This window comes from Cygnus olor, chromosome 2, assembly GCF_009769625.2.
Source record: "Cygnus olor isolate bCygOlo1 chromosome 2, bCygOlo1.pri.v2, whole genome shotgun sequence".
Taxonomy (NCBI): Eukaryota; Metazoa; Chordata; class Aves; order Anseriformes; family Anatidae; genus Cygnus; species Cygnus olor.
Window position 1 is genome coordinate 149120374 of NC_049170.1, and position 60948 is coordinate 149181321.

General features: G+C 42.9%; 1 protein-coding gene across 2 annotated transcripts; it reads right to left on the reverse strand.

Annotated features, from left to right (window-relative positions):
* Positions 1–22919: 22919 nt before the first annotated feature.
* TMEM65 (transmembrane protein 65) lies at positions 22920–56727 on the reverse strand. Of its 2 annotated transcripts, XM_040547068.1 has the most exons (8): positions 56193–56727; positions 53169–53408; positions 35255–35299; positions 33064–33131; positions 30818–30872; positions 29594–29636; positions 28085–28190; positions 22920–26164 (listed from the first exon to the last, which is right to left on the reverse strand). In XM_040547068.1, exons 1-8 carry the CDS (start codon positions 56539–56541, stop codon positions 26069–26071), a joined length of 1002 nt encoding a protein of 333 aa, XP_040403002.1. In that variant the 5' UTR covers positions 56542–56727; the 3' UTR covers positions 22920–26068. The 2 variants fall into 2 exon arrangements, with proteins under 2 accessions (XP_040403002.1, XP_040403003.1); XM_040547069.1 differs by lacking the exon at positions 53169–53408 and having other exon boundaries at positions 56193–56686.
* Between the last annotated feature and the right edge of the window lie 4221 nt (positions 56728–60948).

Below are 60948 nucleotides of genomic sequence, written 5' to 3' on the forward strand. Positions count from 1 at the left end.
TATGCAGACTGAACTACCAAAGACTAAAACAACCCAAATTTGACCATCCAGGATGACTCTTTCTGTAAAAACATCTACCATTCTTGTGGAGACAATAGCAAAGGCGACTCCTCATGACATTGTTATAGGGTCTGTTGAGAAGCTGTTAGTGGCAAAAGAAACCATTGCAGACAATAAAAGTCAATGCTGCAGTTTTTCATGAACACTAACTATGTCAAGAGTTTAATTCCCATAAGATGACATCAGAACCTACTGAGTTTCTACACAGATTTCCTACTTGAAAACCCTGGTGCAAAAGGCCAGGACGACCAAGCTCTGAAAGAGCAGAAGAAAATAAAGTCCTCAAAGGATGCTAACCCCATAACTGCCTTTATATGACAAGGAACACTCTCACTATCATAGTGTCTCTCCCCTCAGCCCATGCCATTGATGAGAGCACAAAGAGGCTTCTGTAGAGCTGGTAAGGTTTGTGGAGGACAGCACTGGGAGCTGGGTTAGGATTAGCCCTTGTGCATTGTCCCATAAAAAGAAGAAAAATAAAAAAGGATGGGCATGGGCATTAGGGAGGATTCAGAACATGAAAACGAACTGCTTAAACAAGCATGTTGTGTTTAAACCATTTGTCCACCCAAAAAATATAGACTTAACCCTGACAAGTGAAATGCTGGAGATCCAGACTCCAACATACACATTCAAGCTGAAGCTGAGAACTTCAGGAGGTTTGTGGGTGGTTTTTTTTATCCCAAATCACTGCTTGCTGCTTAATAAAAATGTGTCATGACAATATGTTAAGATAGATGAAAAACTTAGTATTTTGAGAAGCTGTCCAGGGAATCTATCAATCAAACTTTCCTTTGCAGCACTGAAACAATCAAACGTAATGTTTGCTCATTATTTTTAATGGCATGATAGTAGTATGCTGTAATGGGCGAAAATAATTGATATTTAATCTGAAATAGGTTGGAAAGCGAGATAAATCAGAGTATTTAATAAGAAGTCTTATCTGTACGGGTAGCCAAAGGAAATCCAGATCAGAAGGGATTAGCTATATCCATGTTTAACTTGAAAATGTAATTTGTGAGAGAGCTTCTGAGTTTAACCTAAGGGCATAAAAACATTTCTGTGCTTTACTATTTACTAGCCAGTTTAGGCCCACGTGACAAAGCTAACCAGTCAAACTCAAAATCAAACACAGAAATGGATTTTGGCTTTTTGGAATGGTTTTCAGGTGCAAAGCATTTACTTGAAATCACAAATGAGGTTTTGAATCAATGCATTATAGGGCATTTAGACTCACCTGCATTAGAAACAAAATAAAATAACTGCTTTTTTGAAAAAGTCTTCCTGAAATGGATGAGGTCCTGTGGGGCAAGAAGCTATTGAAAAGCTGAGTGATGAGATTTCCACTTCACGTGGACGTCTCAGAGCTGAGCAACACGCCAACAGGTCTGGAATAATGGACATTGGCAGAGACATTTGAAATCCATTTTAGAAGTATAGTACAGTATATAATATATGCTATATAACCACAGCACCTTCTCAGAGTGAGAAAGGCCAATTACCAGTGCTGGTCTCAGCTACACTGCATGTGCCACAGAAATCTCAGAGCTTCTGTAAGTGCAGGAGTTTTCCTGTGCAATGCTCCTTACCGACCAGGAACCTGACAGTGTAGGTCTGAAAAGGTCTCAAATGAAATCCCAAATCAAACAAAGATAATCAGAGTTTTGCTGCAGTGAGCCCTGGATGCAAACCATTAACTTCAGGGCAGGCTTCACCCTGGGATGGGCAACCTGTACATCTAGAGGGCCTTAGCGGATATCGCTGTATCACAAGGAGAAAAAGAATAAGCAACTATAGGGCATTTTTTCCCCGTTCAAATGAATTATTAACGTGCAGTGTTTTACCTTGTTCTCACCCAGCAGTGGTTTGCCTTGAAGATAGCACTTATCTGTGACCACCTCACCTGCACCCTTCCCACTAGCTCCACTCCTAAGATCAACCAACAGTGTGCACAAGAACACCACTGAAGACTGGGGCATTTTTTAAATCATCCACCAGCTCAAAGAGCAACAAGCCGGGCCTGAAGTTGTGTATTTATGCAGTTGGAAAGCATGCCAAGACTTCTGAGAAAGCAGACAGACATTTTAACCTGTTTTCATGATTTGTCTTTTACTAAATGCCGTGTGCATAACGAACCAATTATCTTCTCCCTTTATAAGAAAATCCTTACAACTACACAGGGAGAAACACAAAAACCCTGTTGAAATACATTTTAGGAAATTACCTATGAAGTTGGATGTTCTCCTGCCAAAAGCCACTATACGTTTTACGTTAATTGCTCAATATTTATGCCAAATAAAGAGCACTCCTTAAGGCAAGCTTCAAAAATTCAGTAACCCTAAAAATAACACACAAAATCTCTCTTTTCCCCCAAGGCACTGAGTTTCTCTTTAAAATTCCACAAATCTCAATTGCAGGGTAAGTCATCTGCAGTCTTTATCAAATATCAGATTTATAGTACAATCTCTAGAAACAAGAGCTTCTTACTGCTGGAGAAATTCAACTTCCAGCCCAGCTCTCACCACTGGCAGCAATTCCCAGTCTCCTGACGATGGGCAGCGAGCAATACATGAACCACAGGCACCGACTCCTGCTCGCAGCCTGCCTGCACACACACAGACGTGAACATCTTCCTTGCAAGCAGCCGCTGCTCTGCAAGTCCTCTGCTGCCAGCACCGCTCCGCAGCAGCACCCACGTCGGCTCCATTCACAGCACCCATCAGACCAAGACGTGCTCTTTGCCCAGGATGCCAAGAATGAGGAGGGAGTAGGGTTTCTGAGATGGTTTTGGTGTCTCAGCCTTCTCGGGAGGAGAGGACAGACTTTTTCCCCTCCACAAACGCACAGTGCAGCCAGAGCTGGGTAGTCCTGCTGCCATCCGCTACCAGCTCCTGCCCCATGACAGCCAGGCACCCCTTCCAGCTGCTGGGAATGGGGAAACCAGCTGCAATACACATTGATGCAATCATTTATCAAGAAAAGCCACCGATGCCTCTTTATATACATATATTTATGAATTAAATATTGTTTTCCCCTAACAAACCTGTAGAGAAACAGTTGCAACAGCTCTGGCTTAGGAGGCTGCGGTATAGGAAAAAATAAAAATTTAAGTTAATGCAGCGACTTGGTGGAATTGTGTTTTCAACACTTGTTCAGCAAGCCCCTGAATAATTCAGCATTATTTTTGCTTCCTGTGTATAATGTGCTCAGTCTTGAACTCGTGCCAGCAAAAACTTACATCGCATCGTTGTGAGTTTCCTGCCACACACAGCACTAGCAGTGATGCCCACAGACAGGAGTCTAATGGCTTGGGGGTATGAAATTGCTCTGTGTATGCTCCCATTTAGACATACCCTGCACGCTGTTGTTTAAAGACTCCCACACATGACCCATTTGATTACAGTTTTCCAAACGCGGGGTTGGTTGTTAGCTTGATTGCCCAAAAGAGAAGAAAAACAAGGTTCTCTCTCTGATCACCTTTTTTTTTTTTTTTTTTTTTAATCAACCTCCCTAGAGACTTCTGAATCTACCAACTACCGTTAACCACATTTGAAATGGAGACAGTACTTGATACTGACTGCCTGCAAGCTTTGTAGGAATGGGGTAAAGGACAGACACCTAAATTAGTGGCCCAGCTGAAGAAAAGACTGTCAGGAGCTCCGCAGGTCCCTATTGTCTTCAGCCATTTTATTCTGTTTTTGTGGAAACACAGAATGGCTTGGGTGGGAAGGGACCTTAAAGACCATCCAATACAGAGAATTGGGCCCACATGAACCTAATGAGGTTCAACAAGTCCAAGTGCAAGGTGCTGCACCTGGGTCAGGGCAATCCCAGACATGAACACAGACTGGGAGAACTCACTGAGAGCAGCCTTACAGAGAAGGACTTGGGGGTTCTGGTGGACAAAAAGCTCGACATGAGCCAGCAGCAAGCACCTGCAGCCCAGGAGGCCAAACTGCGTCCTGGGCTGCATCACCAGAGGGGTGGCCAGCAGGGGAGGGAGGGGATTGTGCCCCTCTGCTCTGCCCCTGTGAGGCCCCACCTGGAGTGCTGTGTCCTGGTCTGGGGTCCCCAACACCAGAAGGACATGGGGCTGTTAGAGCGGGTCCAGAGGAGGGCCACAAGGATGATCAGAGGGCTGGAGCGCCTCTCCTATGGAGACAGGCCGCGAGAGCTGGGGATGTTCAGCCTGGAGAAGAGAAGACTCCAGGGAGACCTCATTGCAGCCTTTCAATACTTAAAGGGGGCTTATAAAAAAGATCAAGTGTAACTTTTTGCTCAGGCAGACAATGACAGGATGAGCAGGAATGGTTTTAAACTAAAAGAGGGGAGATTTAGATTAAATGTTAGAAGGAAATTGTTCACTCAGAGGGTGGTGAGGCCCTGGCACAGGCTGCCCAGAGAAGCTGTGGATGCCCCATCCCTGGAGGTGTTCAAGGCCAGGTTGGACGAGGCCCTGAGCAACTCGATCCCTGCCCATGGCAGGGCACTGGAACTGGGTGATCTTTAAGGTCCCTTCCAACCAGAGCCATTCTGTGGTTCTGTGGTCAGGCAACTGCCATCCCTTTGGCTTCTGAATCACAAAAATTTGCTGCTCCATTCCCTTCCTAATAATTCCTAGACATCCCAATTTGTTTTGAATCACTGTTGAGCAACTGAGCCAATGTCTTCATAACAGAAGCTATCACAGCCCAGACATGTTGTTGTTGAGTGGTAATGGTCAGCTCAGGACCATTATGAAATACATGAATATATACGAAATTAGGATTGTTTTTCATGATGCATAGCCCTGTAAATTCATGCATATTGAATGTCATCTGTTTTTCTGGCCCTATAAGATCATTCTGGAATTTGGGCTGATTTTTTCTGCCCCAGAAGTTCAGTGCCATTACTCACTCCAATCCTCAGCCTGTTACGAACGGATCAAACAAAGCATTCGGCTGCCTCAGCCATGAGGGTGTCCACTCCCTCCACAAGTCAATCCTCCTTCCCCTTCATGCAGCTCAAAAAAAAACGAATCTTGGAGAGGGATGAAAGAGAGAAATTGCAAAGTCAAGATGTATAAAAATGTAAGAGCAAAAAGAAGTCTACATGGAAATGCAAACAGCTGGGAAAGGACCCAGCAGGGAATAAGAAGATATTTCCTGCCCAGGACAGACTGGGCTGGATTCCTCCCTTTCTGCGCTTTGGTGGGGCCACCTCTTTGTGACAGAGGTTCTCATGCAGTCAGTGAAGGGGATGATAACACTTCAGTGCCTCCCATGAAAGGGCCCAGTGAGCTCAGCTTCCTCAGCTTCACGCTGAGCAGCAGCCCCACGGTCCATGCCGGGGCAGTGCCCGGAAAGGGCATTACCTTGCCTGCCAGTAAATGATTTATTTTAATAAGTAGAGCCACATCCTGAAACCATCCAGAGCCTGGCTTCTTTACAAAACAGCAGCACGTCTTCCGAGCTAATTGGTCGAGGCTGATCGCCGAGCATCACCCCTTTGGCACATCAGCCCTTCCAGCGCACCAGAGACACACTGCAAGGTCCTGGCGAGCAGCTACGGCCAGAAGGCAACCACCAGCAACAGCACTTGTGCACCTGTGTGTTATGAAAGGGAAAAGTGGAGGGATATGAAGCTCCCTGGTGTGTCAGATTCCTCCTCTGTGCCTTGGAAAAGCACCAGCCTTCAAAATATATCACTGCCCTCAGCCTGGAGCCCCTCTCACCGTCACCCGCCCAGGGCTCATCTCTCTTTACAGCCTACCCCAACCACTTCAACCTTCGGCGCCCAAGCAACGCGTCAACTGTCAGCTGAAGTGCCAGACTTAGAGGAAAATAACAGAATGAAATTCCAGGAGTCTGTGAGATCAGGCTCTATAATCTCACAGCTCCTCTGTACCCTTAATAATAAAGTTCCTAGATATGTCATATCTTAAGATCAAATATCATCACAGCCGAGGTACACCGTGTTTATAATAAATTATCCTAAAAATGTATTATTAATCAGCACAAACATTACTAGTGGTATACCTGACAAGAAACCTCAGCATTTTAACTTTTCTTCTAAATGTGCATTTCTTACAGATCAAACATTGCTAGCACTTTGCCTTGTGCTCATACTTGGCACATTTCATGTGCATCTTTCCCATTCCAGGTTGGAATATTGCACTGAAAGGTATTACACTGAAGGGATTACAATAATCTCTTTGTGGAGGTAAGTCTAAATGAAACATTTGGCACTTAAATGGAAGAAAAGAGGTTTTGCAGTTAGATAGCCATAAAAATCAGCAGGTATCAGGTAAACATTTACATTTTGATGAAACTGCACTCTTCACTGGGAAACTATTGCACCTGCAGATTGGGCTAATTCTGGTTAAGAGTTACAGATACCTAGGAATTGCTGCAAAATACAAAGCTATAACCAGTGCCCACATGTAAGTGACGACTACCATTTGGTTCCAATGGTTCACGTGTGTCGGGTGACTGTCTTGCAGGGCACAAGGCAGAAACACCTGGATCACACCAATGAAACCAGCCCATCGGTCTCAAAACCATGGAAGAGACTCCCCACAGTGTATTTTCAGGAGCACTGTGGTGTTTGTTGGGTCTGTCCCGAGGGCACAGCTGCAAAGCAGCCCTGGGACAGACAGTGTTGTCTTCCAGAAGAACCTGCTAGTGGGACCCAGAAGACAGCTCTCCTCTCTTCTTGTGCAAAGATATAACTAAAGATTTGTGTATTTTTATTTTGCCTTACTGTTTGCCATTGATTTATTCAGTTTTATACCAGAAGTGCCAAAGTGATACCCAAGATTTTACAGCAGCCCTTCCAGAGATTACAAAAATGATGAATAAAATTTTACTGCTCACCAGACCACAAATTCCTCACTCTGGCTCCAAATCAGATTTGTTCTCAAATTCACCTTGCCTAAAAGGCAACAAACAGCACGGGCATCTCTGCCAGGTTAAACTGAGCAACACATCTGCGTTCGGTCTTACATTGCACCAGAGACAGTCTCTCTGCCAAAGGCCTCTAAAACAATCCCTGAAAGTTTCCCATCACCTGGCTCTTTCTCCTTCTCCCAGCTTTCAAGCCACTGACAGATGGGCAGGCACCCCTGCCATGGCTGTGGGGTTTGTGGATGCCTGTCTTCATTCTCAGACAGGAATAAGCGTCACCGTTCTCAATTTTATCAGGCATTTAAATATTTTTTCTTTCTATCACCATCCTTACTAGAACCAGAGGGTCTCAACATGTGGCTCCTGCTCCTGGTTTCACTGTGCTGAATGTGAATGCTGCTGCTCTCACGAGCCCTCACTTCTGGTGATAGGTTTGAGCACCCTAATCCTCTCCGTGATGTTCCAGGGGGCTGATCCTCCTCTGTCGCACACCGACCTCTGCTCATCTCTGGTCCCTCTTTTTTCCTCAGTCTGACCATTGCTGGGGACAAGTTCGATGACAATCTTAAAATCCCCTGTACAAAGACACAGCAGATGATTGCCCCGGCTGGGAAAACCCTTGTGAAACCGTAGTCACCAACAGCCTGAAGAACAGACCGCAATAAAATTTTAATTCTCTTTAAGCCCAATATTTACATTTACTTTTGAAAATTCAGACATAGCCCTTACTCTGTAAGATCTTGTTTGTTTACAAATTGTCACAAACACTTGTCAGTAACAATTTCCCAGTGTTTAACAAGACTGGCCTCATTTCATACTGAATTTTAAGCATTCAGACTCGAAGGCATCCACAAACACTCCTGGAAGGGGCTTTCTCCAGCAGTCCGACTCCTGTAAGAGAGGTGTGACCCTGCACCCAGCAAACCTCAGCTCTTGCCATGGCTGCTGAAGGAGTCTCCTGTTGAAGCAGATGGCCCCAGGGAGCCTTTAAGGACACATACAAAAGCCTTTGTTAGAGATGAGGGAAGTCTCTGTCCCACTGAGACACTTCCTGTGTGAGTCCTTAACTTCCAGGGTTCAGGATGCTGCCAAGCCCTTTTATTGGTTTAGTGCAAGTTGGAACATGAAGCACCCTTTCACTGATAGGGTCAGATTGGCAAGCATCAGTGATCAGTTTTGCAAAACTTTGAGCTGCAGCTCCTCTGAGTTTCAAAATGTTTGGAAATCTTCGGCTTTCGTTTGAATTTGGGTCATCCCAGATACCCAGAAGTACTCGGGTTCCTGAGGCAGCTAAATGCCTCTGAGGATCCAAACCTGACACAGGACAAGTGAGCCTCCCGCATGAGAAAACTTATCCACAGGAATTGCTGGCTGTCTCGTCATCCTCCCTTTCTTCTCCCATATTTTGGAGGCTGACTCTGCCCCTTTGCTCTCAGCAGTCCCAAAGAGCAGTGAAGGCCTCCCCCAGTGCCCAGCCCAAGGACAGCACTGACAGCTCTCACTGGCTTTGCATCAGCTTGAACTTCCTCTGAGAGCTGAGACAATGCCACAGGGCTCAGCATCAGTCCGGTGAGAGGGGATGTGGGGAAATTAGCCCTTCCTCAACCATTTTCTGCCCCATTGGGAGCGTCTCCTTGTCACCCATTCCTGGAGCTGCTGGGCAGGGAAATGCCTCTGCCATGAGCGCTGAGAAAATCAGCAAGGAAATCTTTTTTTTAAAACAAAACATAACAACAACTCTATCTCCTCCTCATCTGTGAAGAGGCAACAGGATTTCTTTTCTGATGGAGGAGTCCAACCCTGCATTCCTATGTGCACAGATCAGCTCACCTGGAAAACCCTACAGCAGAAGCATGATCTTTAATACTCCCAAGATTCAGGTTTACTGCAGCATCTCTGCTTGGACTCGGGCTCTGGTATGGAGAATTCATGTTACTTCCAAAGAGGGCCCACATATCTTGACCACGAAAGAAACCTGAGATCAGGGAGCCCAATGCAGACAGCTGAAATCAAGTGTTTGTATCACTCGTGCATCCCCTAATGTCCCTCTGTGACTCTGGGTACCACAGTTTGTCTGATGGCCTCCCTCACATTACACGGACAGCCTAAAGCAGCAAGGGAATGAAAAACAGAATTAATCAGGAAAGTTAGGGTTGATTTGCAATTAAATAACAGCCTTTATGTTTCCCAATAGTTTTACTCCAGCAGCTTTTAAATCTCCTTGTGCACAGGACATGCTTTTTTTTTTTTATCTAGATTTGCATAAAGCTTATGATATGCAGCAGTTTTTATTAAAAAGTCTCCCCTCTGTTTTTTGATTTACGATGATAAATATATTTATAGAAGAAGATTCTCTTCTCCAGCTGCAGTCCCACAGCCCACTCACACATTAATTGCATCAGTGGAATGCCTGGGACTCAACATTACTATTTAGCAGATGGTATTTTATAAGCTCCCGTTGCTAACATCTTTTAGACCTACCTCACAATCAGTCTTTTTCCATATACTGCACATAAAATCTCCTCCCCAGTCACTCTTTAAACTGTAAATTAATACTGAAGATAGTTTAGAATAAAATCCTTCCATTTTCTTCTCTATCCCCTCCAGACAACAAGAAATGCCCACTCCCACTGCTGTCACCTCCAGACCAGACAGACCCCTCAAAATCTGCCATGTTAATCTCTTCAAGTGATCGATTTTCTCCAGTGCTGATTAAAAAATGACTGCTTGCAGAAGGAGAGTGACCCAGAGGGCAGGAGTAAGTGGCTTCGAGGAGATAGACTTGGCCTAGCAGAGAAGAGGAATTCCATGCCAAGCCCTGGGAGTTGCAGGACCAGGCTGCGTTCCTCACGTGCACTCCCCATGCCCATTCCACAGGGACCAGCTCGCTGGCAGGCAGACCCCGCAGCTGTCGCGCCCACAGCCTGCCCAGAGCCAGCCGACCTGGGAAGTCGGCTCCTTCGGGGACATACGCGAGAACAGAAGAGAAACAGAAATAAGCAGTAAGTCAGAGATGCACTTAAAAGTAACGAAGATCCTGGTACTGTTTACTGCTGAGGCAGAGAAGCACACAGGCTCTTCTAGGAAACACCCCCGTTTGTGGCATGTCACACACAGATAATTGCAGTGCACAGGGTATGCTATTTTCAGGAGCTTATTCCCAGTAGGAAATTCAAAGGCCCTTTTTCCAAACCAGGTTTCAACCACCAAAACTCTCCCAGTGTAATTCCCGCAGGGAGTTCACAAAAAAATATATATCCTTTCTCTATTGAGAAGAACTGAGAATCCTATGAGAGGATTGTCCTGTCACTAGGCACCGCTGAGAAGTCTGACTCTGTCTTATTTACTCCTCCCTTGGTCAAGTACTCACACATGGATAAGATCTCCTTGAGACTTCTCCTCTCCAGACTCTGAATAATCCGAGCTGTCTCAGCCTCTTCTCATACGACAGATGAGATAAGAGAGATGTGGCCCCTTGCTGCATTCTCTCCAGTAGGTCCACGTCTCTCTTGTGCAAGGGATCATGGCACCCACGTGCCTGTGTCCGCACCAGGACTAAGCAGAGGGGCAGGATCACCTCCCTCAACCTGCTGGCAACACTGCCTAATGCAGCCCAGGAGGCTGTTGGCCACCTCGGCCACAAGGACACGTTGCTGGCTCCTGGTCAACCTGGTGCTCAGCAGGAGCCTCAGGGCCTTCTCTGAGGTTGGCTCCAGTTTGTTGTGGTGCCTGGGGCTATTTCTGCCCAGGGACAGCACTTGGCATTTCCCTTTCCTGAACTCCACCAGGTTCCTGTCAGCCCATTTCTCCAGCCTGTCCAGGGCCATCTGGATGGCAGCACGGCCCTTTGGTGTATCAGCCACTCCTCCCACTTCTGCAAACTTGCTGACAGAGCACCCTGGTCATTAAGGAAGATGTTTAATAGTGCTGGACCCAGCACTGAGCCCCAGCATCCACCAGAAGCGACTGGCCTCCAGCTGGACATTGTGCTGCTGATCGCAACCCGCTGGGCCCGGCCCTTCAGACAGTTCTCAGCCCGCCCCACTGGCCACTCGCTAAGGGCAGGACAAACATCCATTGCCCCCACTCGTCCCGTGAGCCCACAATCCCTCTGTAGAAAGCAACCCAAATTCAAACAAAGCTATTAAGAAATGGCACAAGCGTACCACAGGATAAGTTATGTTATTTTAAAGTTCAGTTAATGATCCTTGAATTGTGACCCATTTTATATGCTCATCTAAAGCAATGCATATTCAACGCTTTGCTTAAAAAGAACTAATACAACACAAGAATGAGGTTTGTATTATGAAGAAGTTATTCTTCCCCATACCTCCCCTGGAAAAGCACATTAGCTGGAGCTCCAACAGAGATGTCATCACGATAAATGTGTTCTTCTGTGAAAGGAGTACACCACAGTCATTCTTATTCCGACTTAAGCTTGTTACCTCTTGATTTATATCCTTTATCTACGTTGATTAATGATGAAAATTAAAAGCATTCTGAAATACCCATCTTAATGAAAATGGCTCTGTTGGAAGCCAGGTGAAAGGGAAACTGGTTGACTTCTATCTGCTGTGGTGCTATAGCAGATTACAGTTTATTCAACTACAGTTTATTCAATTTCCATTTTGAAATGCAAACAAGTGCATCTATCTGCCAAGTAAGTTATACAACATTTGCAAAAAAAAGCCAACAACCTGAGATCCTGAAGTCATAAGAAATACACACAGAATCCCAACTTTTCAAGTAAATCAGTCAAAGCAACGAAATACAGTCCCTCAAGCTCTTCAACCACAGCATCTCTGCTTTTCACAGCAACGCCCACCAACAGAAAACAGACTATTGGCAAGGTGCATCCCTGCACTGCTGCTGCCTGTCCAGAAAGGACCACACACCCCCACAATATTTTAATATATCTGGTTCAGTTGATAAGACTTTGAAGCATCTTTTATTCATTATTTCTTTCTCCCCATTTCTTTGAAGTTAATTCTTAGTCTTTCTTCACTTCCCTGACCGCCATCCTGCTGATTTATCACCTTTTTTCCCCCATCGGCCCAGTTTTGAACACCCAAACACTTACCTCCACACTTCCCTGTTTGACCCATTCAAACCCTTCACTGTAAGTGAAGCTCCACAGCAGCATGCATCCTGCACATACATACACCCTCTGTACAAAAAAGTTCACATCCCATTTCGACCACCACACCTTTCAGTGCCTAATTCTCATCCCGCTTTCCCTTCTCCACTGGCTCTGTTACCCTATTTTTGCCAGATGTGAGCTTTGGAAAATTTGTAGTCCTCTCCTCCTTGGCACTGAGCGCTCAGTATGAGTAGCTGGCCTTAGCGCGTTGCTGTGATGGCAATTATTTTTATTTCCAGTGCCAAATTGATTTTTAAAAGCATCACAGCTCTCTGTTGCCAGTGTGAACCCAAACCTGTTCTGGTGCCAGCCTTGGCTGGTACCAGCCCTTTGCCATCAGTGCTGCCATCTGCCAACAGCTCCCAGACAGAGCGAGTTTCTCCAGCAGGCTTCTTCACCCATGTCTACTGGGTGAGCCACCAGGTTAGCAAGGGGTCTGCAGCCATGAGAGGGTGAGTGAGGGAACTGGGTGGGCAGAGGACATGCTATGAGACAGCAGGGACGGAAACTTCTCATAATTTCAATATCATGCCAGAAATTGGCACGTTTCTGACAGATAAGCCAGCTTTTCCATGTCATAAGAAGGAGCCTTTATTATCATTTACTCCCAATGATCACATGCCCACAATAAGGCCTCATCTGCTAGGTTAAAGGAACCTCATACCTTACTCTGTGTTGGTTCTGCTCCTCACATAACGTGAGCCCTCCATCCAAAAAATTGCTGCAAGGAGACAGCGACCAGTAACTTCACACACCTCGGTGATCCCGGCCTCAACAGACCTTGGCACAGCAGCTGGACCGGACCCTTAGTGCTTTACATACACACTTATCTGTTAAGATCCCAAGTGAATTGACAAATGCTAAGCCTTGTAGCATTGTGGAGGACAGAAATGCACCACCTCGCTGGTTAGGTGCTCTCTATCTCTGTACATCTGCTTCCATCTGCCTAGAAGACCTGATACACCATTACCATATTGGTTCTGGCCCACTTTCCCAAGCTGTACAGGGAACTAGAGACCGTAAAAGCAGCTTTGCAAAGAGTCTGAGGTGCTTTTCCAAAACTCACTTGATTTAAGACATCAAGGCAAATCTCCAGTAGGGATGACACACCATATTTCTTCCAGGCAGAGAACACTGCAGCCTCCCTCTTCCTCCAGTGAAGGACAGCAGCTTTTCTGCTACCTGCCAACAGAAATGTGAGCCTGCCACTCCCGCACTGCAACCAGAAATAACGCCTTTATTTTCAATTTATTAGCGTCTAGTCCTGAAGGTGAAAGACTTTATAAAAACTTCGTGTTTGCTCCAAGTCTGGAGCAGAGTCGTGTTAAAACGAATTGTCCCATCCAACACTATTCTTCTTCCTTTTACTGACTGCTGCAATCAGTGCCAGCGATCTCCCAGACCCTGCAAGCCATGCATCAAAATCACCACGTGGCCAAGAGTCAAAGGAGTCAGGGGGATGAAAGTGGGACAGCCCAAGGAGTCATTCAACAGATCTGCTAATTCCCATTTCACTGGGCTGGGTGACGGCAGTGACTCAGCTGTACAGTGGTCTTTGCTAGCTCATAATTTAGTTAGCCAGTTAAACTTCCTCTTTGGAAGCAGGGACAAGCATCCTCTGAAGCCTTCTCTCCCCCTGTGTGGCTCAGAGGTGTAACTTCCAGACAGCCACAGCTGAGTGAGACAGATCCTACCCTCCAAGCAGGATAACAAGCTGATGTGCTGCTATAGGTTCCTGCAGCAACATTAGTAAGTGGAAAAGGTGCCAGCTTCTAGAAACTGATTCACTGTTTCTTAAGATCAGCAGAATCAGAATGTTTCCTCTCGTGGTTTGAACATTCAAGAGTTTTTGAAAATGATGCAAATAATGCTGGAAAAGAGAGAGAAAAAAAAGATTGTGGAGAAAACACTAAAAATATTGATGGTGTTCTTTACACAGGTGGTCAGTAATTCCTTCTTTCATGTGCCAAGAATAATGCCATTTTGACATAGCTGGCACTTTGAAGACAGAAAGCAAAATATTTGTGTTAAGAAATAAATCCTTTTCCCTCAACTGCTGCTAACACTTTGCTAGTAACAGGATACTGTAAGAAGGATTCAAAAAGGTTAGGAGGAAATGCACCCTTTTTTATACAAGCTGAAATCTAATTGCACATGTAGCCAAAATTGGAAACAACCGGTTAGTGTTAGAAGCCAGTAGAGTTGGAAACTCAGGGGTGAGAGAAAATGAACATTTGCTTTGTGCAGTAAGTACGGCTGAGCAAGTTTCACTACAGACAGTAATATCAGAAGGAAGGAAAAGTAAAAGCAGAAAAATTTCCTACTCATTACAGCTATCTTGTGGCAATCCTTGAAATACTCAACACTGGGGCTACAAGCACAGGTAAATGGAGATTATTTACTTACAGAGAGGACAGCATTACCTGGGACTAGGGGACTGGTAGAACTGGCAGAAGAGAGGTGTTTCAATAGTAACTAAGAGTGGGTAAAAGAAGGGATTTCTTTGTAATATATAGATATTTTTCACTATGCACATACCAAACATGGGAAGGAATTATTTAGTATGACACAGCAGAGGACTAACTCAAAGCAGTGAACTGAAGAAGAGTTAAAAATGAAGGTTAGGGAAAAAAAAGCTATTGAAAGCAATATATATCAAAGCTGAAGATTAGCATTTGCAAAAGAACTACAAAATCGAGACACCTACAACAGCCGGGACACCAGACTGCCAGAAGTAGTCAAAGTCATCCACAGACAGCAGCACCAACAGCTAGGAGTTGTTGGGATTTTTTTTTTCCTAACGTTTATACATCTCTACAGCATCCATGCAAATAGAGTAGCACGTTGAGAAAATACAGAAGCTCTCCTCCATTTTAACCTAACCCCCTGTGCCACCACTGCTCACTCTGCATTCTCTTAAAATCCGGAGCAGTAAGAGCAATCACCTCGTTACCAAACGGAAGGTACCAGCAGTTTACCCAGAATGAGATTAGATGAGGATGTGAGATAAAATATGCAAAGCCCACAATGCGTACTGAGTCAGAGGTGGTGGCAGACAAAAACAGAGGGTACAAACCGTGGTATGTCAGCAGACAAGGGCCTGTCACTCGTCCTGTCCTTTCTTAAACGGGTGCTTTGTGGCAGCACACGCACTAATTCAGTTTGCCTGCACCTTTTGGTGTGACAGTAGAAGTTATACCCGTTTTCTGGCAGGTACCACTCTTAGGAAACCGGTTCCTCAGTCACAGCTGAGAATTGGCTCAGCTGTCCAGCTGGGCTCAGGTATCTCAGAGCAGATGAGCAGCCCCTTGCCTGCAAGCAGAGTTTTCACCGAGTGCCTCCAACTGATTTCAACCTAAGTCAGACACTTCAGTCTGAGGCATTTTCAGTAGCACTTAAATTTATACATTTTATTGACAGGGAAGACGCTATCCATTGAGAAACTTCATCAACAGCTGAGAAGTGGTCTAAAAATACAGCACTCTTGGCAACGTCTCTCTGCTCTCAGGGAGATGCACTGAGCGACTTTGAGGCTCACAGCCTTTGCACTTGCCCTCTGGTCTACGCTTTCACAGGCACAAAGCACGGGAGCTGCCCCACGAGGGACTCTGCTGGCCACAGGACTTCGCTGTCACCTTCACCTGAGCGCCTCAGAGCTGCTCAAGGCAGGCGATGGCAGTGGTGCGACATGGCAATGGTGCATCCTCTGTGGGCACACACCGGTTTGGGGGCTGCACGTGGGCATCAGTCCCCAACTAGTGCCTGAAACAGCTGCTTCAGATGAGTTCCTAAATCCTTGTTTAAAAAAAAAAAAAAAAAAAAAAAAACCACTACAGGAACTGAAACAAGGATTCATTACTCAACTAGACCAGATCACAAGCATGTGTGAGTCACAGAATACATTGGAGATGTGTTTAAAGGGCTTTTGTCAAAACATTTTTAACCTGATTTGCATGAATTGGTGATGCAGTCCAGATAATTTTGGCAGTGTATTAGATAAAAAAGATTCTCCCGCAACATCTGGGGCCACATCACCAAGCCACACATAAAATCAGGGCCGTAACAGAAAGCTACAGAAGGCTACGTGTTTAGACTAGAGAGGAAGAAGCAAGCAAAACAACTATGAAGCCAGCATGGTACCTGCACAGCAAACAAGTAGCTACACCATTGCACCTTCCATCCTGACTGGAAAAGTCTTTTATGAAGAGAGCTAAACCACGAAAAAGGGTACTAATAACTGTCACCATCTAATCCAAGTGAAATGCAGACTACCATTAGGGGGGAAAAGACAGTGCATTTTGACAACTCTCCCATTTTAGATTCAGAGTGAGAAAGAAGGCTATTTGTTTATACAACACCGTGTTAACAGCATTTATCCAGCTAGGAACAATGTGATAGCAGTTTTAAAATATGCTGAGTATTACTTGATCATCTAGGAACAAAAAAATACACTCTATTATTTTCAGCAACCATTTACAATGAAAATCGCAAAGCAGAAGCATCAACTCTTGCTCAGACATCACATACGGGAAGCATCCTCATTTCCTAAACTGGAAAATAAAAGGATTAAGAAAAAAATACATGCAAAATTGATCATTTCTGTTTACTGCGACTCAGTTTAAATCAGAGTCACATCAGTACAGGACCTACACCAAAGCGGTTTTCATCAGATGGGGCTCAGGAATCTTCTAGTTTTGTAATGATCAGTGGGACTGCCAGAATGGAAGATACTGGTTTAGAGTGAATTAGTGCTGCTGTCACATTTTTCAGCTATTTTAATGAAATTAATAAGTTGTATTTCTCTAAACTCTTGAAGGAAAAGTTCACTTCCTTTCTGATTTCACTTCCCTTCCAATTCTATTCTTCCACGGTTCATTAAACGTGGTGCCCCATGCTGAACCCAGCACTGAGAGGGGGCAGCTTGCAGAATACTCACACAAATCGGCATTTTTCCAGAGGCCACGATTTTTAATGATTTTACCAGTAACTCTGTTTGCTACTTGCAAGCTCACACCGCTGGCCTTTCCTTGGCCTGCCTTACCCCAACTTCCAGCAGTATCAAGCTGCCAGCATTTAACATCCGAGTTACAAATATGCTCCTAAGACCCTTGTCAGCCACAGCTCACACAGACCAAGGAAATACTTCAACATATTGCATTTTTCAGGCAAAGTCATTTGCAATGGAGAGCCCCGCTGTTGTGCGACACGTTGTGCTTGCATCACCTGTCACGGCAGCTGAAACGAAAACAAAACCTCGTAATTTGCTGCCCACGCAGAGCATCACAGAACACAATCAGCCAGAAAGGAGGACCTCTTCCCTGCTGCAAAGTTTCAAAAGAAGTCATTTGTCTCCCTGTCATTCCCCTTGCTACCGAGCCACTCCAATTGCAATTAAAGTTGCAGGCTTTCTTTACAACAAAGAACAGTTTTCATGCAGTGAGCTGGTTATTTCACTTTGAAACAAACCCAACTTCATGTACAATCTAACTCACAATTAACAACTTCAGTGATCAAAAGCAGTGCGTGCAGGCCAGGGAGATCAATCAACTTTTACAAACTTTGGGAAAAAGTTGGTCCTGAAACAACTACAACACACTCCAAATAGTCACCATGGCTTAGAGAATACTGGAATATAGTAAGGATTAAAATGAGCATAGTATTTTTGGTCCAGAGGCTTCTCTTTTTAATACGTAAGGGGGTAATTGCCCTGCTCCTCTGCCTGCCATTATAACAACCCCTGGCATAAACTAATGGGATCCAACAAAATAACTCCTTTCCCCAGAGATTTCCTATCCCACTTTCCGGCTGCCTTTACAAGGCAAATGGAGAGGACCACAAGCCAGGATTTAATTGCCTCTCATTAACAGCATCACCACTTATTACATTAACCCCCAAGCAAGAGCTCCAGTCACAGCCTCTCCTGGTCCCGCAACACCTGACAGGTTTTGGTGCTCTCCCGGGGAAAAACGGGTGGAAGGAGAACACCCCCCTTTGGTGCTACTCCACGGAAGTGGGGCAGGCAACTGCCCAGGGGAAACCAGGCAGGAGGCAGAGACAAAGGCACTTACAGAGCTGCATCAAAGTCTATGCTGGAACTTCACAAAAATGTGCCGTTTTCCCTTCTGAGATCTAACCAGTTTTTGATGTGGCCTTTGACAACTAGGCAGTTGTGCTGCAAAGATAAACCACCTGTAATCGCTCTCCTCTTCCTATGCAAGGCCTCCTGTGCCCAAAAGGGAGCATTTCATTTCATTTACTATCATTTCTCCTTTGAGTGTTACCTCTACGCATGGATTAGTGGCAGCTCAATAGCTGAGACGTACAGAAAAGCCGCACTAGGGGAGGGAAGCTTCATCAGCTCTTTCTTCCATTCTCCCAGCAGGTTAAAAGCTCTCCGAGGCACAGGTAACAGCAGGGAAGTAGCATGCATGTGAACGGATGTTTTTCCTTTTTAATAGATCCTCTACATGATCCCACATAGGGAAAATGACCCGACAGAGTCCCATTCTCCTCCACTTGCTCTTTGTCCCTACGAGGATGTAGCAGATGAGCCATCATCAGCGAAAAGAGGGGGTAGCACCACTGCGCAAACACATCACACTGCCAAATCCAAGCAGCAATGCTGTGAGGAGACAAGATCACACTCCATGTTACTGCACCCCTGCTCTGCTCAGTGGCAGCATCTTCCCACGGGGAGCAGCAGCTGTAGCTCTACTGCGGCAAATCTTACTCTTAGGATACGCTGGGTGGTCCCAGTCAGCACACTTCATAGCCCCCTGGAAAAGAATCTCTATTGATGGACAATAACGTTTTAGAAGGGCTTACATCATCTAAGCAAAAACATAAGGCTGTTTTCATAATCAGAGATGTAAATGAGACACACCGATAAGCACAGCATCAAGAAAACAGAATGGAAAGAAAATGCATCAGGTTTAAAATCCCAAATAATTTCAAACAGATATATTTCACAGTAGCTTACGTCTCTGCACACATCCACAGTAACGATCCCAACCTCTCTTGCAGCAGTAACTGTCTTTAACAGTCACAAAGTCCCAGGTAAAGGAGCCTGAAACAGGGAACTATGAAATGCCTTCAACCTAACTGACAGTTACGGGAGATGCTCAGTCTATCTGCCTTTCTCCTCAAACATGAAACTCTGTAGTGTTGTTCCTTCACTTCCTGGGATGAAGAGAGATGAAGAAAGATGCCACACGCACCTTCAGAGAAATTAGTAATTAATCTTTTATTTTAAAACCTCCCTTTGAACATGAACAGCTTTTTAACTTCTTAAGGACAGACGTTCACCTAAGACTAACCAGCTTTAAATTCACTTTAAAGTTAAATCTTCAGGTAGAGCCATTTCAGGCCTGGAACACGAGCAGATCTTGAGAACGTTCTTGAGACCGTAGGCAGTGCTGTTGACAAAGGCAGACCAAGTTTCCAGATGAACAGCCTCCAGGTTTGAATTGAGGAATCCCATTCATTTTAACCACCATTACCAACCACTCTAAGACACAAAACATCAAGAATCTGGGAGGGGGAAAATTCTGGAGATATGACCATTGCAGCACAGCAAGAAGAGACAACAGCAATTTCTGTTCTTCGTGCATCTTTCAATGGTTGGCATTGGGAATAGGCTCTAGCTGGTTGATTTAGGTTTCACTTGTAGAAAATAATTATCAGGCAGCTCAAGATCTGTGCACTTGTCATTAAATTTCTTTCTGATAATATTTGCCTATTGATTCTCCTCATACGTACACTAACAACTAGAAGGTAAATACGACTTTCAGTTACAAAATTCCACTTGACTTCAAGGACAAGGTCAGAAAAGATGTTCCTAATCTTTCAATGCAGCTACAGCTGCTGAATCTTCTCGAGGACTAACTACACAAGACTGGGAGAGCACAACGAGAAGTTTTTGGGCGTATCTAGCCATGAGCTCAGGGATGCTGAGCTGCGCCAACTGTAAGGTGTTATTGCAGCCACACGTGCACAGGTTTCTCTTAATACACAGACACCCATTTTGGCCAGAAAGGGCAGATTTCTGAAATGTTACTGATAGAGGTATCTTACCATATGAGAGAAAAGAGTTACGGAGAAAATGCCGTGCGCTTAGTATCAAAGAAACATGCCATCTAATAGCGCATGAACTTCTCTCTCAAAGTAGCTAAAAGCCTGATATTAAAGCCCATGGTAGCTGAGCCATCACTGATACTTACATTTTTTTGGAAGCCCTTCTCCATTCCAGGAGCTCTGCCACAGTAAAAATTCAGAATCTTCCCAGGCTAATAAATTATTGACAAAATATGACAATTCGGAAACTTCTGCAAGCAAAAGCTCCTGCTAGTATTAGAAACTCAGAAGTCTCATCCCCGTCCATTCCTGAATGTGCAGAACATCACTGAAGACGCATGCTGTAGCAGGGAAGAGTAGTTCAAATACAAATACTGACACGTCATTTTAGACCAAGGCAACACAAGACAATTTCCGTATTTTTTATTCTTGCTGGAATCGGAGTCAGTGAGCAGTACCAGACTCCATCTGGAGAGGTCTACCACTACAGCCAGATTCATCCAGGGAAGACAGTCTACAAAAAGGAGTTATTTGCTGAACGGACATTAAGAGCCCAAGATGAGTAAGAGCTGCCTCTACATTTGGACAAGTTATTCACAGGACTACATTCTATGTGATACTTAGGAGAAAAATCAGGGTGAGGGTAGAAAAGGGGGACACTACATTTTCCAGATGCCAGAATTATTTCAGGAGGATTTGCCCAGAACAGTCAAACAAGGAATGCTTTTATTCTTGTAACTTACAAAGGGGTAGACTATAAGCTGTTCTGCAACAACAGTAAAGGTCAAGACTTTCAACGTGTTCATTCCGTACGAGAATACAAACACATTTATCAGACTGAGCACTCATTTCATCTTCCAAATTCTTCATGATTATTGCAGGGAAAAGGCCAGATAGAAAGCAACCTAATCATTCTTTTTTTTTTTTTTTTTCCTGTATCAATACAGCTTTTTGACAATAACAATAATATGGAAATACAATAGCATCTGTTACTCATCCCACCCCCAAATCTGCCACTGGAAGGTTTCAGGAAACCAAGATGACGTATTAAAAAAAAAAAAAAAACACCTCTGTTCTGGCCATTTACTGAAGTTGACACCAAACTAGAACCTTTACATCAGTAACCATTAAGCAGCGTTACCAACTACCACGCTCAGTGACACAGAAATCAGCAGGGTATGGACAGCAATGTCATCATGAAGGCCCTGGGGACTCATCTTCACACCGCCTAGACAGCTCATGAACAAAGGTTTACAAACGGCAGTTGGGCCAAACCTTTAGTCCACTGCACCTACTTCTTTTACTGTAATGCATTTCACTGCATAAAGATACCCCAGACAGGGGAATCAGCTGGCTTTGTTGCACTTGTCAGCATCTTAGGCATTACCTACGCACGGACTACTTGGTACAAGTCACGTACACAGGAACATCACATCACTGCAGGAGACTTTTATTGACCACTGCGTCCACAGGCAGAAGGGGCAACTCATAAGACTGTGGAACAGTATTCTTAGCTGCAGCGTTATTTAAGCCAGTTGCTTAGAAACCTAGCGACTACTAAGGTGAAGACTTAAGCCATAAATGTTCCCTGCCAGTTCTCCTCACGCTGCTGTTAAGCAACCTACCTTGGCATCACCTACTCACAGGAGACACCCTACATCAGCACCCCACAATCCCTGCTTCTACCCCAGGTAAGTATTCCAAATTACACGCCTTAAGTGCAATGCCAGCCCTGCTCAAGTCCTTGTGACAGCATCCACTTGAGGGGAGGAAGTCTAGAAGGTGGGGTTTGTTTTAAACAGGGTCGGTTGTCTTCCAAAAGAAAACAATTCCTTCTGCATTCATCTCTGCTTTTAAGTTTAAGCTTACACTAAACCATCCCTCCTCCCCACTCCCCCCAGTACTATTTTGAAGCAACACTTCAGATGACAAGGGTCCTGAACATGGAGACAAGGGTTGAGAGCCTCGACAAGCATTGAAGACAGATTTTCAAACAGGAGTTTGAATTTGCGTTACGGGAGTATTAACTGCAACCTAGATTAGCTCTGGCTATTCTCTTAATATTTTAGGTTAAAATATTCCTGAGCCATGAGACTCTCAGAGCAGGATAATAATTCCTCAATGCTTTGTAGTATCAGAAACAGCCTGCAGCTTAAAAACAGCCATTGTCAGCTTATCACTAGACCATGAAAAAAAACCATCAGAAGTATTTTGGCTAGACATGTGACAGACACCAAACAACCCTTATGAAGATTCTTACTGTACGATGCAATGAGAATAGGGTATAAAACAAGAGCCAACCCATACTAGTTGTCGAAATGCGCTGAGCCCATCATTCCGACACCGACGTGTTTTACTCACAGCACTTGTTCATGCGCAGACACCCACCAAAAGGACCGACCAAGCAGCGTAAGCAGCGAAGAGTTCCAAAGTTCAGGAGAGTTCAAAGGGGCTTCGTTCGCATACAAAACCCAGCTATTACAGAAATTCACGTGCAAGTGGACTTCTGACTACTATTAACCACAAACACTGCTAGTTTGCCATGCAAACATTTTAATCGCTTAAATTGTTCTCTTCCGAACATGAAGAGACAGATTGAACTACTCCACGGTGGTCGTCCCCTCTGTAAGTGACAAAGCAACTCTCATTTGTAACTGAAATAATAAATTCCTGTTTTGTTAACCGAGACCAAATACCCACAGGATATTATTAACATTGCCCCTCCAGCAACTGGTCTAGTAAATAAACAAACACAGAACAGCTTTGCTGTAGTACAAAACTTTACAGAAATTTTGACAATTTAAAGACAATACAAAATACATTTCCCAAATTCAAATAATTTATGCAAAAGTACATGAATGAGAAAATATCAGCGAGTAGATTTGGGTAACCACATTACCAGATGCATGTTCTTTGTCCCTAGGGATAACATACAGTCAAAAATACATTTACGTTTTAAGTTACAATAAAAACCAGCATTTTAAAATAAACACCATTTCAGGTCTACCAGCTCTTAAGAAAAATTCCTGTTAGCATGGGACAAACTTGATGGAATAAAAAATGGAGTAATACTGAAGCTGCTCAATAAGCCTGGTAGCGTTTGTTTTTCCTTTTATTGAGGAGGGAGAAGACAACCACAGAAAACAAAGAGGACATTTTTAATAGTGCTCTGTCTCTTCAATTACATATTTTCAAGATTGTGATCAGAGCATCAGGGACTACTTTCAACCACATACACCAGAAAAAAACCACACCCTTCTTGTCAAGGGACACTGTATGGATCAGGCACAAATCTGCCACTCCACATGAAGCAATCCACAAAAAAGCAGATCCCACAGGCAAAGCAAACTACCCTTACTGTATTCTGGGTGGCACCTTGGCCCCATCAAGCACTTTCTCTCAGCCTCCAGCAGAGCCACTGGTCTTCTCAAATGAAGAGTTATTTCTTCACATTTGTCAAGTACCCAAACCGTCACCTTCTTGATTAAAACATCAGACAACTGCCTGAAAAACCCAAGATTTCTTACCATGCGTCGCTTGCCCTCCACATTTTTGTGGTCAGCTAAAGAGATATTCAGAAGACATGATGAATTTCTCTGAAGATATCTTAGTTCATTAATTTTTGTTAAAAGCACTGGTTACAGTACAGTAGTTTGACATACAGCAACAAAATATAATCAATTTACATGCACAAGCTATTTAACAATAGTACATGGTCTTTCCTATTGTCATTACAAAAAGATTGCTTTACAACAGCTGACACAGCCTTCTGATTATTCCTATGAGTTCCAAAAAGTCATGAGAAAAGTGCTCCAGTTTGCATCATTGCAAAGAACAGAGGTTTGGCCACTGCTGAAAGATTCCAATGAATTATTGCAATGGGAAACAGTGTTGGAATTACTGAAAAGAATACAAAAAAACTATGCAAAATTGTTTTAATGTGTACTTCAATGAAAAAAGTAGGAAATACATAGTTTTGTCTAGAAACGTACCAGAAACAGAAGCACAGAGGAAGAAAAGTCAGAGTTTAAGGCAAGACCAAAACAAAACAAAAACAAACCACCAACAAAAAACCCCACTGATTACTGACATACAGTAAACCAGCAACAGTCTACTGGAGAAATGTATTATTTTTCTAGCAGGAGCTTTCTTGCTTTTTTTAAGAAAAGCTTCCCACCTTGAAAATGGAAGCAAAACCATGTTCTGTTCATGCCTAGCTAAGATTTCTTTCAATTTTACAGTTCGGTTAGGATTCTCATGGTTTAACATATAAAGGACAGTATATGCTACTAGGTCTACTCACTCCAAATTTTCAGTCTGCTTTTCACAAACAGATATAAAATACTGTCACTTTCATTAAAGGTTGGTGTCAAAGTTTCAGTACTGCTGTTTAAGTGGCTTCTAAAAAAATAGAAACAGATTTACAGCCAAGAGGTAAGCAATGAGCTCCATAAAACATATGTATGTTACAGTAAGACTTTCCATAGCAAATAAAAATCATGGGATTTAATTTTTCTTTTAAACCATTTATTTCTAGGTTTCAGAAGTGCTAACAATTCCAGTGACAAAGCTTTCAAAGTACCCTGGCTGTGCTTCTTTTTAGTGTCTTTTCCAAATGGTGTTCAAACATAAGAAAACCCCTCCTTTGCAATCAACAGTTATCAGTTTAGCATTCATTATGTTCCTGTCAAGTTGGATCCCGAAATATGAGTATTTGATAGTTGTAATCATAATTTATTTATTCATGACCATATAAAAAAGCACAGTTACATGTGACTGCACTGTCAGATCTATAATACACCAGATAAGACTGAAAAAATAAAAGGCAGAAAAGGAAGAAGGCCTCAAGTCTCTTTTTCTTTTTTAAAGAACTGTATCACAGCAAAAAAAAAAAAAAAAAAAAAGCGCAAGGGTTTAATCTTAAATACAAAGTTATAATCTGCAAATCAGGTCCTCTAATCCAGACTAACAGTACATATTATTATTATTATTGTTTCAGTTGAGCCACCCATCACAAACTTGCAGTGCCAGTACTCATTCATACCTTGAAGGGCTCCCCAGCCTCATCTACCCCATTAAAATAAAGTGTGAATAGCTAAACAGAATAAAAAAAAAAGTTGTGGTTTTGAAATAGGAAGTGTGAATTCTTTAATACCACACTGAAAGCTCAGGAAGATCAGTTTAAGGAGATCTCAACTGAATTCTCAAAATATTGCTTACAAAGGAGAGAAAAAGACATGAATATGGAGGTACAGAAGGTGGTGTTAAACCACCTCTAAAATGCACTTGGTAAGGATACTATATGAGAAACACTTACCTTGTCAAGGCATTAAAATGATCATCTCAGGAGACAATTCAGAGAAATGGAATTGTAAAGAAATGCAAACTAGACTGACATAGATCACTGAAATATCTGATCTAGAGGCAGTGCAAAACGACAGCTGGTGAGGGGGCAACCAATCGTCTTGCAAAGCGAGGGATTTCAAATCACTCATCACTGATCTTAATCTGCATTGAAGGACCTGATGAACAGCAATGAAATTTTTGTCATGCAATTACAACTGTTAAGCAACCAATATGCAACTCAAGAGTGATAATGTCATCCATGGTGGATTATTAGAGTAATAATCCATTCAAGAGTAAGGTCAAAAAGGGGAAGTGGTAAACACCATTTGCTGTAAGTGAAAACACTTCAAAAATTTACATTAAATAAAACGCTAAATGGTATCTTATAAAAAGAAGTACTGAACACGACAAAGCCACAATAAATTAGTGTTTCCATAAAATGACATGCTGAAGGTTTTGTTCCCAAGTCTATACATTTTTACTGTCTGTTAATTCCTAAATATTGACAGCATAATTGAATAATTGAGGTACATTAGTTTACATTTGTATATGTCTTGTAAAAAGGTTAATTTTTTTCTTCCAGTTTTTCTTCCTCATCGCCAAAGAACAACAAAGGAAACATTCCTAAAATGCAGCCAATGGTCACTCCAATAGCTTTACCCTAGAGAAAGGGGGAAAAAAATTAAGTTTCTCACTGATCAGTTGTTACTTGTGTGTAGCACCAACACAACCAGGAAAACAGACAATTTGTTCCAGCTTTTGGTTGGGAGCCGTATTTTCCTTAGCATGCAGACTAGAAACAGTCTATGAGAGAGACAGGTATGTGTAAACAACAAGGTTAGAAATCCTGTGCTGTGATAATACAATTCTGAATGAAGAGGAGCAGAATGACTGACGAAGAGATGCACACATGGTAAACAAGGAAGGAGACCAAGATTCAAAGGACTAGTATGATGGCCAGGAAGACAGGGAAGGACAAACAATTAAGGTGTAACTGTAAAAAAGCATCTGCTTGAATCTGGTAATATGAATTATCATTAAGGTCAGGAGTGAGGAATTCCCTGCTAACATTAACAGTTTGCAAAGGTACGAGGTGAAGACAAAAAATAAACAGATTTGAAAAGATTTCCCAAATTGACCTAGATGTAAAAGTCAACAGGAGAGGAAAGAAATAAGAAAGGCAACATCCAAAGGCGTATCACCAGCAGTAAATGAATAGCATCGAGAAACCTCTCACAGCAGGTAAATAATCAAAAGAAAGGAAAAAATGCTAGCATATAGAATAAGACACTCAGAAGTCTTTTCACAGAACAGTGCTGTGAATTAACTGCCATGGCATGACAGACTTGTCCCACAGACTCATCAGCTTCCCCTGAGAAACCTCGTACATTGGACGGACCAGAGGGCATCCCACTGACAATGTTTCATTTCTTCCCTTGCTCGATGCTTTGATCTATCACTGCTGAAAGCAGTTTTTTTCCCTAACTTTTGAGAAAGAGTTATTTCTCATCCCTTCAATCTGCCAAGATGAAATAATGATCTGTTTCTTTACTCAGTTTCTTACAATCCATTTCTTCAATCAAAATGAACTAACACTGTCATCACTGAGGTGGGACTACTTCAAATGTTTGGATGTTCATGAAGTAAACGCCCTGAAAATGCACCTGAAAAGTGAGTGTCCCGTAACTGCAGAAGTACTGTAAGCCCAGGCAGTGAATAGTATTCAAAAGCTAAGGTTTACTCTGATAAAAGTTAATTTCATAACCAAATTAATTACGGACTATTAGAAACTAATACACACAGTAGAGGTACACAACTAAAAAGTGATTGACAAGGAATGTATAAGGAATAAAACTAAGGGTAATGCTATAATATAATGCAAATAAACTATCTTAGCACAGTAGCCAGAGTCCAAACAAGGTATCTGCACAGCATACATGAAGTCACCGCAGAGATTATCCATGCTACCAGTTACTCCTGGCTTGTCGCATACAAAAGAACACCCAAAGCTGAAACAATCCAGTCTCCTGATGCTCCCTGACATGGGCTTAGAACCAAACTTTCTAGGAAGCGTTCAGAATATTGGTGGTTATTAAACATTTAAAAGAAAGTGGCAAAATGCCTATGAGGAGTGGCTGAGGGAACTGGGGTTGTTTAGTCTGGAGAAGAGGAGGCTCAGGGCAGACCTCTTTGCTCTCTACAGCTACCTGAAAGAAAGGTGTGGGGAGCTGGGGGTCAGCTGCTTCTCACAGGGAACCAGTGATAGGACTGGAGGGAATGGCCTCAAGTTGTGCCAGGGGAGGTTCAGGTTGGAAATGAGGAGACATTTCTTCTCGGAAAGAGCAGTCAGGCATTGGGACGGGTTGCCCAGGGAGGTGGTAGAGTCACCGTCCCTGGGGGTGTTCAAGGAGAGGTTGGACGTGGTGCTTAGGGACACGGTTTAGTGGGTGACATTGGTGGTAGGGGGGTGGTTGGACCAGAGGATCTTGGAGGTCTTTTCCAACTTTAATGATTCTGTGATTTATCACCTATTAGTCCAAATAGAAAGGCTCCCCCCAAACAGTGCCTGCAGGATACTTACCAAGTGTGCACTAAGACGCGTTTGCCACATATCGGCTTGTTTTGGTGTCAGATCAGGGATTGACAGACCCAGTCGTGACGCTAAAGCTTCTACATAACCTGCAAGCCTGGAAGAAAACAAGAACAAATTGTCTTGGATCTGAAAGGTGTCTTCTAGTGAGGATTTTGAACTATTTCAAGCACTGAACTTGCAAGGAATAGCTTTTCCTTCAGCATACTGATAAAGCCGTCGAAAGGTAAACATGGGAAAGCATTCAGACTTATAACACTCATAGAAGTCACTGTTGCAATGTAAATCAACTAATTTTCTCAGTGATTTAACATGCAATCTTTCCAGAAGAACTTTGTGGCGAGACATGACTGACCTTAATGTTACTGTATTTTACAACAGCTTATAAGTAAAACTTATCAGAGAAAGCGTTTCACACTATTGAGTAACCAGCTTTGTTATTTGCAGGGGAAAAAACAAGGAATAGAGAAAAAACAGACAACGGACAGGTTTTATTTTTAGAAACTACTCAGAAATTGCCTTTAAAAAACAGTCAGATTTATCTGTCTATATCTGACATAATAGCTCAAATGTCAATACTGACTTACTTGCAACAGATAGGTACACCTAGATGTGTAGCTATTTCCTTCTTCCCTCAGATATAACTTTACATCTGAGAAGGAAATGCGTTCAGATCTAGGCATACCAGTACCTGATGAGGCATAGTCTAGATCATAACAATATACAATTTCCCCCAAAAAAAAACATTTTTCCAAATTGCTCGCAGCAGTAGCCACAGAGGGTCAGAGGAAAGGCCCCATAGTTCATCACTTGATCTGACAACGACTGAGACAAAATGCTTATAGGAACTGCAGAAGCACCCAGGACTGCACAATACAAGAATAAGATGAACCCTCCTGCAATATGCCCTCCAAGCTTCCAGAGCCTGGGGAAAGTTGTATTCACCGTTATGTGCTTTTCTTGAAAAGGTGTTGGAATAGAAATAGCTAAATTGAGTCTCTTTTACGTGAATGTTCTCGCTTTTGTTCAAAGACATTTAACACACCTTGAGCTTCAGCTCAGTGACTTTAGAGCCAAGCCTTCAGGTTATGTTCTACTCAGTATCTCATTAATGTACATGGCTCACATAATTTCAATAAACTCATTTTGTGACAAAAAATTCAAATACTTCCTTATAAGCAAGCAGTACCTACAAAACACATTGAATCTTGTTAAATACCAATTCCAATTTTACCACTTAAATATATAATATTTTAACAGCAAAATAGTTATTCTCTGTTTCAAAACTATGGCGTTGCAGTTTTAAGCTCAACAATAACAACCAATTATCTCCACTTCTCCTCAAGGACAGAATACACTACTAGTCATACGGTTTACTGAAGGACAATTCAAGAGCTGAGAAAAAATAAAATAAGTTGATCATTTGTGTTTTAGTTCACTAGCACCAACAGTGGTTTCAAAGGAGCAAAAAATAAATTCTTAAAACAAATTCGGACATACCCCAGTCCAGCTAAATCTGAAACAAGGTTTCCCAGAGCAGCCGCTGGAAATGGAAACAGGGAAGAGAAGGGGAAAATATTATTTTAATAACACATACAAAAAAAATAGCACCTCCACCACCCCCTGCTGTTGACCCCGCCCTTATCAGTATATGTCACATAGAAGACTAGAATCATTATTTTTTATTTAGAGCTCATCTTCTGGCCTTACTACAACTTGGAATAACAGCAGCTGGACAGACAATAGCAGGAAGTACAACATTTTTTCTCCATGTGTATGAGGACAACTTCACAAATGCAAGATGACGACCTGGAAATTGGTGTAACAACTGTTCAGATCAGAGTAAACAATGACCACACACAGCTGAGTTTTATCCAGCTAACACTGGACGCCAAAAAAGGCCTTGCAGTGCCCAAAGAGGCACAGAAGCACTGGAAATAGAAGGAGATGCTACTTGTATATGCAGCTTTGTTAAACGTTTCAAAAGCAGGCATGATTTCTACACACTTGTGTCAGTTTAAGAATAAATACTACATGGGATTAAATATGTATTACTTAAAAGTTACAGGCTTAAAATGCATGATTTCACTGCAGGTCTTACTGACATTAACTTGCTTGTGTCTGTCTTGCATTGCAACGGAGGGCTGCAAGTTTCCGAAAGATTCACTTGTTCTGCTCTACAAATTTTCCTCTACAAGCAACGCTACACCTGCAGTTGGAGCAGTTTTTTTCTCTCACGTTGCAGAGGCACTGAGGCAGTCAAGCAGAGATTACGCGGGAGCAGGGCTCTTTATGCGCCTTTGCACGGCGTCGCATGGAGGCAGGGAAATCACCAAGAGCACCGGAGAACACAGTAAAGGGAAATCAAACACTGATCTGCACATAGAGCTGCGAGCAAACTGCAGCTTTTAAATACACATATAAATATCAGGTCCTGGGGAATTAAAAGCATTTTCACTACAGAAATGCAAATACCCGTTTTTAAGTTACCCAGGATTTGAACTTTTTGATTAAAACAAAACAAACAAAAAACACAGAAGCATTTCAAAACTTATTTGAACTGAAATCCCATTTCTGCAAACGGAACACATCCTTGCTTATTTATTATGAAAGGCTGCCGCAAGACCAAAGGAGAGCCATTTCAAGCTCCGTGGCCTATTTTCAGCCTGAAATACGGGAATGTGTCACATGAGTCTATGCATACTACATTTCCTTATTACTTGCCTGCCATGGTTGAAATTCCTAGGATAACTCCAATTGACAATTCTATTTGGGTTCCCTGAAAAATAAGAGTTTCCTCATTATTTGATGGCTATGGATTTAAAACAGATGACACTAATTCAGCTGGCAAGGTATTGTTCACTACTTATGTTAAAACTCCAAGGATAAACTGACATTACTTCTATTAGATCTGCACAGCTCTTACATTCCCAGCATATGCATCTCCTCCTAGGACAAGGATCTACTTCAGATATTATTTTAATATTTTATATTATCTCATAATGGCCACCTAATGGACAGAACAGTAATCCCTCTGCATACCATTTTCCCAAGCATAATTCTTAATGTAATGCACAGCTCTGAAAGCAAACTTCCAGAAACAGTGAGCAAACAGATAAAACGTAGTATCATAGCTCCTTATATCTTCATTTGAAGAAACACAAAATCACGCTGAATTGCAGATGGAACAGCAATGCATGAAGGGAAGATGAGAGAAAAGCAGCATAAATCAGAACAGGAGATGATCCAGTTGGATACAGAATCACAGAACTTTTTGAGTTGGAAGAGACCTTACAGATCATTTAATTCCAACCCCCTGCCATGGGCAGGGACAGACCAGGTTGCCCAAAGCCCCCTGCAGCCTTGAACACCTCCAGGGATGGGGCATCCGCAGCTTCTCTGGACAACCTGTTCCAGTGCCTCACCACCCTCATGGTCAAGAATTTCTTCCCAATAGCTAACCTAAACCTACCCTCTTTAAGTTGAAAACCATTTCCCCTTCTCCTATCCCTATGCTCCCTGACAGAGTCCCTCCCCAGCTTTCCTGTAGGCCCCCTTTAGGTACTGGAAGGCCACTGTAAGGTCTGCCTGGAACCTTCTCTTCTCCAGGCTGAAGAACTCCAACTCTCCCAGTCTGTCTTTGTAGGAGAGGTGCTCCAGTCCTTTGATCATTCTTGTGGCCTCCTCTGGACTCACTCCAACAGGTCCTTCTTGTGCTGGGGGCCCCAGTACTGCAGGTGGGGTCTCAACTGAATAAAGTAGAGCTGATGAATCCACCTTCCTTGACCTGCTGATCACTCCTCTTTCGATGCAGCCCAGGATACAGTTGGCTTTCTGCGTTGCCAGCTTCCGTTCGGTTTTTCACCCATCAACACCACCAAGTCCTTCTCCACAGGGCTGCTCTCTTGTAGCCTGTATTTGTGCTTGGGATTGCCCCAGCCCAGATGCAGGACTTCGCACTTGGCCTCATTGAGCTTCACAAGGTTCGTACAGATCTACCTCTTGAGCCCATCCGTGTCTCTGGATGGCATCCCTTCCCTCCAACATGTCGATCATACCACGCAGCTTGGTGTCATCGGCAAACTTGCTGAGGGTGCCCTTGATCCCACTGTCCATGTCACTGACAAAGATGTTAAATAGCGCTGGTCCCAATATCAACCCCTAAGGAACACCACTCATCAGCAGTCTCCACCTGGGCATCAAGCCGTTGACCGCAACTGAGTGTGACCACCCAGCCAACTCCTTATCCACCAAGTGGTCCATTTGGTCTCTCCAATTTAGAGACAGAATGATGCGCAGGACAGGAAAATGTTTCTCCCTACGAGGACAGTCAGGCATTGGAAAAGGCTGCCCAGACAGGTTGTGCAGTCTCTGCCATTGGAGGTCTTCAAGATGCCACCAGATACAACCATGAAATGGTCTGACCTTTCACTGACCCTGCTTTGAGCAGGATGTTAGACTGAAAACCTTGAGAAGGTCCCCGACAGGAGCAAGACTATTGACCTAGTGGCTCCTGAGGTCTCTTCCCACCTGAATTATCCCATGATTAAGACTACATTGTCAACGACAATACTACCCAAGGAACAGTATCTTTGGTCTCGATTCATCTTCCTGTTCCACCAGCCCATTTCATCTTCCAAATGAACAGGAAAATATTTAAAGGGTGTTACTCAGCAATGCCATGCCACATGAGTACAAAGCAGCATCAGCACTAACAGCACTTGCATCGCTGAGAATAGAGGGACACGTTAGTAAAGAATCCTCAAGACCTATTCAGTGTTGCATTATAATTAGTTAATACAGAACTGCATCAACTGCTCGTAACATGGAAACTAATGAAAACGTTACCAGAGAAATTAGTGAGTTGATACAGAGGGAGAGGAGTCTTCCTGAAGCTCTCATTTACTCATTTAATACGTAAATAATATGAATTGTATCAGCTTGGTCAAGGAATCAAATAATGAACTTACCGCAGCAATCATAATTGCGTTATCCAAAAATCCAAACCCTACAAAAGGCAATGCATTGTGGAAGAACACTAAAAGAAATAAGTAACAAAAAGATAATATTTATTAGAGTTTACTAGTTCACACAAACAACCGAAATGTGAATTTACTTCTACCTTTAAGAGAAGCAAAGTTAACATACAGAAACCCCCCTTCCTATTACTACTTTTAGTGCCCTGTTTTCAGTTCTGGCAGGTTTGGTAAGCCTTTTGCTACATAAGTCTTATTAATGGCTTGTGAAGAACCAGGTGAACGGACTTAACTCTTTTCAAATACTTGTACACATTTGGATGAAAGCCACAAACATCTACTAGTGCATATGAGAAATATTTAACACTGCACGAACTTTGATATTATTTACAATCCTTCCAGTTGATATTGCAGTATCGCTGAAGGCTGCCAAACTGTCTCACTTGCATTACTGCAAATTCTCCTTGCATTATTCTCTCACTTGAATTAAAGCCCTCACTTTCTCTACAATTCCCTCTCTATCCCAGTGCAAGAGGTCCACCTTCTTCAATCATTCCTAAAAAATCATATTTTAGGAGTATTGCCTGGCGCTAGCCAATTCCAATCAAAACTCCTTCAGCCAAGTTTACAACGGTGGCTTTCACTAGTGTGTCGTGCAGTGCTCATTATCTCACTATTCAGCCCAAACTTCTGTATCAGCATTTTGTTTGGGCACCATGCTGAAGACAAGTTAGGCTTGAAGCTGCTCCTCAAAATTTTAAGAAATCAGGTTCCATCTTTTGTTTGATGCATTTCTTTTCTTCCTTCCCAAAACTCCAAGTAAATCCTACTTTAAACTATTTGCTACTGCAGGATCTTGGAACACCCTGGTCTAAATAATTTTTAACAAGCACAGTGCAACTGCTCCTTTTTGTCCCATTCTGTTTTCTCTCTCAGGTCTTATTTTATAAGCTTCCTATGGAGTTGGGATTGAATTTGCACAGCGTGGCCTCCAGCTGAGTCTCAAGGTGCTAGCATCCTAAAACTAAATACAGCACCAAGGACTGACTACTCAACTAAAAATACAGCTTAGAAAATAAGTTCTTTTCACTTTTATTTTTTTTTGCTAACATTGAAAATGCTAGTTATTTTTCCCCCATTTCATATAGGATCAATAATCACATTTTACGAACTTTCAGAGGTGCAAACATATGAACAGAGAAGCAAGAAGAGTGCATGAACTTCACAGTCAGGTGAAAAGAAACCAGCAGGACTCCTTTTTGGGTTTACCTCTAAAAACACCATGAATCCATTATCGCAAAAACCAAATGTGACAAAATGTTTCATGCTTAGGTATTATAACAAGTTTGGACTTACGTACTGACTTTAAGAACATAAATACCTTCTTAAATGAACAGATGAAAGACTAAAAGCACACAATGTGTGAACTTGTGATTCTGTGAACTTTTTTTTTTTTAAATAGCAGGACAAAAACCCAAAAAAACTAAACAGCAAAAAAAAAGCACAAATAGGTACCAAAAACTTTCAAAATGTGTACCTAACTGTAGAGCTACATATGGGACTCATATTCTTACTGACGTTGACAGAATTTTAGAAGCCATGGATTAAACAGAAGTCCAGTGATCAAGGGAAAAAATTAAAAATACAAGTATAAATACCTACAGTAGGAGAATATTCAACTAAATGCACTTGCTCACTGACAGAGCTTGAAACCATAAAAATGGCCTGACTTGTAAGATAAGGTAGAATGTGAAAAATCATGGTTCTATAAAGACCACCAAATCTATTTCCAATTTCTCTACAATTTTACCCCACTTCGGAGTCTATTTAAAATACATGTGACTTGAAGAAAATCATTAGTTTTAAGCTAAAAGAGGAAAAAAATCTGAAAAGTACTACATCAACGCAGCTTGGCTGAGATGAACAATGCTTGCTGCCGGCTTTGAACAGCGCTCCCTTGTTTGGGCTTTCTGTCCTACTTTCACTAAATGGCACACACTCTCTCACCAGCTGAGGTGTTACGAAATAAAGAAGGCACGGTGACTTTAGGTGCTTGCTTTGGTTTTCCACTACTCCACAGTACAGGGATGAGGACAGACCAATGCTTGTAGGAGAAAGATGAAGCAACTCGAACACAAAGACTTCACAGTACCGAACTACATTCAGCAAACATTCTTATTTTTACCATGTTTCAGTTGTCCTGGAGATGGCGGCGCAACCTCCAACTTCTCTAGAGAAGTCAAAATGAAATGAGAAAGTTAGCTACATCATCACAAATTCAGTTTATTACATTATAAAGCATTTACCAAGTTACTAGCAGGCAAAAAGTAGGTATTTAATAGATTTAAAATTTGAAGTAAAAATGCTTCACATATCTATATTTTTCTTTTTAAAAAGATCCTATGATATTAAAAGCCACAAAGTCTCTTCAATTGATTTTACTAGATTAAGCTAGTATTTATAACTGATAATGCAAACCAACAGCACACATTAAAACAGCCCAACAGCCATCTTTATTACACGATTAAACAAGAAAATTAGAAAAAATACCCTAAAATTAGAAAAAAAACAGGACATCTAAGAGAACCGTATTTTAGTATTTGTTTTTAGGGGTACTCTAAGCATGCAGCAGACAAGCTTCTTTCTTCCAGCCTGCAAAAAAACACTACCACTTCTGTTCCCACAGCAGACATATTTTAACATCTGGTATGAGAATAAAAGAAAAATACTATGACATTAGAGACCGGTAAAATGGTGAAATACAAGAGGAGCCTGCATCATTACCCCAAGCATACTTAGGGCAGCCACAGTAGCTAGCATTGCAAACCCAGGCTGTAAAGCATTTGGGCATCATCTTCACCATGCCTGAGCTGTGCAGGTTGCAGCATGTATCCCTGCATCCAAGGGAGCTGCTATACTCAAAGCTACTGTCAAGGAAAAGCTAATACATTCACTTAAATTGACCTCAAAAAATATAAATAAAATGGTAACACCAAAACACCGATAGCCAACCAAAAGAATTCAAATCATTTAAAGTCTTAAAACTACAAAGACTTTCGAAGTCTGCTGAAGAGCTGTTTCTTCCCCCTGCTCAATGAGCTATCCAAGCTCCACAGACATGGCCACTTGTACTCTCCAGGCAAGTAAAAGGAGCACAGTCTGAGTGCTAAAGAAATACATAGTTGTTTTTTTTTTTCACCCCCCTAGAAAACACGATGGGATTCACAGCGAGCCCTGCAAGAACGACATTTACACAGCTGCAGGCATCTCAGGTGCCCCCCCAGCCACAAGAAGCCACACTAAAATTTTCAGCTTGTGTTCAGGAAGGATGGGCTGGGGCTTGGAACCATTTTCCCAGCACAAGCACCTGTACCTGCCTTTATATGGTCTCCCTCCATCCTCACAGGGTAAGAGAAGCATTTACAGGTATGCAGAAAGAGCGAGCTGTCTGCACACACCACTACTGTCATTCCAGCAGCTTTTCTCCAAGACCAGAGAAAAGCAATTCTTACAACTTTTGGGAACATCAGAGCCACCCTGAACCGAAGAGATTTACCGAGGTCACTGCTCCCCAGAGCTCCAGACTCCCTTATTAGTGGCCAGGCAACCGAAATCAAGACCATCGCATCTGTGATGCAGCTTTCCTAACCTCCTCTTGTTCCATCCTGCTGGATGCCAGGGAGACAACAAAATCCCCAAATCCTGAATCCAACCACAGGAGGTCTGAGTGCTGCCCTCCACAGCTTTCTGCTCTCATGGGAAGCCATTACACGAAAACCACCCCCACTGCTGCCTACACTAAGGCTAGTCCTCTGGATACAGGGATGTAGCAATAAAAATCCGTAACAGCATACAAACTCCCAGAAAGCACTCCTTTTAGCTCTGAGGAAAACATGACACCTTTTCATAGTCTGCCCTGATTTTAAAACGTGGTTATGATAGCCAGTTAGTTTAGATTATGCCCAAGTGAAATGTCTGAGGTACCGACACAGAAGACTATTTGGTTTGTCAAACAAAACTACATTTCAGAGCATTACTCTTGTGGATTTAACTAGAATTGATCGACAGCACACAACAGTCTACATAATTACACTCTATTTAGTGTATTAAGAAAGCTATTAAAAAGCTAGAACACTGAGCATAATTGATTTTAGAAACGTTACCAAAAGGAGGAATTGAGGACAAGTGTTTGGCAGGAGAAAAAAAAAGTCAAAAAAACAATCTTTAAATCCATAAATACTGGGAATTTCAGCACTCATATTAACTAGAAGTGATGTAACTCTCCTCCTTCAGGACATAAATCAAGGAGGCCCTTGGTATGCTTTTAATAGGAGGGAGGCTGGGGGACACTGCTTTGGGGGAAGAGGAGAGATGAGCCAACACAAGTTAGAGGGAATCGGCAAGGGATTGAATACAAGTGGAAATCACTCCTTCACTGACATAACCTGTTTGGGTAGTAGGTTTCCTGCTAAATACCCCTTTCAGGAAGCAGGGCACATAAGGTGACCAGCTCCTTTAACAGCACCACAGCAGTCAAGTGTTAAAAGTGAGGGCCCTAAGGACAGCATGGTGGCACTACCTCAGAGGCTGGCCATAGGGAGCTCCTGTGTAGCAGACTGTCTTCTTGCCATCACCCTACGAGGTTTCTTCTAGTTTAAAAAAGTATTAAAATTCATCTGGAAGCGTGCCTGAAGTGTAGCTCCCTTTATTTATGTTGAGATAAAAACAGGAGCCAGGACACGGGTGTCTCAGGTATCTTCAACCTGAAGAGAGCATCCAGCCCCAGCTGTGCCCACCACAGGGCCAAATCAGACCAGGTTGCTCAGGACCAGGCTCAAGGAAAAAGTTTTCCCCATGGAGCACCAAACCCAGCCATGGAGCATGAAGAGGAGTTCACTGATGGCTTCAGTGAACGCCACCAGCGCAGCCGCCACAGCAGCAGGCCGGAAAGGCCCAGCTCCTCACAGCCCTAGGCCCGAGGCCTGGTTTAAAGCTAGCAGATTGGAGGGAGGAAAGAAAAAAGAAAGAAATTTAACGCCAAAAGAATTAATAACGACTGTGCATGAAAGCCAAATCAAGTTTTTGTTTCGATTTTTGTTTTGGTTTTTTACACAAAATCACTTCCAATACCACCACATCAACATGCTTTGAAACTCTGCAAGATATGAATGCACCAGGTGAACACACCTCACAAAAAAACAATTAACTGCCTTAAAACAATTTAAAACCCTTTAGGTACCCTACTCCAAAATCCATTTCACAATTTATCTGTCAGAAGTTGTTTCCAAGACTCAGCAAAAAAAGGAAAAAAGTCTTCAGAGAGCACAGCAAAGGAAACATGCCCTTCACTTGTTTTACCAGAGGGGAAAAAAGGAATCATAACTGCAAAACCCGCTTCTAAGAACTGAATTCAGTAAGAATTCAACAGTTCAGAATATACATGACTGAAAAGGGGAAAAAAAAAAAAAAAGAAGTATTCCAGTATTGCATTTCAGGACAGCCATTCACCTATGGCCACCACGCTCATCCTATAGCACCATGCTAAGTAAGATGCCAATATTCATCTTATCACAGAAGGAATAAAATGAAATTGCAGAATAAGGAATACTACTGTTTCCAAACTGACATTCATTACCCTAAATTAAGTTATAAACCAAGGTTCAAGTGCAATACAGGTCACTAGCCCTGAATTATGGAGCCTGGTGAACAGAAAAAAAAAAGCTGCCTCTTAAATCTGTTCTTAATCCTTTTTGAATTCACAAGCATCACTTTTTTGCTAAATAAACATTTTATTTTTACACAGAATCAAAAATGGGAATATAAAACTGGCAACATAAATAACACCATTATCCACAATGTGGCCCAAATCCAATGAGTTAAATCAACTCTGCCAACTGTAGTCAATTTAAACCAAGACAGTACTTGCAATTTAGTCGTAAGATTATTATTCTTTGCTGACAAAAAAACCCAACCTGCTTAAGGGGGGGCATATTTTTCAGATGGTTAATAAAAACAGTTATCACCGGTTTTTGAATGATCAATTCAGGAACTAGAATACAAGGGAACTAGCAAGCCTAAAGGCATGTATTATTACCTTTTCTGCAAATTGCAGCTAACACTGCTATAAAGTTTTACAGCTAAATCTGTTACTGTCACCCAAGAGCAGGAAACAAGTGACAGTGGTAACAGGCACGGTGGCGAGGGCCACTCTGTGAAGGAAGCTATGTGCTACAGCTGAGCTTCGTTAAATCTAAGACAAATATGAGAAGTGATTTATAGCTTAAATAGTGACCAAGTTTCTAAGATTAATAATTTAACAATGAATATCAAGGTGGCATGAGGAAAGAACACAAAAGATATTAATCATCTAGCTCCATAATGACCTCACCGTAGAGGATGGTTACTGTCTCATCTGCAAATTAGGGAGGGTTTTGCCTCAAATTCAGCCTGGAACATCAGTTTCCTCCAAACTGCCTGTCTAGGTCATTTCAGCACATCATGAAATATGCATCATGAGGACAGCAAGGGCTCACTTCCACAGAACCAAAAATCGCTGTAGTTTTTGTGCCTCTTAAAGAGAAGTACTTCTTTGTAGGTGACATTCATCAGAGAATCGAGACAAAAATTCTGGACTGGAGCATGGAAATGAGATGTGCATTACTGCTTTGTTCAGCATCTGGAGAGCTGGATCCTTAAAAGTAAATTCTGACCAACATATGAAATAAGTCCATGAATGAACTCTTAAGAGTTCATGCCCATCCCCCTCTATTTCTTCTCAGCTTTTCCTCAAGGTTTATTAAAGCTGCAAAAAAAACCTCAGTACTTATGGCAGAACAAAATTGAAAAACCGTTTTCATTGATTTTCAACTGGGTTCCCATAATATTCCAGATGGGAAAATAACAATCCAAAAGTTGGCAGTAAAGAAAAATATCTCCATCATTTGTTATAACTCACAAATGATTTCCTGTTACTACACCAGTCAAGACATGAAAGGATGCTGACTCGTGCAGTGCTAAATATATGCTCCACTGTTAGCCCGTTCAGTCACATGCACACGAGAAGAGAAAGCTTAGCAAAGCATGAATAAGAGATGAATAAACAGAGGACAAGATAGAGTATTTTTTTCTCTATTACCTGCAAAAAGATAACCATGTCCAAAATGTTCTGCCTAAATACAAATATGGCAGGTACTATGGGCGCTGGAGACTGATTTACACCCTAATGCTGCAGAGTTACACCGAGATCACGATCTGTTTTCCACCCTGAAAAACCTCGAAGTAGAAGAAGGAACTCATCTTTATTTGAAACCACTGCTCTATCTAGTGGACCACGTGTTGAGCAAACCTTGCAGAAGTGCTGTGGTCAGTAGTTACTCCTTAGAACAGACATATTTAGCAACAGAAATGGACATGATTTCTCATCAGATACAGGATAGTATTGGTTAAGTATCACAGAACTTCATTTCCATTTTATCTTCAGTGCTTACTGTATGTTCACAGGCAAATATGGGGAGTATACAACACACTCATCCTATTAGCTCTCCCAGAAGTGTAATACACCACATCATTTTAAAGATGCTAAACAAAACACAGACCTAAGGTGGAAACCCTGGCAACTCTAAGACAAAGCATAAAATGGCAAGGGGTAATTTTCCTCCTAGCTGCCTGTCTAGGTCCAGAAATCCAAATCATTGCCTTCCTCGTCATGACAATTATCCCTGATCTAATCCAAGTCTCTATCAGTGCCTTGTCAACTCAAAGTTCAGCCTTTCATTTCCACTCAAAACATAATTTGCAATGCTTCACAATGTCTCAAACTGCAATTGCAAAATACGTGAAATAAGACGCTTACCTCAAGATTCAAGGGGGCTAATCAACTAAAATGATGACAAGCTAGGAAGGACTTGCAGTTTGTAATAGAGATGCAGGGTAAATATAGAAATACAGGGTTTGAGCTGTCACCTTCATAGAGAAATAGAAAAATGGTAAGAAAAACAGCTGAAGTGTTTATACAGAAATGTCAGGAACATTAGAGATACTATCTGAGAGTAAATACGAACAACAACATGGTATTCTGATCTGTGCACTGCAGAAGTACATGTGAAATATTATTTAACAGAGATTTTTAATAAAAGAAGATACCAGAGCGCTGCCAGGAAATACATTTTTGTAGCAATCCCTGACTGAAGTGAGCCATCCACAAAATCACAATTCCCTGCCATGAAAAAAAGCAAACAAATTTGTAGAACCATAATGCCCATCATCCCAGATGGAGGTTGTTTTTTCTCTCTTCATCCTGTTTCAAAGCTCAGGGAGTGAAATGAGTTCCTAGGGGCTTATGGAGGGACATTGCTCAATGGTACAGCAAATTCGTCTACCTTTGGATGAACAAATCCTCCCCTGGGATTATTAACACCTTTCCCAGTAGCTGTGGAAAAAGACCAGGTAAATACTTTAGATTAACATTATAGTGGAATTAATCTAATCCAAATATTTCCTTCTAGCTGCTTTTCAGTAAGGTGAGGTGTTGGCTTCTCCGCCAGCTCCGTCTTCTCCTGTGCCTCTCTGGTTTGAGGTTATGCATCCATCCATCGCTTCAGCGGTTCTCAGCTGAGCAGAGCAGCAGCTCCACAACAGCACTGAACTGGAAATCAGATTGCAGGATCTACGTATTATCGTGGTGTGAGAATCGGTTCTAAGATGGCCTTTGTAGCACTTTCACTTGAGAAGATAAGCAAAACAGTTCTGTGGGACACCACAAAAGATTTGTTAACAGGACTTATCAGAGCTCTATGCGCAACCAAAGAGATCTGATCTAGTACAGGCTTTCATCACCTTGTAATAGAGAAGTGCTGGCATCACTGATGTGACACATGCGAGTGCTCAGGAAATATCTAGGGAGGTATACACACAGTCACGAGATCCTTTATTTAATGATGTTCCCCCCAGGTCTTGTTCTTAAAATGAAATCTGAATTGAGAGATGAGTTTAAAGAGATGAGTTAATTTCTTCCCACCCCTCTTTTTCCTTATGCCCTTCCCCCAGCTGCTCAAAGCCACACTTCTTTTCCCAGGAAAGGACGAAAAAAGGTAGCTTATGAAGAGCAGAGAGCATCTCTGGCTCTCAAACAAAGGCAGGCAACCTAACACTGGCAGCAGCCCATGCAGCACTGGGGTGATGTGGTTGTGCTGGGGGAGAGCGGCCCCAACAGCCTGTAACAGGGGCTCCAGGCCCGTGCTACGCTCGCTCACTTTTTCTAAGGCCCCTGCTGTTGTTACTGTCATTCCTAGGCAGAGAGTGCAGGCTTTCGCCTTCTGCAGCAGCCAGGGGTCTTGAAATGAGAAAAAGCTCCTTGGTTAATATCAAGAGAGAGACACAGCGATGCCCACTGGTAGGGCAAGTTCAAGGCTGGCAAGATCAGCGCTTCCCATGACGCCCGCAGCACCAGCACCGGTACTGAGTCAGGCAGCACCACCCCAGCCAACACCACGCACAGGCAGTGCGGTACCACAAGGAGGAGAGACTAAGTCTGATGGGGTGAGTGGGATTATTTTTTCCTCCTTTAAGAGAATTCTACCAGGAACGTTACAGAAAACTCAAGACAAACCCCTGGTAAATCATGTACCGCTAGGTATCAGCCTGCTCTGAAATGGGAAGTCTCACCCCCTGCCTGAGGATGACCTTGGATTCAAGGAAGACTGCAGAAATAAGATTTTCCCTGAAATAATTTTAAATGCATAGAGTTTAATGCTTTTCATCTGTCTCAGAAGGATGGCAGCTACACAGAATGAGCGCAGTCGAGCAGACAGATAGAACACCGCTCAGTTTGTTAGTTCCAGGCTCACAGCAAGCATCATTTTGCTACTGATAGTTTCTCACTGCACTGTGGCAATAAAAACAAAAGTATAAGCTCCCTAGAAGTACTTAAGAAACCATTGATACCCATCAACAATAAAGAACACTGTAAGAAGCTGTTGCTAATTTAAGTTCCAGCTGTAAATGACCCTCAGGTAACTTCTTCCGCTCTGTATTAAATGCCCAAGGAGCAGAGAACGCAGCAGCAATTAAGCTGTTCTTAACTCTTTACTTAATGCTAAAGGTACCAGGACAAACCTTACTTTCAGCACTTGGGTGCTTTTCTTCCTCCCTTCCCCAAGTAATTTAGCAAAGCCTTCTTGCTGCATTTGTGAAACCGGTCAGACTAACACCTGACTCCTTCCATGGTTAAAACCAAGCCGCAGTACCAGCTGTCTCTGACAAACTACTGGAGAAGCGAATGCTATACGATATAGTGTGAAAACGAAATCTTATTTTACATGGAACTTTACCTCAAAGCATTTTCTTTTGGCTTTTATGTATAAGAGTACAGAGTATCTGCTGGGTAGTTATGCAGCTCCGTTATTCAGTAATTTCTCCTGCATGCGAATGCTAAGTCCTACTAAAAAAAACATTTTACTCTGTTCATGAAAGTGACCTGACATTGTTACAATTGCTGATTTTATAAATAAAGTAATATAAATAAGAAGGGAGAACAACAAAGGAAGAGTAAAGCCAGTAGTCTCTAAGCAGACAGTGCTGAGTTAACTGTTTCAAGCAATTGACTTTATTCTGGAGGAGGAAAAAGGAAAAAAAAAAAAGAAAAAAGGATATTTTTTTTCTCCTGCCCAGTGTTTCTGCAGGCTTTGGTAGGCATGAGCCTTCCTTCCAGAGGATTATCTGGCACAGTTTCAGCGCACCTATGCAGCTTTCAACTGCAGAGCTAACTCAAGCCTCAGCCCAAGTGAAAGCACAGCTGTGCACACACTCCCTCTGAAGCTGCTCTGGGAGTTCTACCTTACAAAGAACTACCTGTCTGAGCCACTTATTTAATCGCAATGCCATTTAATCTTCCCTTGGATCTAACTGATGACAATTTATAAAAGAGTGGATTCTGCCATTTAATATATTTCAGCTTTGCCCATTTTCCCTTTTTCACTGTTAGTTTTTTTTTTTTTTGACCTTTCCTTGACAACTATTTCAACTGTGAGAAAGCAGCAAACTCCTGTAAGCACTGAAGTTGCATCCTCCACCTACAATAATCATCTGGAGAACTAGTGAATTACAAATGCAAAACCACAGCTGAAGCCTCGAGGCTTCCTGCACACAGAACAAGCCTGGTTTGTTTTCTAACAAAAGGTAAGGAGGAAATACGGAACCTGATCTATTTAACATTTTTCCCCTTGGCAGTGGAAAGTAGCCTCTACTACAGCGATAGGGAATTGCCTGCACTGGTGACACACCAGTAATGCCAATACTTACTGGAGACTTGGATTAAACTTGTGCTCCTACTACTTGTTTTGTGCCATATGATGGGGCCTGACCTCAGTGTGCCTCTGGCATCTTTCCCTCCTCTCATTCTCACCAGCTGTTCCAAAATTCACAGACCTTGCACAGCCTCTGCTCCAGCAGGGAGGAAGGGGACGGATTTAGGCTGAGGATGCCTTTGGCAGCACTGAAGCTAAGCGATGCGCTACATGCAGGCAGCCGGAGATCCCAGGAGGAATAATCCTGAAGAGACAGCCAGAGGAAGGCAAAAAACTGCTCCCTACCTATTCACAAGGGGTCAGAGAAATGCTGAGGTCAACAAAGCTCCCAAATATAACTGCAAATATTTGGCAAAACCAAGAAAGAAACCTGGAAGACTGCTCACTAGTGCAAGTCACCATACGTGCTGTCAGCGACACGGGGCTCCCACGGGGACAGGAGAGAAGAAATTCCAGCCTGAGGCAGAATGTCCTTATGGCACTTCCCAGGAGAAAAGATTAATGCTGAGGTCAAATGCAGAATCGTACCTTGAGGGATCTAAATTCACACTGCTGCTGTAGAAGACAAGTGGATATTTTCCCTCCTGTTCCTAAATTCCCTCTCAGGACTGCACACCCAGAGGCTTTGGGGTCGGTGGGGGGGACTGGGGCACTCCCTTTGCAACAACCTGATTAGATTGACAGTAGATCTATTATCTACATATAATATAGATACATATATTTAGCATATAGTATAGTAGATCTATAGATCTATATATAATTCATATACATTTGCTTGTGGGTGGGTTTTTTTTTTGTTAGTTTGTTTTTTAACTGAGCTTCTACAAAAGATCAAAAGTCACAAAAAACTCAGCTGTATTTGTCTCCAGCTGCAAGGACTGTAACGAGCAGCACCTGGAGGTAAGACCAACGTGATCCGTTCCTACCATCCAATCCATGCAAGTACATTAACAAGCCAAAGATTTCTGCTTTCCAATAAATCAGATCTAATAAACTGAGGCTGTAACATCCGCTTCCCACCTGAACCAGCCACCGTTGACGCTGCCGTTTATGCTGCACCAGGACCACAAACACATCTTTGTTCTGCTCATCCCGTTTAGGGAGAGGTCAGAGAATCACAAGAAGCCTGTGACATTTTCAAGAAGAAAAGGTGGACCAGACTGAGTACTTGTAACACCGCTGGCACTTTTGCAGCTACCTATTCCCTTTGCTTTGTTTCCTTTACTCCATAAAATACTGTAATAATAGGAAAAAAATAGGGGGGCTTGGGAGAAAATGGCACTGGCAAAAATCTTTACTTGGCTAGCAATTCTTACATCCCTTGATCCTGAACAAGTTTGTTTCACATCTGTGATGCCATATCTTTACTTGTGCTTTATAAAAAAAAATAAAAAAATAAAAAAATCAACCCATTGCCAGGACTTAATGAAGTAAAGCCATTGCCATCTGAAAATAGAAGCTAACTGTATTTACAAGAGCAGCTGGCTGAAGAAATCAATTTGTTCCATATACCTTTCTCTAGAGTCTTCCATGAAACCCAATAAAGCCAGCAAAACCCAATTTCTCCCCATTCAGATTGCCGTGAAGGATGGGACCATATATTAAGTGAGACTGATGGCTTACACTCTGAATGCGACACGACTGTCGCGGAACAGTTCAGTTACACCGAACTGGCCAGCGCTAAGGAAGGGATGGATCAGCCAAAAGCTGCAAAGCCAAAAGCTGCAAAGAGCAAAGGACCAGGAGTTATTTTCCCAGTACAAGTAATCAGAAACCGATGATATTTACAGGTAAAACTGCAGCAGGCTGAAATGCAACAGTTATCTGTCGGCTCACACAAAGCACCTGGATGTGAAGAAACTGGCAGAGCTCTGCAGCAACACAAATCTACACACAGGACGGCAGCAAGAAAGAGACAGACCTCTCTGTCTGTGGCATGGATGAGAACCGCTCAGCATTTCCTGCGCCTTCTCCCAGCCTTGCCTCGAGGTTTCTGAAAGCCTTGCTGGTGTCCAGCTGACAGGTCCCAGACCACCTCCCAAAAGCGAGCTTTGGGACCAAAATCTGGGCCACCGCTGACACCCACGGCTCCGGCTCCTCTCAATTCAAGCTGGCCTCGCTGTAGAAGCCTTTCAGATTTCTTACATTTTTGAAACAAAAAAGATTTTTCAAGACCATGTCCTTCCCCCAGGTCAAGCAGGAGCCTTCAGCTGTGCTTGCTGCCACATGGTACGGCAGGATTTAAGTCTGGAAATGCCTCCTCTCCTACCTGGCACGTACGCAGGAAAGCCTTCCTTCCCAAAGCAAAACACAGCAGCTGCTCAGCAGCAGATTACAGCACGTGCGCCAAGACCCGAAAAGCTACCAAGTATTCAGTAAGCGGGTTGAGGAAAGTTTTTCTCCATGGGTACGGGCAGTAGGAGAGAAGAAAACAGGCCCCCTGCTCCTTACGACTGCTTTAAGGTGATGAGAGCGCTGCCACAGGGTATGCCCCATCATCAAACACAGAATACTGTAGTCCTCCAGTGCTCCTATTTGCTCTTTTTACAAGTCAGAGAGAAATGAGTAGGCTGAAAAAGTGACAAGATGGAATTTGCCAAGAGCTAAAGCATGGTCGTTTTTCAGGATTAAATACAAAAATGCAAAGAGTACCCAAAAAGGAATGAACGTGAGAGCCCATCACATATAAATGGGAGCTAGCAAATGATCCAGCAAACAAGGTTTTTGAGGTCAACAATGTAAGTGCAATAATGACTAAATATCACATATATATGTATAAGTGCAATTAAGACTATATATCAGGGTCTGCTATGGCTGCAAGGGAAGATATATTAGCAACTAACATACAATCCCTAGTAACTGGACACTCCAGAAAAACACTGATTTCATATCCCATAGTTTTGGATGAAATATGCACTCTACAGGGTTAAAAAACGCATTTTGTCAGCTTTGCGTTAACCAGCTCACCGTGTTTCAGAGGAAGCAAGAGTTTGTTTCAGGCACGGGTTAGTCACATCCCAAAAATTCCAAAAGGCAGGCTAGATGTTAGAGGAAGTTCTCATACACAGCAATAACATGGCAACAAGAACATCTGCTTTCTGGTTTCTGAAATAACACTGTGCCAATTCAAGGAGAAAGAAAGAAAATGAATGAGGGGTAACACAAGACAACTCACACGTCTACCTTTCCTCAATTTGAACCATTTCTTTACCAGCAGAAAAAAAAAAAGAGAAAGAGAAACTGCAGAGAGATCCAAGGCAGCTTCCTTAATCACCGTTTGCATGATATACTTAGCTCATTTTTTCCATTTGCTTTGCCTTTTTATAAGAAAGAGCTTTCAGTCACATGGGTAAGCTTTAAATAATTCAAGAAACTTTTAAATTCTTCCTGTAAGAAACTGATGTCATTCTTTAATATCAATTATACGCTAAATCAGTGCCCCTGTGTTCGCAGAACACACACGATCCAGTTCATTCATGCCTGTTACATGGAGATCAAAGTGCATCTCATCTATTGCTCTGAAGGGTACGAGCCGCACCGTAAGTAAAAGTTGCATTTTAAGTGATCTCTCCTAAATCAAAAGCACCCCTCACAGCAGGAAAGATAACTAGAAGGAAAACCTGTCTCCCGATAACTACAAAACGTATTATTTTGAGCCACAGCAATGGCTCAGAGCCTGACTTCTGTTTGTTTTTAATTGACCACCTTAAAAAAAGGCCTGTGCATGATAGTTATTCTGCTGTATTACATGCCTAAACACATGCAAATATTGGAAAACAAGTTTTAATTAGGGCAATCTTTGACTTTACCTTTCCTAAAGCATTAATTACAGGGAAGGGTAAAGGCAGTTAACTGAATAATTACATTTTTAACAGTAATGCTATTTCCGCATTATGTTCGGACCACAGGATTTAATGCGTGGCACTTTGCCAGGGAAAGGCATAAGGTACATAACCTCGAGTTCCTCCAACTGAATGGAGTTGTTTCAGCCTGAAATTTCCACTCCATTATGATCTAGAAATTATGGAGACCTGTCTAGATTACCCAGAAATTATGGTGCTCAGGAGACTTTCCGCAAGACCAGGACTTGAAACATTTCTTTGTTCACATTCAGACCAAGTCCCTAAAGTCCCCATGGGGACCGCGTCATTCTGAGACTGAAGTCATGATATCAATTTGTATTATAAAGCCTGAAGTCACAAGTTTATAGTAACGTAAATAAACCCAAAACCGAGCACTTTGATTTCTTGCAGCAACACATGCCAACTGCATCACAACAAGCACGCAGAACGTCTGTCAAACAAGCAGCCTGCTGGCCTTATGCAATGCCACGTCTCAGCAACACACTTTTAGGTTTGGTTTTTTACTGTACCAAGAGTACTGGTCGTCTCTGGCGATACTACCTCCTTCGCGGGCTTCTCAAGTGGTACCAGTGGTTTAGGGTATCTGGATGCTAAAAGTTTGCAAAAGCAAGAGGGTGGTAAGTCATTACTGAAAGTGTTCCAACCGACACTGGAGCACCAGCCAGCAAGGAGAGGACCTACACGCGCAGTAAGGAGACCGGGTTTCTCTAGGCCTTACACTCATTCCACTTCACCTTGAATGCTTGCTGCCTTTGCTCTGCAAAAACATACGGCTAGATTTCTGCATTTAAGCACCGAACCCAGGGTGGGTTCTAGGGTCAGTACAATTTCAAAACAGGGAAGCAAACCAAATCACAAGGGCAAAACCAGCACGAATTTCAGCAAGCAATACCTTGCTGAACATGGTTTAGAGGCAGACAGTTACAGTGACATATGACAGTTTGAGAGAGCAACTTCAGGATAGTTTTACCACGAGTGACCAAATACCAGCTTCCTTTTTTATGGCATTAAACCTCAGTCCCTTCAATACTTAAGTAATATATGTACAGCCCAGTCCTGAGGTATTACCTATGTCAGCGTGAGTAGAATAACCCTCACAAACAGAGTTTAAAATAGAAAAAGAGAATCACTAAACTTTTTCTGAGTTAAAATGTTGTGAAAAAAAATCCATATAGTAGGCAATTTCCGTAAGATACTACGTGGTTACTGAGATGACAGCATGATGAAAAGTCTGACTCTCCTAAGCTACTTAAGTTTACTGCTTTACCGTTACTTGAGGAAAAAAAAATCCAAACAAATCATAAGCATTCAATTGTAATAATGCTTAAGGAAACGTTAGATTGACAAATACAACACAGCAGTGCTAAAATGAACAATGGAAATAGATTTTCTACCACCCACGAGTATATTTTGGAGATGAGATTTTGTTCATGCATTTTTTACTTCGGAGGTTTGGCATTCAGTTGTGTGGTTTGGTTGTTTTTGTTTGTTTGTTTTTGTAACCATACTTTCATTCTTGGAAGGTTTCTTGCTGAATACCTCTCAATTAGATTTCAAAAGCATGAAGTCCCTTATTTAAGGCAATCAAGCAGCGCACACATCTTCCCAAGCACTTTGCTTTTTCTGATAATGGGCATCCACATTCTTGGAGACAGGACTGTGAGTGAAAAGAATCTAAAGAAAAAATAACATTTCATAATAAATGAGAATCCAATCTGGAGACAAAAAGGGGCTGGAACTCCCATCTTTGTTAGCTGACAGAGCAGCTGGAGGGTTCACTTCACCAATGACACCTACCCCAACTGTGACAACAAGGGGAGCGCCTGGTGAACCCCAGCGACCCAAGCAGAGCAGCAGGCAGAGCTCTGTCCTTCAGCAGCAAGGCCTGGAAAAGCTACGGTGGATTTCTGCATTCAATATTCTATATATGGAAGTCCACAGCACCTACAGGACAAAATACAGCTTCCAATTTCTCCCTCTCCTCACTAAATCTCAAGGAAACTAGCATCACAGCAACTACAGAAAAGGTTCAACTCAGAACTGCCTCACTGTTCTCTTTTTGCTGGCAAAATGGCATCAATTTCAAGCCAACGGATTCAGTATTAGCATTACCTAACATCTGGGGTGAGCGGTCTTTTCTAATAGTTATCATCACAGGTGACAAAATACTTTGTATTGCATAGATGACCACTGTATGGAAATACAACACACAGATGTTAAAAGAACGTGATGAGCAGTCTCTGCAGCACTCCTCCTGCACTCTGCCTTCATGAAAAGGCTTGATGGACTAGGGAAAAAAAGAATTTGGGAAGCAAAAAGAGAAGTGGTGTATGTTTCCATCTGAACCACATCATTCATCACTGAGTATTTTTGACTCGGCACTGAGATTAGCAGTAGCCTCTGTGTATGCACACAAGCAAGCCAGTAAGAGTCTCTCATTGTATCAGCCTGCTAGAGCACTTCAGCTTGCAAATTACGTGCTTACCAGCAGTCTGCCAGGAGACCTTTTCCTAGAATAGCAATCAAACAGCAAAGTTAAGAAACGGTTGAGCGACCTAGGTCACAGCAAGACAGAGGTGGATGACCCATCTCCACGCGCAGCTCAGGGCGTACCCGCACACATTTGGCCTGTCGTGGACAGAGAGCTGTCCCCATAGGGTGCCAAAGCACACTAGCAAGGCTGTTCCCTCTCCCCCCTGCTCAAACTGGTGAGTTCTCTTAACTTTTCGTTGGAAAAAAATCACTTTTTAGACAAGACAAACAAAGCCAGAAGGATCAAATCGTGCTTTGTTAACACAGCTTACACTGTACCCAAAAGAGGTACTAAGATCTGGGTGGTTTCTAAACCACCAGGCAGATGCCTTTATATTAGCACAAAGCGTCTGACTCATACAATAAAAGGAATTGTTTTTCACACTAGGTCATGTTTGAAGTGACCAAGAACTTCAGTGAAATCCATTTGTCCCCGATGGCATTTGCAGCCTTCCAAATTAACTTTCCTCCCTGAACTGTGGAAGCAGTGGCATCGAGGCCCTAATATTCCCTGTGCTACTCCAGGGAACCAGAGAGTTCATAGATTTCACACCAGATCACAAAACAGAGATGCTTCTTGTGACACCAAAGTAAGATTTCACACAACATTGGCTAAAAGTTGGCAATTACCTCAAGCAGCTCTTGCTCCAGCTGCCAGACCGACTGAATACAGCGGTGGCGCCCTTCACCCACAGCGCTAACTTCCTCACACACAACACAGAAACTTGGAATTATGAACATTTTTCTACCAGAATGCACTGGTTTGGACAGATTATTTATTAAGTCACATAGGGCATCACATAGCGGTGCCTGCAGAGAGAATCTAGCTAGAGACTGCATTCTGCAGACCTGACATTAAACCAACAAAAACAGCTGTCAGGAATACACAGGCACTAAGTTTTTTTCATGTGTTCCAGTTCATACACAGCCTCAGCAACCAGAAATCCTCCAAGCTCCTACATTTCAGAAGGCCTTTTATTTTGTAATCATATCACAAAACCCTAATATTTAAAAAATAAAATGCAACTTGGAGTTTTCAAGGAATTGCGATCCATGTGCACGCATAATTCTAACAGGAACTGTTTTCCCATCTCTGCAACAAAGGTGAAAAAAATAACTGAAACCCTCACTTCCACGACCCGAGAGGCACTAGATAGCGGTTGTGTTAGTATTATTAGTGGAAAAGTGTTACGTTTTGGCTCAAGAATATTTTAAACCAGCACAGCTCTAAGAACAGAAGTACCCTTAGCATGTCTGCTGCGTAGTTATTTCTTACCTATGCAAGTCAAACCCTTCGGTCATTTTCCTCCTGCTTACTGGGCTTGCTGCACTGCTTCTAAGTGCTTCCAGGAATCATTTTCGAATATACACTGGAAACTACAGGCAGAAAACCTGAACGTAAGCCCCTCTCCTTCCTTCTAAAACCCCTCACTTTTGGTACAACAGGTTAGAAGCATGAAGTCACCCTCCACATTGCCAGTGCAATTTTTATACTTCCATCTCTCTATGTAAGAAAGGAGCAAAGGGAAGGAGGACTCGCTATGTTGCCAAGAAAACGAAGCCTTGATCACGGAGCACCACTTCCACAAACAGGAGAGTGGCACTACTGCAATTTAAAGGAACCGGCTAATTTGCTACTTCTGTGTTTCTGTAACTATGAAAAACAGAAAATATTTGTATTCAAGTCCACATTCATCATCTCCATCTGCTGCGGCTGACATGCTTACAAGAAACACAAGCTGAAATTTAAAAAAAAAAAAAAACTGTTCTGAAACACTTCTTGGGAAAATGCAAGAGCCTATTCACCTTTCCAAGAAAAAAGGAAGGGAAGAAAAAAAAAGACTTCAATGAAAACAGAAAACTAAATCCAGGTGGGAAGGTCTTGTAGCAGTCCTCAGAAAGAGCAATTTAGTGACGTTTTGACTAAGACAGTTAGCAAAATATAGATTATAGTCTAAATCAGGACACTTCTCAGAATATCTTTTTAAAAACAGTTCCATCTTCTCCCGCCCAGGTTCTCCTATGCAAAAGCTTCCTAGTATTTGAAGTCAGGCTGCCGGGTAAGCCCAGCTTCGATAGCCATCCTTTAACATGAGCTCACAGATCAGCGAGCAACGCAGCCTTCTGACCGAAGACAAACATTCAGCAAACAGAATCAATTCGGTGTTTGTTCATACAGCAAGTTTTCAGCAGCTTTCCGGAGGCTGAACTGTTTAAACCCACTGCTAGCGCTCAGCACCTGGAAGCAGAAGACACGCGTGGTGGCAGGAACCGTTCCAAGCCCCCGCCTCAAACCTCTCCCACCTACAGGCTATGCGACTACAGGGCAAACCGAGGCATTAAGGCATCAAAACACTCGAGACTCACCTAACTCAAAGGTGGATGGCTACGGCTCACCTACCTGAGGACCGTTCTTCAGCGGAGCAGCCACGGCAGCGGCTGGGTTTCCCTCTAGCCTCTGCCATTAGGGGAGGCCACAGATAGTGTGTCCTGTCATATTTCGCGCTAGGGCAATTAGTTGATGGGACTGCATCCTCCCGGTGGTAGGCCTGCGAATGGACTGAGGAACAGGCCCCATTTGGTTCTTGGTGTGCCCGGGTCTCCCCATATTGCTGACAGCTTCCCCGAGCTGTTATGGGGTCTGTTAGGGCACAGAAGAGGCAGTGAAGGAAGAAGGTCAAAACTTAACCCAGGAAGGACCACGTTAAGAAGGGTATGGACTAAGACCTCCCTTTCCATATAGAAGTATGAAAAGATCACGGGCACAAAACAAACTTAAGTGCACGGAGTGACAAAACTGCACGTGCATTTCACGATTGAGGAAGGACTGATTTTCCAGACTGAAATAGGATAGAGGAACTTGCTTAGCAGGCAGACAAGTAAATTTGAAGGCTGCATTCGGATCACACCTCATTGGAAATCAAACTAGCAATCCGATCTAAAGCATCGACTACCTGGAGCTACAGCATGCTGCCACAGGATGAAAAGATAAGAGCAGAAACACAACATTCCCCAAATCGTTTTAGTTACACTGAACTGATCAATTGTAAAAAACAGAAGTGACATTAATAGATTGGAGAAAGCACTAGGAAAGCGGGGCGCAAATCCCTCCCCTTTGCTACTCACAATCACAGCCCGTGCACCTAGTTAAATCATTCCTACACAATCACCATTTTAACAGCAGGCAAGGGCAAACATACAAAACATTATCTAATCATAATAAAGCACATGAAGCACAGAGTATCATCATCTAGCCCAGAAATCGTGTCATTTTCTTTCCAGTGCAGCCCTTCTACTCACTTTGTGCGCTTCTGTCACTGCCTGGTGTTGTGAGCAATGATGCACACCTGACGATCCTGAAGCGCCTGGCTCTACATTTGCTTCCCTTCATCCCATAAAATCTGAATTCTGTCAATATCGACCCTGTCCTCCCCTCCCTCCCTAGCCCATGACAGCTCAAACACCTGCACACCGAAAAAGAATCCAGTGCTTTGGTGGGCACCTCTAAAAAAAGCACAGCACCTGCATCTGCACTGAATGATTTCTGTGCCACGTTACCTCTCTCATTCATGTGATTTTAGTTCTCTATAATGGAACACACAAGAGGTACACACTATAGGTTTAAGGTATTTTTTGGCTAATTTTTATTCAAAAGACTTTCTAGAAGCTCTTCTTGGTTATGTTTTTTGTCAACAACATGTGTAGAAAGACCACTTCTTAGGGAGAAAAGCTGACAGCTCATATGCTGTAGTCAGGTAAAAAAATCTGAATGGAGCTGGCTAAAGGAAGAAGTTAGTTTCCTAAAAATCAAGTTACCACCAGCTGCTGGGCAGATCAAAAATCTGACTCCACGGACTGAGGTCTGATGGCATCACTGCACTTTGGCAACCTTCACCTGTGGGGCTACAAAGCTCAGCAAAACCTCAGGTCTGTAACTCTCCTCCCAGTGAGATGAACGGTTACAATTTCTGGCACGAGTGAACGACAATTTCCACTACCAACATATATCCGCAGTTTACTCATAAGTAACATGCAGTTATGTCTCTGAACTTAAACTAATGTTTTTGTTACTCAGTCTTTCAGATCCTAAATTATCAGATAGTCACAGTACTTTATAGAAAAGGACTCTCATACTATAGCTAACAGCAGCTGAGCAACCAGATATTAAATAGGACCATCTGTTGAATTATCTCCGTACAAACCTTGAGACATACTGAAATACATTTTAAAGGTTTTGATATTCCCAACACGATCCTCTGGTGATACAGCAGCTCTGTGAGCAACCTACTTTCACCTGAGCAGTAACTGTCGGGATAGAAACTTGTGCAAAAACCTATAGCAAGAACCTTTCAGATGCTGACAAGGATCCTTAGGAAGAGTGTTAGTTGTTAGTATTCAAAAGTTAGGGTCAATTGACAGCTTAAAGCATGCTTTCTAACTGGGAAACAAATATAACCAATTTGTGCTCTGCAAAACAGTAGCACTGCTCCTAAAATAAGCTATTTACATGAACTGCTCTTGCTGTTTGCGTGCAGGTGTACTATAGACAGCACTGAACAGGTACCTGAAAAGGTTCTGCTTCTTCGTGAAAGCAGCACTCCTTCGGCTGCCCCTTGGAACTGTTTTCTGCCCACTCAAAGATTTCCTCAAGACATGTACAGAGCAGTTACGAGTCACAGAAATGCCCTTTCCAAGGGCACGCTACTATCAAAGTCACAGAGGCCTAGATCAAATGCACTCTGAGCCTGCTGTCATCTCAGCCGCAATAGGTACCATAAAATTACAGCTGAGCATCAGAAGCACCGAGGCTGCAATCAACGGGATTTGATTTTGTCATGTTTTTGATTTGTGTATGGGAAAGTGCCAAGTTGGAAAGAGCAGTCGAATCACGGAAAAATCAGTGCGGATTATTTTAGCTGGCGTTGCACTCAAAGACACACCTATAAACCTTCCCAGCACACGTATACCTGCCCGCGGAAGGGTGAACTACTGCCAAGCAATCCTTGGCAGGCATCCTCCCACCGGCAGCCCTGTGTGCAGGGCAGCACAACTCCTGAACGAGCTCCCGGAGCAGCAGCAGCCCAGGATCTCTTTGGAGATCTGAAACCCGTTTACCGCTGTACCAGCGTCAGGGGGATTTTGTACATTACACACTTTCCTACTCCCGTCCTGAAACCCGGCCGCCCACACCCTTTCGGAAACTCCTCACAGGACGGCCAGCACACGGCGAACCCCACGGGGCAGAAGCTGTGAAGGCAAAGGCGGGGCGGATGGTTCTGGAAACTAAACTCGTGTGGGGCGGCCATGTGGAGCTGTGGGTCACGCTCGCAGCTTTCTCGACGCCTCGCCCCCGGTTTCCTCCTCGCCAGCCCCACGGAGCCACCGGCACCCCGCGGGGGGACACGCCGGGACCGGCACCGCTCACCTTGGGCGATGGCGATGGACTCGAAGCGGTGCAGCTCCCGCAGCAGGCAGCTCCGCTCGGTGGAGTGCAGGCTGTAGATGAAGTCGCGGGCTCCCTGCGCCGTGTTCAACGCCTCCATCGGCTCCTTCTTGGGGTGGGTGCCCAGAGCCCGGCCGGGCGGCGGCGGCGGAGCCCCCCCGGGCAGGAGCAGCCCCTCGGTGCCGCCGCTCAGGCTGCCCAGGCGGCGGCAGCAGCAACGCGGCGGGGCCCGCAGCGAGCCCAGGCAGGACGACGAGGAGGGCACGGAGGCAGCGGGGCCCCCCGGCCGCCCCAGCAGCAGCAGCGCCGCCCGGCCGAGCCGCGCCGACATGGGGCAGGCGAAGAAGGCGCCCGAGACGCCCGGGCGGTGCCGCTGCTCCGCTCCGCCTCAGCCGCCCATGGCCCCATGGAGGGAGGGAAGGGAGGGAGCGAAGGGAGGGAAGAAGGCAGCGCCACGCAGGCGCAGGGCGGCGCCGGGCGGCAGCGCGGCCTCGGTCGCCCCCTCAGGGCGGGCACGGCTCCGTCCTGAGGGGAGCCGCGGCGAAGGGCGGCGGCCGCGGGGCGAGGCGGCTGTGAGGGGGAGATTAGCCCCAAGGCGCCCGGACAGGAGGGGTTGGCTCAGAGGAGCCTGCGCTGTGGGAAGAAACTCGGTTATAACGTGAAACAACATGAAAGAGTCCCCTCACAAACCTCCCTCCCCGCCCCAAGTCTTAATACTGTACAACCCCCACACACACACACACCCCAATCTTAATATTGTACCTGTTACTAAGGTAGCAGTTAACCACTGGGATTTACTTGCAGCAACAACACGTTTTCCCTGCCCACACGCTGGTCTCCAGGCTCATGCCAAGCCGGTGAGAATAGCAGCAGGGTTTGCTTTGCCGGTCTCCAGGCCCTTGCTCTAAAGTATTGTGGCATTGCGACACCGGTTTCTGCTTCAGCGCACTTGAGTAGTTGAGTATAGTATTCGTAGTTGAAGCAGGCAGGATGATTTTTTAAATTTTTTTTATTTTTAGATACCCATTTAGGACAAACACAGTTTACAACTGAGGAACTGAACCCTCAGGAACTGAGGGTTTTTTAAAACTGGGTTGTGAGTGCTCTGTGCGTGCCCCATGCTAGGGGTTAATTCAGGTGCTGTTTGTTCAAAGCACTGTGTTTCAGGTATTAGATTTGATAATTAGACTGCAAAGAACCTAAATAACCACAACCACAAGGGGCTCGCTTATTGCTCGTCATATGCCTAGCCGATTTAATACCAAGGTAAGTGACATCTGAAGGCACCCACTTGAAGCTTATGGCTGTGTCTAGTTCTTTTAATACTGAGCTAACACACTTCTGGAGGCAGGTAGCAGTCCAGGTGGTTTTTTTGGCTGTCTGGAGGCTGCCACTCCACATGGAGAAGTTAAAACTCTTAACAAAAGTGAAGTTTTCTCTCCTATTCCACCACTGCAAAGCTAACGTGTGGTACAAAAGCAAAGATCTCATAATAAACAGAGGCATTTAACGTATGGTGTGTGTTCGATATTATGGACATTTACATAAAGTATGTGTACTGTAGAGAGGGAGAAGAAAGTGAGAGCAGAAATACAGACAACAGGTCATAAAGGCCTGTTATATGATGCTATAATTTTCATCCCATTAGATAAACATTGGAGATAGGTGGATGTTGGCTACTATTTCCAGCTGAATGCATTTTTGCCATAGAGCTAACAGGTCCTGTCTCTATCACAATTTTTTTCCAGTTCTGTAACTCATTTTTCTGTAACTCTTCCAATGCTTGCTCCTCACCCAGAGCCACTAAGCCTCTGATAATCCTTAGAACTCTATTCGACTTCCCAGAGGTTTTGTTGAAAAAATTATATCTTCTAATTTTCAGAGGCAATTTGGTAACATTTTTGAGTTCTAGAGAACTATAGCAACAGAGTTCATAGAAGTGTTCAGAGATGCTGGTAAAAAGGTCCTTAATCAAACAGCTTTTTCAATAAAAAAGCATGCTTTCATGCAAAAATGCAGGACATGAAATGGGATTGTCAAAAATCTGAAAAATTGTCATCCAAAAAATAAGGAAAAAAATCCAACTTCCCAGATGCCAAACCTATACTTCAATTTGACATATTTCTGTTTATGATATATTTTTTATATCTGATATTATGTTCATAGAGCTTGATGCATCAGACTACAGAGAGCAAAGAAGGAAGACGGGATTGTGTGCTAGTGTAGAGCTCTGAATGAAATGAATCTGAAACCAGTGACAACAAATTGCAGTTTTACAACACAGCCTTTAGGAATTTGCAGTGGAGTAAGACCGACCGTACAGGGAGGTGGCAAGGACATTGTTTAAGTGGACATATAACAGTACTATTATGAAAAATAAAATCATTATTAATATGTGAAGATAGGGATCAGGGTTTAGCAGACTGTAAATTCTTATGCAGGCAGAAGCTGTGGCTTATGCCTCTTCAAGCCTTTAAAGCTGCATCGAACAAACTGGAATAAAAACGTCATCAGAGGAACTGTTCTGCAATGACATGGAATGAACTAGATAACCTACTAGTTTTTTTTCTGTATTTCTTTGTTGGAACCTTTTATTTTGTGAAAAAGTGAAATTGAAGCCATTGGTTAGACTGACACTTTAATTAATCAGACAGTCTATTTAACTTGATTCAGCAGGTGGTGTAGAGTAACTTTCATTAGTTCCAGACACTCCAGCAGAGCTTTTGAACCTGCTAGAGTGCCTGTTTCTCACAGTGATCTGAAAATGTAGAAGTTTCACTTTATTGTTTTCTTGCTGGTAGGTTAATTTCTCCTAACGTGACTTATCATACGAATGACCAAACTAATAAAGGTGGTTTACACACCAAATGACAGAAGTAGGAGGAAATAGTTTACAATACAACATGAAAAACATTGCAATGTTTAATCCTAAAAGCTAGAAAAGTGCTGCTGCAGAAACGAGCAGAAAAGTGCTAGCCATCTTTAAACACAGCTGAGGATCATGGCAGACAGTCACTGAATGTAAGTTCCATATGTAACGCTATACCTGAAATGGATAGTATGTTTTCTTGGATATATAAACATGAGGTTATCAAATGCAAGATGAGAAATAACACTTTTTCTGTCTTTTGGGGTAAATGCTTGTAGAATACTGTATTCAGCTACAGTGTCCTCAGTCCAAGATAAATTGAACATAGCTCAAAAAAACATTGTGAGAATCATCAAAGGTTTGGAAAAATGCAGAGATGCCAAAGATCAATTTACTCAGTTTATCAGCTGGAAGTTTGGGGGTTAACATAAACATAGTCTTTAAGTAACTTCAAAAAATAAAATTTTCAACACAATACAATTATATATCAATTGATGTATATCAATATTGATGTATAACATGTCTTGAACTAGCTGAGACTAGGCAGAATCAGACTGCTTACAAAATGTTAGCTTTATAATAATAGTTGAGCGGTCAGCTTACATGAGCTTTTAGCACTTCTTTTAACTTAGAATTGCTGACAGTAGTTATTTACAGTAATCCCTCTGAGATTTATAATATATGGATGCACAGCACTTCTTAAAATGAATCCTGGAGTTTTTCACACTAAACACTTTGGAAAACTTTGCCCTATTCCTCCAATATTCATGTTCCACTTGAAAAAGAGAAAAGATCTGTGCACCTTTGAGCTCCCCTCATAACAAGGATTTTGTTAACATACTGGGTAAGGTGACAGTGCTGAATTGTTTCAGTTAGTGAACTGCATTAAAATGTATCGGGACAACTATGAAAGAAGAGGAATACACCAAGAGAGAGTAGGGAATGTTAAAGAAAAGTAGTATATAGAGCTCACATTTGGACCCACTTAGCTGTTTTCTAATATTTATTTTTCAGAAAAAGGATTAGATAGTCTCAAAAGATCTTTGGGAATGACCACTGTACAGGGGGTCTCCTGCATCATTGTAAAACTGAGACTATCATCAGGAAGCACTTGAACATAATTTCAGGTTTACGGCATTCTTTTGGGGGTATATAAAAAAACATAGTGTGAACTACAGTGACTCTGAGGCTTTTTTCTGACATGTTGTGAGGACCGAGCCGTTCCTGCACAGCTCTGAAGTCAGCCGAACAAACAGATGCTGTAAACCACCTTTGCCCAGCACCTTCATCCTGCTCCTAAGCACTGAGGTAGTGTATCATGCAAAGGATATCACACCATTATATTTCCTCTGAAGCGTGGAGAAAAGATAAAGCTCTCAAAGCGCTACTAAGCAGCTGGATTAGGACCTTGGAGACATTCACTGCTTTATAGGGGAAAATGGATGAGGAGATCTATCACCATCCTGTCATGATAATTTTTTGCTGTGACTGAAGCAGCCATACCCATATGCTATAGGAAACATTTCTGTCAGCATTAACCATGTTGCACCTTGATCCCATTTACCTCTGTTGAACCAAGCTAATTAATGACAGAAGATAAGAGTTAAATACTACTAGAAGGGCAGTCCAAGCTGTTGTTCAGCCCATTTACACATTCAGTGAAAGGAGTGATGAACAACAGCTTTGTTACCACACTCCAGAGGTTTTCAGGCAATTTTATATCACATATTTCTCTGTCTTCCTTGGCTTTCCTCATTCTTCATCAGTTGCTTTTTCTCTCTTACTTGCTCAATTTCTACTCTATGAGTTTTTCCCTCATATTATCCCATTAAAACATACTCAACCTGACTTTTCCTAGTATTTTACTTT

What these genes read in the sequence shown, in the direction of transcription:
- TMEM65 (XM_040547068.1), bottom strand. Translation starts at nt 56,541, where the DNA reads ATGTCGGCGCGGCTCGGCCGGGCGGCGCTGCTGCTGCTGGGGCGGCCG. An exon ending in GTCCATCGCCATCGCCCAAG is followed by an intron (nt 53,409 to 56,192) that starts GTGAGCGGTGCC and finishes GTGCCCTAACAG; the next exon opens with ACCCCATAACAGCTCGGGGA. An exon ending in TCAGATTTAGCTGGACTGGG is followed by an intron (nt 28,191 to 29,593) that starts GTATGTCCGAAT and finishes GTTTTCTTCCAG; the next exon opens with GCTTGCAGGTTATGTAGAAG.